Source organism: Symphalangus syndactylus, chromosome 8 (genome assembly GCF_028878055.3).
Source record: "Symphalangus syndactylus isolate Jambi chromosome 8, NHGRI_mSymSyn1-v2.1_pri, whole genome shotgun sequence".
Taxonomy (NCBI): domain Eukaryota; kingdom Metazoa; phylum Chordata; class Mammalia; order Primates; family Hylobatidae; genus Symphalangus; species Symphalangus syndactylus.
The window spans coordinates 142,410,532-142,477,267 of NC_072430.2; the positions used below are offsets into that span (position 1 = coordinate 142,410,532).

Here is a 66,736-nt window from a genome sequence, read left to right on the forward strand (position 1 = left end):
AGCTTACTGCAGGTGGCAGCAGCCTCTCAGCCACAGACTGTTCCCTTTCCTAGGAGGAAACATCGGTCACTCAGCAATGCTGTGTGCTTGCAGCTTCCACCACAAAAGAGACAGCTGTGGCCGCAGCACCAGGGTGGTGATTCTTCCCCCTCCAAGGGCAATGGTGCATTCTTAGCACAAGTATAAATTTACTGTTGCTAAGAGTTCTCGGAACAGGATAATACAAGAAGGAACCACTGCAAGAGAAATCCAGCCACCAGTAATGCCCTGAGAGGCCAGGCCTGTGCCTCCCAGAACCTGCTCCTCCGCAGGCTTCCCCGGCCCATCTCCAGAGCGCCCTCCTCTCACCACTTTACATAAACGAATGTACCCAAGATCCCCCATCAGTTCTCCATGCAGCTGCCAGAGTGCCCCCAAAGCAAACCTCATCTCAGGACTCTGTGGCCAGGCCCTCACAGCCTCCTGCTAGGCTCTCGCTACCTACCCATCAACAGCAAGACTCCCAGGCCATCTCAATCCACCCAAAGAGCCCTGTTCCCTCCAGCCCCACGGCTTCTGTTCACCTGCCGTGCTGTCCCCGCCTCTGCCCACCCACTCATCCTGCAGATCTGGAGCAGCATTCCAGGGCCTGGTAAGTGTGCGCCATTTTGGGTTACTACGGGTCTCGCCAGGCGCGGCGGCGAATTTTGCCCCCCACGCTCCCCAGCGCCTGCACCTGGGCGGAGAGGTAGATAAGGCTGGGAGATCTTAGCCTTTTGCAAGGCAAAACCAGGCAGGAACGCCCAGAACCTCGGAGGAGGAGGAGGGGAAGATCCCCAGGTGGAGACCAAGGTGCCGCTCACGCTGAGTCGTCTAGGAGACCCTCCCTAGTTTAAAAAGTGTTTATTTGCTCGGAGAACATTTCAGGAGGCCTTCCTGGGAGCCCAAATGTGCCGCCCCCCCCCAGGAGGGGCCTGGAGACGCCCGCGCGGCCCCCCTGCAAGGTTTTACCGGCCCTGGGCGCCCCCGGCCCTGGCACCCACCCGGGGAGCCGCAGTGGGCCGGGCTGAGCGGCCGCCGCCTCCCATCGCTCCCGCGCCCGCTCCCGCCCCCGGCGCGTCTCCAACGGGCCCGCGCCGCGGCGGGCTCAGTCCTCAGCGGGGCGCGTGGCGAGCGGACTTGACTCGGCGCCGCTGTGCACCATGGCCCGGGCCCTGTGCCGCCTCCCGCGGCGCGGCCTCTGGCTGCTCCTGGGTGAGTAGGGCCAGGGGTCCCGGCCGCGCTCCCTTCCCCCGGCCAGCCGGTGTCCTCTAGAGGAGAGGAGGGGAGCGGGTGGGGGCAGGCGCCGCGGGCGCACCGATCCGCTACCCTTGAACGCGGGCCGCCCGGGTTCCAGGCGGGAGGCCCCAGGGCACAGGGGAGGCGGAGGGCGCGGACCGGTGTTGCGCTTCTCGCCGGGGAAGCGACGGCTTTGGGGACGTCGGAGAGCGGGCATTCTGGAAAGCGTGGGGCGAGTCAGCCCTGCACACTGGAGAACTTGTTTTCAGAAGGAAAAACAGTACGCGGGGTTCCCCAGCCCCGCACCTCGTTTCTCAGGCTGTGCGCCGCGGTGACTGCCAGCGCAGGCTCCCTTCCCTAGGCCGTCCAGCGTTGCAAAACCTGCAGACAGGCACCTTGCGGAAGACGCAGTGTTCGGGAATCAGAACCACAGACGATTTGTATGGAAATTAGTCAACACTGACAATCTGTCTCATGCAGCGGTTGCTTGTTTGCAAATCACGTCTTTTGCAGAAATGAGGCCAGCCCTTTTCGGGACATTTCCATAGCTTTTTTTCTTTTTTCTTTTTGGTTTGCTTGTTAACTTGGCACTTTTGGCTAATAGAAATTTAAAGAAGGACGGGTCCCTTGGTGAAATGGTGGAACATGTTTGGCTTTCCACTTGGAGGGAGAAGTGGAGATTATCAGCAGCCCCATGGCCACAGGAACTGGCCACACATTCGGCAAGAAATAGTCCTGTTCACTTCCCTTGTCTGTAATGTGTTCCTAAAATGCTAACTCAAGCCCCTTCTAAACCGCTTTGGTTATTGCATTATTCCGTGTAGTTAGCTACCTTTTAACGGAAACTGAATAGGTTACTGGCGTGGGAGAACCCAGTGCCCCTGGGAAGGCCGGAGCAGTTGTTTCTGGTATATGTGGCCTTTCCCCAGAAACAGTGATGTTGGTCAGAGGCACCTGCCGCACAAGACCTCTTTGGCGCTGGCACTGGGCAAGCAGTGACCACCGGCGCTGTTGTTGTAGCTGGGGGAGCAGTTCGTGGCCCAGCGAGGAGAGGGGCCAGGGTTTCTTGGGGGCCATGGATTTCTGGTTCCTGTTTGTAAACCTCTCCAAGGGGTGAGAGATCTGCATAGAATCCTCAGAGGCCGATATAGTATAATCTGAAAGCGGATCTTGCCACTTTAGAGTTTTGGCTGAAGTTACGTGGAAAGCAGAATCTCAGAGTAATTTTATTCTCTCCACTTGGCTTGACATGGCCTTCACTGTTTTCGTTTCCTAAGAAACAAACATTTCTTTGTTAGCAAGGCAGAGAGCTGGGTTGTGGAATATTTTTTACATAAATAACCAAATAAATAAATGTTCTTTACTAGTGTCCAGAGGCTGCACCCTCTAACGCTTGTGTGAATAAAACACTATGTCACCATCACATATAAAGACCTTCCTTGTTTACCAAGAAAACTATTCATGTTCTGCCGAAAGTCCAAAGTCCTGTAATTTTAACATTATTTTGAGTGGCCTGGCTAATGTTATAGCTTGGAAGAACAAACAAAACTTTATGAGGTTATCAGTAAATTAATGTCATTGAGCCCAGCTGTAATTAGTAGAATTACTGAGCACAGGCTGTTGTTTCCTTCCCAAGCTGTAGCACTAGCCAGATCTCCTTGGTGATGAAGATTTTGCTACCCAGAATGGCAATGTGGAATTTTTTTTAAGTACTCTAGTTTACAGGTTTAAGAACTTATCTGTGACAATTTTACAATCAAGCCATTTGTCTTACGTAGTTATTAAAAATCTCACAATCCGGCCAGGCACGGTGACTCACACCTGTAATCCCAGCACTTTGGGAGGCCGAGGTGGGTGAATCACCTGAGGTGAGGAATTCGAGACCAGCCTAGCCAACATGGTGAAACCCCGTCTCTACTAAAAATACAAAAAAATTAGCCAGGCATGGTGGCAGGCACCTATAATCCCAGCTACTTGGGAGGCTGAGGCAGGAGAATCACTTGAACTCGGAAGGCAGAGGTTGCAGTGAGCTGAGATCATGCCACTGCACTCCAGCCTGGGCGATAAGAGTGAAACTCCATCTCAAAAAAAAAAACAAAAAAACTTAGGATCCATATATAGTTGTTTTCCCTCTGAGCATCCTGTGTACTCTTCTGTTTACTGGAGACTCTACATGCATTCTTAAAGGTTTGTGTATAGACACCAAAAAGTTGTTCGTTAATCAGGAAAGGAGGATGCGTTAGAAGCCCCTGATTTTTCGAGTCCATCTTCACTGAGGGAATGCTGGCTGGTGCTGTCACACATGAACTCAGTCATCTGTCCTAGGAAACGCATGCCTTCCTTGGCTGTCATGTGGGAGTTAGGGGTTTTTTTAATGGCTGCAACATTAATTGAAATATATGACTCTATATAAATACAAGGAGAATTGGAATGACGGGGACATCACAGGAAATGCTATGTGACTGCTTCAGATTGCCATGCGGTTTTAAATCTGGACACAGTTCTCATGCCAAAGTCCAAATCTGAAGGATTCTTATTTGCTAATCAACTCAGTGTGTTTGTTTACCCTCTCTGTGTGTTTAGCTGCAGGAAGAAATTTCTGGATTTTTGTCTTCCTTCCATAGGCGCATGCCTGTCAGTGTGCTTATTACCAGTCCCAGGCCAGGGCTGTTGAGAAACATTTATATCCACAGTGCAGATGGTAGATTCAGCTCCAGGAAATGTTTTAGGTATAATCTTTACTTAAGGCTAGTTGGAAAAGTCTGTCCTGAATTTTTTCCCCAGAATACGCCCATTTCATAGCTTCTAATCAGTTACAACTGGCGTCTGGCTGACTGTGTGATGCAGGTGCCATGTGTAGTGTGAATTCCAGTGGAAATGCTGAGCCCAGAGAGTGAAGCCCCTCGGGCTTGCCTGCCAGTGCCAGTGCCCCCACCCCCAACTCAGGCCTAGAACCCCTCTTTCCTGATGGTCTTTGTGGTATGGTGGGCTGGTCCTTAGTGGGCCCTGAGCCAGGCCTGGCCATCCAGATGGTCCCAGGGAGGAGACTGGCCTCAGGCTGGACAGTCAGTGTTCTGCTGGAACCACGGGGAAAAACTGCGTCTTTCCTCCATGCTGGATCTGAGTGGGGCTGCCACAGTCTACCCTGTGAGCCATGGGGGAGCACCTGTCCGTGACATAGAGCACTCCTGATGCCTTTTGAGCCCCCTAGATCGAGCTCATGGGGTACACATTTCCATCATGTGACCCATAACATTTGAGATGGGTGTCTGTCCCTTGCAGGGACGGTGTCTGGTAGACAGCAGGCTCGGGGGCTCCCAGAATGGCATACCTGGGGGACTGTGTGAGAATCCTGCCCAAGAGCCTCCTCCTCCACTGGGGACCCAGGGAGGCCTCCTGAAGTAGGAGGTGCTGCAGCCAGGAAGACAGTGGGAGCTGGGAAGGGGACAGGGGAGCCCGGGCTACAGTGGCCCTGGTGGCTCCAGCAGTTGCTGGACCATGTGCCCACTGCCCCAGCCCATCAGTTTCTTGGTGGCAAATGAAGAGGCAGAGACGGTGCTGCCAGGGCACTGTTCAGTTCCCAGCCTGCCATACCCCCTGCTTACCTCTGACATATGCCACAGCAGACACATGAAGCCCTGGAGGGATGTCCTTGTCCGCAGCCCTCTCTGCTCCAGAACAGGAGGGCCCCCAGCTGGGTGATGTTCCTGCAGGACCTGTTTCTCCTTGGTGAGGAGGGTGCATCAACACGGCCACCGTAGGAGGGCTCCCAGCCCAAACAAAATCGTACTCACTTCACCAAATGATGTTATTGTGTTCAGGAAAAATATTTTTTTTCCTAAGATGGTTTATTTCAGTAATTTCTGGGGCATCCAAAAGGCATCACTTTAACCATCTTTTAAATCACGGGTTGTGGGTGGCTTTGTTGGAGCAGGGTCCAGGGGGACACACTAGCCAGATGTGGCAGGAGTGCAGAACTCTGCGTTCTCAGCTCTCTCAGTGACTCCTCACCGTGCTCCGAGAGTGCTTCACTCCCTCCCATGTGCAGTCACATGGTGGATTCTCTGGGACCAAGAACCAGAATCCCAAAACCCTAGGCCCCGGCCGTCCACTCTGTCCTCCGCCAGGGTTAGCACCACCTCCACCCCTCACAGGGACAACTGCCCAGCCTCCCAGAACCCCCACCCCACCCACCACCCCAGGGACAGGGGGTCTTCCTCTGTGCCCCCAGCAGACCCTCAGGGTACGTTAGTGTCACCCCCACACATGCCATGTTCAGGCCCCCACGCCTTGGCTCCGGGGAGCAGCTCCTAAATTAGCTGAGAGTTCTGGGAAACCCCGGGGGCAGGAGGGGAGGCATAGTGACCTGGCCCGTGGCCTGAGCCAGCTCACTCCAGGGGGTGGGGTATAGCTGGCCCAGGAAGCCCTGCCCCCTGTTCTCCCGGACCACCACGTACCCCCACACGAGTCTCAGGAAGGACTGTCTTGAGTCTGACACCACCTGGGAGGAGAAAAGTCAGTGATTTGCCCAACCATGCAAGTGTTTGCATCATGAGGCCTGCCACTGCTGGGTACCCTGGCCCCAGGCCGGGAGGGGACGAGGCCTAGAAAGCACTGCCTCTTCAGCGGACACTTGGTGACTGACACCCGGGTTGGCGCTCTCTGCTGGGATTTTCTTGCCTCTGGAGGAGACAGTTGTGAGAGGGAAGCGGGGGAGATGGATGGATGAGGGAATGCCGGGAAAGTGCTGCACCGTTTCTCCTGGGAACACCCATCTGCCACCTCACACACGGGACACACACGGTCAGGACTCTCACACACACGGGACACACAGGGTCAGGACTCGGAGGGGGCAGAGGCCAGGGGTGCAGAGCAGCCTGCTACGGTAGGGTGTCCTACACAACCCAGGGCAGCCCTCCCAGAGGATGATCCCACACCAAATGTCCACCGTGCCAAGGTGGGGCAGCCCTGCTGCATGTCAACCATGTAGACATGTGGTGCCACTTAAATGCAACAGGAAATACAACCACGTGATGCAACCACGGAGCAGAGCCCTGAGGAGCAGCGGCAGCACAGTCCAGAGGGCAGAGGGCAGAGGGCAAGGACGGTTGTGCAAAGGCCCTGCTTTTTGGAAGTTCCCGGAAGACTTTTTGACTGAAGCATGGTGGGGAAGAGGGCTTTGAGCCGAAGCTGGTGCTGGAGGAAAGACCCATTCTCTAAGGATTCAGATCTCATTCCTAGGGCAGTGGGAAAACCTTGAAGGACATTAAAGGGGGGTGACAGGATAGAAGGTGTGGTTTAAAGGAGCCCTCAGCTGTGGCCCCCAGCATGGGCAGGAGGCCAGGCAAGGATAGGAGTGGGAGGGTTCCAGGGAGTCCTGGAGGTGAAAGTGATGGACTCCAGTCCCTGGGCCTGGATGCAGGAAGTGAGGCAGCGCTGAGGAATGAAGAACAGCACCGGGCAGAGCTCCTGGGGGAGCAGGGAGGGCAGGGCAGGGGAGAAGAGAGGAGGGGAGGGGAGAGCAGGGGAGAAAAGAGGAGAGGAGGGCAGGGCAGGGGAGAAGAGAGGAGGGGAGGGGAGGGGAGAGCAGGGGAGAGCAGGGGAGAAAAGAGGAGAGGAGGGGAGGGCAGGGGAGAAGAGAGGAGGGGAGGGGAGTGCAGGGGAGGGGAGATGACACCCCAGGCCGCTGCCAGGAAACATGGGAGCCCCAGGCAAACTGGAATTTCAGATAAACAAGGAGTATAAGCCTGTCTCATACAGTATCGGGGACATACATCAAAAACCAGCATTTCTCTGCGATGCAGATTTCGCAAGGCATCTTGTCATTTGCTGCACCTGGCAGCCCCGTCCTCGGCAGCCACATGGGGTTCAGCGTTCCCCTTGGATTCTGAGGGGTGATGGTACGTAGGCAGGAGTCTGTGCAAATCTAGGATTCAGAAAGAGGTATGGCCAAGAGAGGTGTTTCTGGCGGCAGCAGGGCCTGGACGATGTCAAATCCTTGCTTGGAGGGGTGGCCAGTGAGAGTGGGTGGAAACAGGCCCAGGCTCCTTGTGAGAGGCTAGAGAGGACGGCCAGGGAGGACAGAGAAGGAAACGGGCCCCGGGCACCACTGGGCACCTTGACATGATTGGTGGTGGGGGGAGGCAGATGGCAGGGTCCTTTGCAGGAGAGGCAGCAGCGAAAGCTGCCCTTAGGAGGCAGCGAGGAGGTGAAACCGGAGAGCATGCCTGTGTAGGTTTCCTCCAGTGCCTTATGGTTGTAAATACACAAACCTTTGATGCATCTGGAATTTACCTTAATTTCCTAGCAATTTTCATCAGTGGCTAAATATTTGGGGGATTTTCATGGTAATTGCACTGAATGTATTAACTGGTCAGGGAGGATTAAATCAAGACCACCGGCTCAAGAAACAGCGGTCTCTTCCTCCACCCCCACATCTGCATCCAGGCCCTTCCACAGAGATTTCGTTTCTCCTGCAGATGACTCATTCGATGTCTAGGAATCTGGAGCTTTGTGGCCGCTACCGTGAGTGGGATATTTTCCCCCATTTTATTTTCTAGCTGGTCGCTGGGCTAGGAGGAAGCTCGTCTTCTGTGTGTTTGTTTTGTGACTGTTGTCACCCTGTGCCTGTTTTTTATTTTAGTTTTTTTGCTTCCTGCTTGGTTCTTCAGGCCAGTCATAAGGTCACCCGTAACCTAGGGTGGTCCTACCACCTCTTAACAATTTTCCCTGTTTTGTTCTCCAGTCGTACTGTGTTGGAGAGTGACTCACTGCTGAGTAGGGGAGTGACAGCAGCTGCCTTCCTTTGCTGCTGGCGATGGCAATACAAGGGACCCTTGAACAACGCAGGGGTGGGGCGCTGACCTCCCACATGGTCAGAAATTCGAGTGTAACCCTTGACTCCCCCAAAGCTTAGCAACCAATAGCCTACTATGGAGCGGAGGCCTTACTGGTAACAGTATCAGTCCATTAACCCATATTTTGTATGTTACATGTATGTATACTGTATTCTTTTTTTTTTCTTTTTATGAGACTGAGTCTCCCTCTTTTGCCCAGGCTGTAGTACAGTGGTGCGATCTTGGCTCACCACAACCTCCAACTCCCAGGTTCAAGTGTTTCTCCTGCCTCAGCCTCCCCAGTAGCTCAGATTATAGGTGCCTGCTACCATGCCTGGCAAATTTTTGTATTTTTGGTAGAGACGGGGTTTCACTATCTTGGCCAGGCTGGTCTCAAACTCCCAACCTCAAGTGATCCACCCGTCTTGGCTTCCCGAAGTGCTGGGATTACAGGCGTGAGCCCCTGTGCCCGGCCTATACTGTATTCTTAGAATAAAGTAAGCTAGAGAAAAGAAAGTGTTATTAAGAAAATTAGACCCAGCATGGTAGCTCACGCCTGTAATCCTTGCATTTTGGGAGGCCAAGGCGGGAGGATCGCTTGAGCCCAGGGGGTGGAGGTTGCAATGAACCAAGATCACACCACTGCAATCCAGCGTGGGCAATAGAGTGAGATCTCATCTCAAAAAAGCCCACAGAAAATATATATACTTTTCATTAAGTGTAAGTGGATCATCATAAGGTCTTCATGTTGAGGAGGCCAAGAAGGAGGAGCAAGAGGAGGGGTTGGTCTTGCTGTCTCAGTGGCGGCAGAGGCAGAAGAAAAGCTTCATGTAGGTGATCCCCACAGTTCAGAGCCATGTGGTCAAGAGTTAACACCTTAAACCTTCTGTCTTTCTCCTTTGGGGCCAGATGCTTTTTTATTGTATTTTTGTGGGGGTGGGGGCGGGGGTGGGAGGGGGATGGAGAATGCATCTTCTTCCCGTGTGTAAAGTAGCTTTTGTCATGTGAAGGAAGAACCGTTCGATGTGACACAGCAACCTGCCCAGCTGGACATTGCCTGGGCGCTGGCAGGCCACTGGCACTGGCGAGGCTATGACACAGGAGAAGTGGTCAGAGGCTGCGAACCTACCGTGTTTCGGGGATGAATGGAGTGTTCCCTCATTCCTGTGCAGCCTTTTGGCTCACAGGTGTCTGTTGGCCACTGTTTGTTCTGAGTGTGGCTTCGTTCTTCCTGAGTGAGCTTGCTCTGTACTTTCCCTTGGGAGTTTTAGTACCAGCATTGGGTTTTCTTCCCAAGATACAGGTTGTCGACCTTTATTCTTTCCCTGTGTGCTAGGACAGTCAGGATGATGGAAATAAGCAGTTCCTTGAAGATCTAGAGGGTCTTCATTTTCACCTGCAAAACCACCGGGGCCAGGCTCCTTTTCATGGTGCAGATAATTGGCAACGTTTTCAGTATCTTTCTGGTATTATTGGTCCCCTTGGATTTTCTGTCTTTTTTTTTTTTTGGATGGAGTCTTGCTCTGTCGCCCAGGCTGGAGTGCAGTGGAGCCATGTCGGCTCACTGCAACCTTCACCTCCCAAGTTCAAGCGATTCTCCTGCCTCAGTCTCTCAGGTAGCTGGGATTACAGGCACCTGCCACCACGCCCAGCTAATTTTTGTATTTTTAGTAGAGAGAGGGTTTCACCATGTTGGCCAGGCTGCTCTCGAACTCCTGGCCTTAGGTGATCCACCCACCTCAGCCTCCCAAAGTGCTGGGATTACAGGCGTGAGCCACTGCGCCTGGCTGGGGTTTTCTGTGTCTTGTAGCAATGATGTTGTTTTACATTTTTCTCTGAAGTTGTTCATTTTATCCACATATCATTATGTGGACAATTATTTTTCTAATTCCCTCTACATCTGTGAACATTTGTCCTTTTTAGTGCAATTTTGTGAATTCTTATTTTCATGTTATTTCTTGATCAGAATGGACAGTGGTTAATCTGTGATTAGTCTCTTCCTCACTGATTCCCCCCACCCCGCCCCCCCAAAAAAAAAACAGTTCTTGAGTTTACTTACTCTGCACTTTTTCTTGAATGCCTGATGCATTTGTTTTTGTTCTTTCTGGCATGGGAATGAAACGTCATCGGTTCTCTGCTTGGCAGCTTGGCTGGATCCCCTGAGTTTTCCTCTGCCTTGTGCCCATTGTTGATATTTTCTGGATTCTCTGCATTTGTGGTTTCTGTTTCCTCTTCAGAACGTGAACTGTTGGAAGCAAGTTTTTACAAATCTCGGGGGCTCCGGCTCTTTGGTTTCTCTGCCGATACTCATTGCTAGTTTTATTGCACTGTGGTCAGGGGCAGAGCAGGAACCACAACCATGACTTAGTGTGCATTGCGGCTTCTTTCTTGGTCTTGCAAATTTTTCGTGTTGTAAATGGCCCATAAGCCCATGGGAGGAGTGTGGCGTTTTTATGTATCCATCCTAGTCATCATATTAAATTTAATACTTAGGGCCTCCGTATCCTTATTTTCGTCTTCCCCATCCATACGCATTGTGTGAAAACCCTGCGCTGCGTTTGTGACCCTGCCTGCTTTCCCTGGGCATGTGTTGCTGTGTGTTCCTGCAGGGCAGAGGATAGAGAATTCCATATGTCACCCCGCCAGTCACAGCTGCATGGTGACTTCTTATAGCATAACCTCTGTCCCAGTCATTGCTTTTTTAATTTTAATTGCGGTAAAGTATACACCACATAAAATGTACCATCTTACCTATTTTTAAGTGTACAGTGCTATGCCACTAAGCACACTCACATTGCTGGACAACCATCGCCACTATCCATCTCTAGAAGTTTTTTTTCATTTTGCAAAACTGAAACTCTGTCCCAGTTAAACACTAACCCCCTGCTGATTTACCACCTCTCCCAGCCGCTGGGACCCACGATTCTACTTTTGACTACTCTAGGAGCCTGTATAAGTGGAATCATACAGCATTTGTGACTGGCTCATTTCACTTAGCCTGATGTCCTTAAGTTTCTTCCGTGTTGTAGTGTGAATTGGAATTTCCTTCCTTTCGAAGGCCAAATAATATTCCATTGTTATGGATAGACCACATTGTGTTTATCCATTCTCCGTGGACGCATGGGTCGCTTCCACTTCTGGCTGCTGTGAATCAGGCTGCTGTGAACATGGGTGTTCAGATATCTGTGAGACCCTGCTTCCAGTGCCTCTGGGCACATACCCAGGACATATACCCAGATCATCAGGGGGTTCTGTGTTTAATGTTTTGAGGAGCTGCCACAGCATGTCCCTAGTGGCCGTGGCTTGTGCATTCCCACCAGCAGTGCGCAAGGCTCTGGTTCTCAGGGGCCGCATGAGGCCACCTCTGCCACGCTGCAGGCTCCCCGGCACGCCGTGGGGAACCCAGCCTTGGAGAGCCGAGCCGGGGAAGAAAAAATATCTCCACAGCCTTGGCAAAATGTGTTATTTTGTTTTCGACGGTAGCCGTTCTAACGGGATGGAGGAGCCATTCGTTACTTCACAGGTGGACAGCGGCAGCTTTGTCGGGGACAACACTGTGGTTTCTCATTGTCTAGTCTTCTGTCTGTGTCATGTCCCACCACCCACCTTTTGGATGTTCCCCTGAGTCACTTAGCTCTTTGACCTGGTTTAGCATCTGGTTTTCTTGTGGATTTTAGGGACATATTAATGTTGTTTACCAAATCCCAGGGCCTGCCCTGAGGGCCTGGTGACCCTGGGCGGCCGTTTCCCGTCCCGTGCAACTCTGATCTGCAGGATGGGGTGGTGTGGGAGCACCCACGTCCCGTTCTGAGGACTCTCCAGGCCTCCGTGGGGGCGGTAGCAGGGCCTGGCCCATGCGGCGCCCTGGTGCTGCTCACCCGCCTTTCTGGCTTTAAGAAGTATGCTTGGAGCTCATCTAACATCTTATTTTCCATTTTCTGTTTCTTAATAGTTACAGGAGCTTCCTACTTTTTCTCCAGGTCTGTATTTTCCTTGTTCTTCTCTGGTAATTTGGACAGTCAGTTTTTAGTTCAACCTGTGTTTTATTTTATGACCAAAAAAATGAGGATTTCTTGGCTTGTCAACTTCAGAAATGAAGAGTGCCTGTTGACAATGTATAGAATTTTACTGAATGGCAGTCGTGGGCAGGACCAAGGCTGGGGAGGAGGATGGAGGGTGCTGTGTGCAGTCAGGGGTCTCCCACCAGGTTCCCGAGGTTGGAGGTGAGGCTAGAGGCTGCCACAGTTCTCCGAGTGAGGACTTGGAAGGGCCTGGGCATTTCCAGTAAGAGTGGGCAACACGGATGCAAGAGAGGGACAAAGAACTGTGCACAGCACCCCCATCCAGCACAAAGCAGGCACTTCGTGGGGGTAGAGGCTCTGAGCCCGAGAGAGGGGACAGTGGGCTGGAATGCAGTGCTTTGCTGTCTTTGAGGACCAAAATCAGATGACAGGTGGAGGAGAATGTACTTGGTGGAGGCTCTGGCGGGGTAAGCAGCTGTGTGGGTGGGAGAGGAACGACCCGGCCCTGGCCCACGGCCCTGAGGACCTTTCCTCTTCTCGCAACCGCCCCTGCACTGGCTGCTCAGAGGTGTCAGCAGATGGCGGGAGTAGCGGATGGCGGGAGTTTCTCAGCCTGGGCTTGAGAAGTTGGAATGAGAGGGTCTTGCCAGAGGAAGGAGGGCACCTTGGGGCTTCAGCCCGCTGACCCCTAGAGAGACAGGACTTTAGACAGAGCAGGGGCAGGGAGAGGGGAGCTCAGAGAGCTGAGTGCTTTCACTCTAGAGGATGTCAAGTTTGACCTGGAGGGAAGCACTGGGGAGATATCCCGGCCACACAGGAAACGCCAGGCCGTGATTGACACCTCACGCAGGCACTCGCATGCCTGAAACGGACCAGGCCATGCAGGGAGCAGACGCTCACCGGGGACAGAGGCCTCGCAACCCACCAGGGACAGATCGTGGCAACTGCAGGGGCCCTGTTCAGGAGAGCTAGACGTCAGGGAGGCAGGAGCAGGCGTTCCTATGGGCTGGGGAGCTCCGGCTTCCTCCACCGCCCCCCATCCTCCGCCCCCCCGCCCCAACTCCCTTGGGCCCTGGGCACTTCCACGCTCTGGGACAGTCGTCCCCAACTCTCTTGGTCCTGCCCCTGCCAGTAAAATAATCTGGACATGCTCCTCCAGGATTTGCTTATAAATTAGACCCCTGTGCCACTGCGCTATGTGCTATAAAATGTATGCAAAAATAGGCTTCTTTAAGCCCAGGAAGTCAAGGCTGCAGCGAGCCAAGAGAGCGCCAGCGCACTCCAACCTGGGCAGCAGAGTGAGACCCTGTCTCAAAAACAATAAAGAAAACCACTAGATATGGTGATGGTTGTACAACTTAGTGAATTTACTAAAAATCATCGAATTGTCTATGTAAAATGGGTGAATTTGTGGTATATAAATTATCCTTCAGTAAAGGTGTGTTTTAGAAGAGAAAAAATATAGGCTTCTTTGAAAGGAGGGATGCTGAGAATAGTTTACTACAGTGACGACCATCTTTCCACCCTCCTGCGATGGTATCATCCATGCCTTAAGGACGTTAGTGGTTCTTAGCGGGGGCTTCAGGATTGAGTGTGGATCGAGCCTGCGCGTAGATGGACGATGCCAGCCCCTCAGCCAAGGAGGGCCTGGCACGGGGAGGAGAGGCAGCTCGGCAGCCTATTCTCGGCCTGCCCTGGTGCTGCCGGGGGCACCTCGTGCTCTCTCCAGTCCATGCCCCTTTGCAAAAGTCGTCCACTCAGTGACGGTGACGATGGCCACACATCCACTCTCCCAGGGCCCCTGCGCTGTTGGGCATTAGTGTGGGGTGGCCAGGTGACTGTCCAGGTCGTGGGACTCACACGTGCCCAGTGAGAGCCCCCGAAGCCACTCCTGGGAAGCCTGAGGGAGGCAGACACCCTGAGGAAGCCCGTCTGCAGCCGGAGCTCCTGGCCAAGGGCCTCAGAGCCTCCACAGACATGGGCCACCCACAGCCTTTGGGGCAGGTGTTGCGGTCTCCACAAGAGGTCACTGACCTCACCATGCCTCCCACATGTTCTGAGATAAGCATGCCAGGGATCGCATCCAGGCTCTACCACTCCTGGGCTGTGTGACTCTAGGCAGGTTACTTAACCTGTCTGAGCCCCTCTGTCCCTGCCATAATGGTTATTTGCAAGGATTAAATAGGCTAATGGTGGCCAGGCACTGTGGCTCACGCCTGTAATCCCAGCACTGTGGGACGCTGAGGTGGGACGATGCCCAGGAGTTCAAGACCAGCCTGGACAACATGGGGAAACCCCATCTCTACAAAAAATAGAAAAATTAGCTGGGTGTGGTGGCATGTGCCTCTGGTCCCAGCTACTCAGGAGGCTGAGGTGGAAGGATCGCCTAAGCCCAAGGAGGTCAAGACTGCAGTAAGCCATGATTGTGCTGCTGCATTCCAGTCTGGGCAACAGACCAAGACTCTGTCTCAAAATAAAATAAAATAACAGGCTAATGGGTGCAAGGGGCTTAGGCCAGGACTTGGCCTGTGAGCTGCAGCTATCAGCATCCTGAACTGGCTGGTGGGAGGGGAGCAGGGAGGCTTCAGGAATTTCATGAACTTGACCTAGAACCCGACCCGCACTCTCTGTTTAGCCACCACTCCGGCTGGGAGGAGGACAGTGATGGGGTCTGAGATTCTCTCTCTACAAACCTAAAATACACAGCTGCAGAACTGGCCTTTCCTGCCCCATGTGGCACAGACCAAACACGGGCGTCAAGTGCATTTGCTGAGTTTGAGACCCATCAGCTCTGTGCCCCTTGTCTCCTTAGAAAGCCCAAACACCTGATGAGCAGTGTCCAGCGGTCCCCTGTGGGGGGCCCAGCTGCCCCGTCCTTCTGTCCCCACCCTGTCACTTTGCTTGAGGGCCCTCCACCTTTGGGGTGCCTGCTGTGTATGCTCATTTCAGGGGCGCTGTCCTGCTGTGGAGAAGGAAGCCGTTGCTCTGAACTCCCTCAAGCAACACTGAGTTCCTAACTTACGCACAGCTCGAGGGAAGGTTCCCGTCTTAACACGCCGAGTGCTGGGTGAGGAACGCAGCTGTCTACCCAGCAACCTCTGCATGTGGCTTTTTAAAGACATGAGTTATGAATGATTACATTTGCAGTCACACAGAGGAATGGAACCCATTTGGCCCTGAATTGCTTGTTTTAAAACTTTGGCAATTTTATCTTGTTTTAAAACTTTGGTGTTACCTCTCTCTCCAAGGAAAGAAACCACATCAGGCTCATTTAAGAAAAACCCAAGCATTCTTCGCCTGTACCTAAAAAATGAAACTGGTATCCAGATTTGCCTGAACAGCTGCCCCTGGCCTCATCCCAGCTGTGGGACTCTGGGCTCCCATACGGCGGGAAAGAAAGGGCAGCATTGGTCGGGGAGGGCTCTGTCCCTAAGGAGCAAGGGACAATGGGCTGGGTATGGCAGTCCCGCCCCTTGGGAGGCAGAGTGGCTCTAAGAGAGGTGGGGGATGCAGCATCCAGGAGGGACCAGCCCAGAGCCAGGCCAGGGTCAAGGCCACCGGACCAGCTCTGCAGCCAGACCAGGACAGGGGGTTGCATGGGTGGTGGAAGCTAGAACTGGCTGGGCTGCAGGATAGGAAGGCCCAGTAGGTTGGGGGCAGGCAGCTGCTCTGGACAGCCCAGGGGACAGCAGGAGATTGACCTGAATTTGACAGGGAGGGACACCCTGTGGCCGGGGGTGAAGGGACCACTGTCATTGTTTCTGGCCCCTGCACCTGCACTCCCTTCGCTTGTTGGAGACCCCACCAGAAGGAGTAGCTCGGCCTCCACACGGGGACTGGCTCTGCAGGGCGGTTGTGCAGACCCTGCTTCCCAGACCCTCCTGGGGACTTGGGAGCCACCAAGGTCCCTTTACCAGATCCTCCACAGCTCACACCAGCCCCAGTTGGTTTCTGTTGCGTGCAGCCAAGGATCCTGACTGAGGCACAGACGTGCCTGTTCATCTTCATTTGTCCTAAAAGTGGCTCTTCCAAAGCAGGAGGGGAGTCCGCAGTGGTTCATGACCCTGACACCCAATCTTTCCACTCCACGCTGGACAGCCTGAGGCACGCTTGCTTCACTCCCAGGCAGAATGGCCACTGAGAAATCCGGGTATGGCCATCTTAGTTGCTGGCTCATTTGACAAATATTAATGTGCAAAGCTGCTGGGTGCCACGGAGGCTGTGCGCACGAGTCAGAAAGGAGTGGGAGATGAGAGGGCAGCCAAGAGGGTTCTGAGGAAAGAAAGAGACGCTCCACCAGCCTGAGTGAGGCTCTGAGGAAATGGGCTGGGGGGCAGGCTTCCCATAGGTAGGGTCAGCCGGGGGCCTCTTGGAGGACAGGGCAGCGGAGGAGGGCAGGTGGGACTGGGACCCAGGATTTACCATAGAAAGGCAGTGGGCAGGGGTGGGATGCCAGGAGCAGTGAGGGGTGGGGGACAAACTGGGACGATTCTGCAATTGCAGCTGGACAGGCAGCCCAGAATTCCTTCCATGAGTTGAAGAGTCAGTGTCTGAGCCCTCCTGAACTCCTGGAAGCTCCTGGGGCATCACTGTCCACAGTAGGTGGGCTTTCCTAGGGGACATCTTGATGGGGCAGGTGTCGGAAATAGCCCCTTCTCCAAAGCTGCCCTGACTGTGGGTGAAAGAAGCCCCCAGGGTGGGGGGCGCATCCACAGCAGGCCCAGCCGGCCCCAGGGTGCACTCATGGTGCTGGTATGGACACGGTGGGGACTGTGCTGTCGGGAAGCAGCATGGACTCAGGTGGGTACAGAGCCTCCTGAGGTGTCCCCGGGGTGCCGGGGGGAGGCTGTTCTGCCCTCAGCCTTCCCAGGGGCAGATGCAGCTCCCTCTGTGGCCACAAACTCCAATGCTGGGTGCTCATGCCAGGGGTCGAGGGTGGGTGACCCACTGGAGTGAGGTGAGGGGACTCTGTCTCACTTGCCAGCAGGTCCTGTCCTGAGCTCTTCCGAGGGGCTTTTTCCAACTCCCAGCCTTCCATGCAGGCCCGACCGCACCCACATCACTCCCTGGCTTCTTGGGCTAAACATCCCTGATTCAACACACCTGGCTCTTTGGGACCCACTCATGGCCTCGGCCCGGTGCAGGGCTCAGCCTCTCTGGCCAGCACTCTGCTCTCTCTAGCAGCTGTGGACTGGGCCAGTGCCCAGGTGTGCAGTGTGTGGGATCCGTTCACCCTGACACCGGCCACTGGGCCTGGAGTGGTGCTCTGCGACAGCACCCCCACCCCACCCCCGCATGGACACCTGCTCGTCCTCCCCCAGGTGCACCTCCGGGAACATCAGGCCCTTCCCTGTGCTTCCCACCTCCCATCTGGTGCCCAGCCCCACAGCCCCGGGAGCGGCCAAGTGCTCTCTGGTCCATACCACTTCCGGCCATGGGACCTGGGGCCCAGTTCTGAACCCCGAAGCCTCAGTTCCCCCATCCGTAAATTGCTGATCGCAGTCAGATCCACTTTGAGGCGGCCGTGTGTGAAGAACTCCGGGGTGCCCGGAGCATCGGGGCAGCTCCAGTTCCTCTGCGTTTTACTCAGCAGTCCGAGGGGCCCCTCGAGCTCACAACCCTCCCTAGGCCACATGCCAGAGACTGGTACTCCAGAACCCCTCACCCAATCTGCCTGCCCAAGGGCAGCCGCCTCTCCTTGGGTGGGCTCCCTGGGCCCGAGGCTGCAAGGGGCAACTTGGTGTCCTCACTCACGAGGCCCAGGGGGCCAGGCGGTGGGCTGCAGGGGCTGGGTGCCCCCAGTGTCTCCCAGGGCAGCTCTGGCCTCCCGGTGCCAAGCTCCTTCCAGGAATTTGTAAGGGCCAGGCCGGTAGGGGTGGGGCTGGGGGTCCTCCCTGGGCAGAGGATGTGGCCTGAGGGGAAAAGGAGGGGGGTCTGGGGACAGTGGGAGGGCCAGGAGCCAAGCCCTAAACAGGGAATGCAAAGCCCCTGCCCCCAGCTGCCCTACGAGGTGGCCAAGAAAGAGAGGCTCAGCCTGAGGAGGAAGAAGAAGCCTGGTGGGTGGGGACCAAGTGCCATGCTCTCCCCGCCCACCCCCAGCCAGTAGTGAGCTACGGGGGAAATGAGTGAATCCTGATTCTGTGCAGGGCACCGCTGGGCAGGTCACTATTGCTCTGGTGTATGGCTCGAGGCAGGAGGAGGGAGCACAGTTCATGCTTCCATTTGTCAGCTCGGTTCATAGCCGGCGGATATTCAGGCAGGAGATGTGCCTGCAGCTCCCGGGCTGAGGGGCACAGCCCAGCCCAGCCCATCCCCAGGTACCCGTGGAACAGGGGCAGCCAGGGACTGTCTCTGGGCCCCTCTCATGCCGCCCATGCCTGGGGCAGCCCGGTGGCATAATTGTGAGATGGAAAGTGCCCTGGCCCAAGCTGGCACAGGCACTGAGGGCGAAGCCACCCTTAGCAGGCAGGGAGGGCCTTTGCCAGGTCACAGAACGATTGATGAAGAGCGTCCACCTGGAGCCGAAGTCGCCCTCTCCAGGGGTTGCTCAGAGGCCCCGTTCTCGTGGAGCCCAGGCTGCAGGGGGCGGGCGGGCTGGCGGTGATGCCCCTAGGCCTCTGCTGCAGCCCATCACCTCTTCATGGTCATGTCTATTTCAGCCCATCACCTCTTCATGGCCACTGCCTGCCAGGAGGCTAACTACGGTGCCCTCCTCCAGGAGCTCTGCCTCACCCAGTTCCAGGTAGACATGGAGGCCGTCGGGGAGACACTGTGGTGTGACTGGGGCAGGACCATCAGGTGAGTCCCATGGGCCCTGGTGGGCAGGACACGGTTGGGGAGGGAGAGGGGGCAAGCGGGGGAGGAGTGAACCACGTTGGGGCTGTGGAAGATCCTTTCTAGACCCCGGAAGGGTTCTTCCCCCGGGGTGGGGGGGGCCCGGGATGAAGACAGAGGAGGGGGCCAGTGGCAGGTGGATGTGAAGAGTGACGGTGGGAAGAGGCCACGTCCTCACTAATCTGGTCTGGGGACAGAGGGTTCAGACTGGGCCATGTCCAGCCAGAGATGCCCATGCCCTCTCCAAGGACAGGAGGATGACTGAGAGTCGGGTCTCGTGCCCAGGGTGGCCGGGTCTCTGACTGGAGCCTGGTTTTAGGGACATCCCTGCTGATTCCCTCTGTCCCTGCGGTCAGGCCAAAGCTGTCCTTCCTGGCCCCACCCTGTCCAGAGCTCAGAGCTTCTGGTAATGGAGCAGGCTGTCACCACCCACAGCCCCCAGCAGGACGGCTTCAGCCGAACCCTTCCCCCACCTGGCCCAGTCCTCCTGCCCAAGGGCCCTTCTTCCCGCTTGAGGGGCTCCCTCATTGCCTCCCTCAGCCTCCTGGGTGCTGGGCCCCCATCAGAAGGCCTAGGGATTCTCCCCAGCAGGCCCAGGCTCCTCTGCCTCCAGAGGGGGGATCAGAACTCCGCATGTCCGCGATCGACTTTCGAGTCCTTCTTTCTACCTCCGTGGGAGGCGCTGGGGTGTCCTGGGGCTACAGTGGGTGAGTGGTGGGGTCAGCAGGGCGTGCGTGGAGCTGACAGCCACTGCCTCCCTGCCATGCGACCTTTGCACAGAGATCCGTCTGTAGGTTGACTGCGCAGCGCAAGTCCTGGTGCCCCACCGACGACAAGCGCTTTCCCTAGTGCCTGAGAGAAAGGGAGCCCTAGGGACCGGTGGGGAGGGCCAGGGGCAGGGAGGAGGCCCTGGGGAGGGTCTTCACGGAGGAAAGGTTGCACGAAGGTCACACACGAAGAGTACATGTGGCTGTGGTGTCCCCTGAGGGTCCAGGACACACCCGGGCACGATTCTGTGGGATTGAAGACCCGTGGTTGGTTTATCACCCGTCCCCTGTGGGTTGCAGGCTGGTGTGGGCACAGGGAGAAAGCCCACGGCTGGGAGGCCCTGAGACTGGGTGGCTCCCACTGCCTCTCTGAGCCTGGGTTTGGGCCTCCATCTACCCTCAGAGCCCCGCTGGCCACAGCCTGCCCTCTTCTGTCTTACTGAGGCTGGCAGATGAGTGGCCTCTGTTTTCTCCTCCCGCCGGCCATGTGCTCTCTGCCCCCTTCGTTCACCCCAGGGAACTCCTTCAGGCCCAGAGTCCGTGCTCAGTGCACTGTTGTTGAGGCGACTCTCCACCTTCAGAGCCCAAACTTTTTAAAAAGTAGGAAGGCATGGGGTGTATGCAGGTGTGCATGCTGGGATTTAAAACAACGGAAACCCCACACCGTCTGCTCCAGTTCAGGTGGGAGAGTTGGTGCTCCCAAAGGTGGGAGGGCCAAAGTCATGGCTCCAGCCTCAAAGGCCCCTGATAAGACACAGTGAACCAGGGAGCCCCCCCCAACCCTCTGGGGTCTCCGGGCGCCCTGTGCCCTCAGCAGGGTCTCCTCACTCTACTGTACTGAAGGTCTCCAAGATTTCAGGGCCTTCTTTTCTAAGGTGAAAAATGAGTTGAGCGGGGAGAGGTTGTTAAAAATCAGAACAGCCTGTTCTTTCGGCTAATTGGCCTTCTGCCACAGCTGAGTCATTTGTATTTAAATTAAGATTGCATTTTATTATGATCCAGGGAAGACACAGTGGGGGGCCCCTGGAGAAAAGCACTCTCCCCCACCTGCTTTGTGGAAGTGATGGTTGATTTGTGTAGATTGATTGTGAACAGGAGGCCTGGCAGAAGACAGCAGGGTAATGCCCAGTGTTCCACAAGCAGCCATGGTGGAGTGTCCTTAGAAATAGAAGCTACCACAGATGGCTTCCTACAGTGCCAGAGCGCAAAGAGGAATAATTAGCGCTGAGGCCAGAGAGAGTTCGCCATCCTCGGAGCCCAGTGGCGATAGCTGGAACTAGAAGGAGGGGGAGTTGCTGGGAATTTTCTTTTTTTTTTTTTTTTTTTATTATTACGATACTTTAAGTTCTAGGGCACCTGTGCACAACGTGCAGGTTTGTTACCTATGTATACATGTGCCATGTTGGTGTGCTGCACCCATTAACTCGTCATTTAATGGATGCAGCACACCAACATGGCACATGTATACATAGGTAACAAACCTGCACGTTGTGCACAGGTACCCTAGAACTTAAAGTATAAAACAAAACAAAACAAAAAATCCGGCCAGGCACTGTGGCTCACACCTGTGATCCCAACGCTTTAGGAGGCCGAGGCGGGTGGATCAACTGAGGTCAGGAGTTCCAGACCAGCCTAGCCAACATGGTGAAACTCCATCTCTACTAAAAATACAAAAATTAGCTGGGCGTGGTAGCACACACCTGTAATCCCAGCTACTCGGGAAGCTGAGGCAGGAGAATGGCTTAAACCCAGGAGGCGGAGGTTGCAGTGAGCCAAGATGGCACCACTGCATTCCAGCCTGGTGACAGAGTGAGACTCCGTCTCAAAAAAAAAAAAAAAAAATCAAGATAATTTAGGAACCAAGAAGGAAAGTCCACATCACAACATCTCAGCACGCCAGCCCAGGCCTGCCAGCCCCTGGGGTCTGCGTTTGGCAGAATGATGCCCCCCAGAGATGTCCATCCTTCATTCCTGGCACTGTCAATGTGTCACATTACACAGCAAAGGGGAATGAAGTCACAGACGGAATTGGTGACACTAATCAGGTGGCTTTGAGATGGGAGATGCTGGATCATCCAGGGGGCCCAGTGCTATCACAAGGTCCCTTAAGTTGGTCCCAGCTTTGGCTACTGCAGAGCCTTCACATTGGCTTCTGTGTCCTTTTCACATTGCCCCTGGCTTTTTTTTTGAGCACTTTCTTTCTTTCTGGTACCACGAGATGTTCCAGGCTTATCTTATACATTTTGTGCCCCAGCCCTGAAGTCAGCCATTTCTCCAAGGAACCCTGGTTCTTTTTGTTAGAGAATGGTATCTAGAAACCAAGATGTATATGTGTATGTGTGGGTATACACACACCCCAGGGATTTAGATAGAACCCACGGAACCATAAAGGTGCTAGAAGAAAACATGGGTGAATCCCTGTTTAAGCCATGGTATCAAGAAAGGCTGGGTAAAACAATATTGTTTCAAAAAATCGGCTTGCCCAATCGCGGGGCCCAGCAGGCCAGCAGGCTGGAAGCTCTTGGGAGCTGACACAGCATTCTTGAGGCAGAATTTCCGAACATGCTGGTAAGGCCTTACCATTGGCTGGGTGAGGCCCCACCCCCAGCATCAAGGATGATCCCCTTTACTTAAAGACAACCGATGATAGATGTTAACCACATCTCCCAACTACCCCCACAGTGACACCTAGATTAGTGTTTGACTGTAGCCTGGCCAAGTTGGCTCATAAAGCTAACCATCACACTGGTTCCAGCGGCAGAGCTCTCTGCGCAAAGGTGTGTTCAGACAACTGGCATTGTCCCTCCTCCTACTGCCCCTTCCCATTTCTCTCATTCCTTTCACCCTGTTCCCACCCAATTCCTGTGGGCAACTTACCTCATCAGTTTCTGGTTTTTCTTTCCAGTATATCTTTTGCATAAATGAGCACATGCCTGCATTTTCTTATATCCCCTTCTTATATAAAGGGTTGTATACTAATGACACTGCTTTGTACTTTGGTTTTTCTTCACTTAACAACATAATCTGGAAATCTCTCCTTGTCAGTGCAGAGGGAGCTTCCTTCATTTTTACACCTGTATAGTACTCCGCCATGCAGAGTTTTTCAGCCATTTTCCTTTCAGCTGGGGCAGAAGCCAAGCGAGCAGAGGCACTTAGGTTGTGGCCAGTATTTTCCCATTTCAGCATCGACGTGAATGGCCTCATGCATCCGTGTTTTCCCAGCACTGGAGCTGACTCTTCAGAATAGATACCCAGAAGTGGAGTTGCAGGACCAAAGGTGAGAGCAGGAGGAATGTGTAAGGTTTTGCAACGTCCCTCCAGAAGGCTTATGCCAGTTTGCGCTCCCACCAGCAGCGTACGGGGTGCCCGTTTCCCCAGACCCACCAACAGACTGTGCTGTCATCCATTAGAGTTGTCACTGTCTGATACGTGAGAAATGATGTCTCAGCAGCATGTGAATTTGCATTTCTGTACTTAGGAGCGAATCTGAACATCTTTCGCATGTTTACAGGCCGTTCTTTTATCTTTTTGGCAAATTGTGTCTTTTCCTATTTTCTATCAGGTCATTTTTAAAGAGTTCTTTGTATGTTAGATGAGGGGTTAGGCCTTTGTCTCTCGTGTACATTAGAGATTTTCTCCTAGTTTGTTGGTTGTCTTTCAACTTTTTTTTTTTTTTGGTGTTTTTGTTGCCACACAATTTTTTTAATGTGGTCGAAACCATCCATCTTTGATCGCCTCTGGATTGGAATCCTAGTGGAAAGCCCCTCCCCACATTAAGGGAAAAGAGGGATTTGCCACGTTTTCGTCTAGCCTGTGTGGTCCCACTGGTCCCGTCCAAATCCTTGGCCCATCGGAGTTTATTCTAGTTTATTCTTGTGTATGGTGTGAACTATGAATCAAATGTTATCTTTTTCTGGATGGGTTACCCACTTGTCTCTTTTATGCAAACGTCCATCTCTGCTTCCGGTGACCTGAGATGCCACCTTTGTCATGCACTAAGCTTCCCTGTGCACTTGGCCCATGCCTTCTTAAATCATCCCTTTCCCAAACCTTCCTCATCTCACCTGAATCTCATATTGATCTATTCTCCAGAACTATCAATGGGTCCTCACCACCTGCAGAATGTTTACCTAATTATCCCTTAACTTATTCCAAGGAACGCGTTTACTGTAGCTGGCGTTTATTACCGTGTGCTGGGCTTTGTGTCAAGCACGTAACGTATATTGGCTTATTCAGGTCAGCAGCAGCCTGGCGGAGGTGGGGCTGTTGTGATTGCTGCTTCACCTGCCCAGGCTCACACAGCTGGTACCCATGGCGCCCTCCTGGTTCCCAGCGGAGGTGGAGGGATGCCCTGCCTCCATATAACTGTGGCCTCCTGAGATGGGGATGCCAACCTTCAGGTGCTGCCTCCGCCCTGGCAATGTCCCCACCAACCTGGTGAGGTCCATCGCATTGAGACACCAAGCCTGGCAGTGGGCCAAGGGCAGCCTTCCAAGGGTCTCCTGTAGCAGCGAGGGCCTGGGGTTCTACGGTGGGCAAGTTTGTCTGAGTGACTGGTGGAGGAGAAGAGGGCCCTGGAGAGAACACAAACGCACAAATAGGGTGAGAGGCACTAGGCTGCCTGCAGGCAGGCCATCACCAGGTGTGGGCCATCACCAGGTGTGGGCAGGTGGCACTGTGTCTGCTGGATGAGCGGGACCCCAAAGTGAGGCCAACCAGCAGGCAGCCAGACAGCCAGCCGGCTGGCCTCAGGGAATGCTCCCAGCCCAAGCAGGGTCCCCAGTGGTCTCAAGGACTGTGAGCCAGGCAGGTGACCTGATGGGGGACGCAGGCTCTGGGAAAGGCCCCTCTCTGAGCCAAGTGCAGTTGAGGCTTGGCAGCTGGGGCAAATGCCAAGGAAGCAGAACCAGGCAATTATTGGGGTCAGGTATCCAAAACCAGGCTGGCATGGAGGGCAGGGGACTCTGAAGGCAGGAGCCCCAGGGCCAGATCTGCCACATGCTTGCTGCTGCCCAAGGTCATAGCTGTCCCAGGACCCTGGGCTGGGCCTGCAGGTATCTTGGTATATGGCAGAGGAAGCTTCCAGACTCTTCTGAAATCAGAGATCTCATTTAACAACAGCTGCATGTCAAAGGGGACTCACCTTCCTATGAGCGACACAGATAAATGTGGCCGGCCAGCCTTTTGTGGGATACACACACAGGAGTAAGTGGGGGCTGAGACATGCTCGTACCAGCTCCTGGTGCCGGCCTGGAAGTCTTGCTTCCTCTATCAAAGCAGATGGGAAGGAGGCCCCCCGTGATCCCTGCTTTACTGGGGACATTGAATAGAAGTAAAAAGTGAATGGAAGACTCCTCATGGCCTGGTGCAGTGGCTCTCGCCTGTAATCCCAACACTTTGGGAGGCCAAGGCAGAAGAATTACTTGAACCCAGCAGTTTGACACCAGCCTGGACAACAAAGTGAGACCCATCTCTACAAAAAATGTAAAAATTAGCTGTACGTGGTGTTGCACACCTGTAGACCCAGGTGCTTGGGAGGCTGAGGCGGGAGGATCACTCAAGCCTGGGAGGTCAAGGCTGCAGTGAGCCATGATGGCACCACTGCACTCCAGCCCAGGTGATAGAACCAGACCCTGCCTCAAATAAAAAAAAAAGAGGCTCCTCTGCACAGGGGTCATTTTTGGGTCCCTGCCCTGGCCTGTGGGTCCACTTTTTTTTTTTTTTCGCATTCAGGGTTTGTAGCCACTGCGCTTGCCCTGGGACCTTCGCTGCCCGGCATGGATCTGCACGCAGGTGCTTGCTGGGCTCCCTTGCCCTGACCGTGACCCCACTCCTCCGCTCATCCTGTTGCTTTGTTACCTGGTTGGTGGATTTTGTCAGGTTGTTTGTTGTGAGCAAGGCTTGGGGGTGACTCCTGAGCCCTTTCTAACACGTGTGGGGTGTCTTCCACTCAGCTACATGGAACGGGTCCCTGAAAAGTGGCTGAATGAGCTCAGCGGGGCCAGACTCCCCTGCAAGCTGGCTGGTCCGTCATTTACCAGGGGTTATCATCTCATTAAGCTGCAGCCTTGGTTTGCTGATGGAGGCGTAATGTGATTAATGTATTAACTGGAGCTACAATCTGATTTGTGGAGGTATAGAAAACCTGGCAAACGTGTCATCGGGAACTCCCATTTCCAGAGACCTTCCTGTGGGTGTGGGGGAGGGAGAAAGAAGGCAGAACAGAGAAGAGAAGAATCTGGAATGTGCTGGACTCAGCTATAAAACATGGGTTTTTAAAAGCCTCACGTCAGATTTCCTCACCCAAACAAGAAATGCTCGGTTGATTTAAGAGGGAAGGGGACACGCCTATTCCACCCCACCCTGTACAGCTTCAAGGTCTGAGTGCCATCTTGGGCAGGGGAAAGGTGTCCTGGGGGAAGACGCCAGAGGGATGGGGCCACAGCCTGCCCTGCATCCGAGGTCACTGGGCCCCAGAGAACCAGACTTCACTTCCATACCAGCTGGGATGCCTCCATCCCTCTGCCCTACAGCTTCCAGGTTTGTAAATACTGACCATGGCAGCCTCAGGCCACCTCAGCTTTGGTTACCCGAGGCTGTCACTGCGGATCCTGCCCTGCCCTGCTGACCCCGTGCCGGGCAATCATGGGCCCTCCCCCAGCCCAAGGAGCTGCCCAGAGGACGGGGCTCCAGGCCCCAGGGAGTGGGGCTGCAGCCCAGCATGGTAATTGGGGGACGCGAGACAAATGTCTTCAGTGCCTGCTGTGGTACTGCGGCTCAGCATGGCCAGCACCAGGCATGACGCTCTGGGTCCACACGATGTTGGGCAGGGGGCACCAACACCTTGGGGTCCTTCCCAGCCTGCTGCATCTCCCTCCTGTTGCCTTCTTTGTGTCTCCTGCTAAAAGAGTCAAGTCAGGAAATTCTTCAGAACTCAGCAGCAACATGGGAACAGCTGCTTGTGTTTTGAATTTCAGCAGGAACTGAGAGGGAGGCTTCTTCTGAAATCACGAGGGCTCTCTGGGCCAAGGGCAGGGTGTCCTCCTGGATTCCTGCTGAGCTCGACCCCCGCGAGGTCTCGGGATGAGCTGTTCACAGAGCCCTGCCCACTGCCTGCCCCTGCCCAGAGGCCTGGCCCTGGAGTCCACCCACCTCCCTGAGGCCTGTCGTGCGCATCAGGAGCTCCCAGTACGGCATCTGGGGCTGCCTCGGTGCCCTTGTGGGTTTGTTCATGGAGGTGTCCGCCCTGGAGCTTGCTCCATGCCCACGAGCACTGGGACCCCTCTGTGCTCTGCCTGGTGGCTGCAGTGCTGTCATCCCTGTGTGTGCTGGTGGAATAGCGTGGGCTCCACGGAAAGGCCCTCAGGCGCAGACAGGACAGATGGCAGTGCCCAGCACAGCCAGGTCTCAGAGGATCCAAAGGCTAGCATTGCCCAGGCCGAGGCCGACCTCCCTGCCCACCGCCACACCATCTCTCCTGCCGTGCCCCTCTCTGTGTGTCTGCACCGGGCATGAAGCCAGTTCTTGTGAGGAAAGCCCTGGCTAGATGTCTGTTCCCCCACCCTCTGCCCCTCTAGGTGGGAGAATCTTTCCAGGCATCTCCAGAGCACACCCCAGGGGCATGGGAACCCGGCTGCTGACCCCTGACCTCCTGGGGCCTTCAGCGCTAATGGCCAGCCCAGTGGGAGGTGGAGGAGCAGGAAGAGCCCCTGGGAGCCGGGTCCTTGAAGACTCCAGGCTAAGGCTTACAGAGGAGAAGGGGGCGGAGGAGGAGAGAAGGAGGTGGCTGTGCCAGGAAAGACATCCAGCTCACGCAGTGACACCAGTCTGGCTCCCCTGAGGACGCCACTCCTGCGGCCTGCACAGGCATCAGCTGGGGTGCCTGGTCCCCATGGGGATGGGCTGTAGACACAGCTGTCCAGGGCTGGGCAGGGTGGGGCAGTGGCTGGGGATATGCCGGCCCTGCCCAGGCCGCCCCTTGGGGGTGTCATTCCACCTTCCTCTAGTCTCTTTGGCGCGTGTGACCATGGTTGTGCAGGGAGCGCCTTCTGCTGGTTTTCAGCACTAGGGAAATAAACCAGGGCTCAGAGTTCTTGGCAGCCACCCCTGGAATTTGTTCAGGTCAGGGGTTGCCTCACTTAACATGTGTGCTCCATGGTGGGTTCTGATGAGGATCCCCAGAGGATCTGATGACACCTGCCTGCTGGGCTGGGCGGCTCTGGGATGGGGAGGAGGAGCCCCGTTTCCCTTCTCAGAAAGCTCCAGGAGAAATGCATCTGTGAGGACCCACAGCAGAGGAACCCTCATGTCGGGGAGCTTGGAGGCTGGGGCTGGGGCTGGGGCGGGCAACTGCTGGCCTCACCCCTCCACACCAGGGACCACCATGTCATCCTCAGCACCTCTTTTTCTGAAGTCTTCTGGCCCTGGGGGAAGGCACAGATGGAGAGACCTTCCCCAGACCCTGTGGTGACTTAGCGCTGAGCGTGGCACTGAGCCCACCATGGCATCTTTCCCATCAGGTGATTAACTGCCTGGTTTCACATCCTCCTGAGTTTGGGGATGAAAATAGGCCTGTGCGTCAACGCGAAAGGTCAGACATGGGGTGACGCTAAGCAGATCCCGGCAGTGAGTGAAAGGGTGGGCAGGTGGAATGTGTCTGGTGGCAGGGGCTTGCTGCAGCTCAGCATCCACCCCCGCCTCCACCTGTGGACGCTCGACTGTGGCAGCCATGCCCGCAGAAAGCCCTAGAACCATCCAGGCTGTGCAGATGGGACTTGGCTATCCTGGGACACAGGCCAGCTTGTGCACACGGGGCTTCACTGAGTCCCGAAGGTGGCCTCCTGGGCTGCCCACGGCAAAGGGGTGGGGGTGGGGGAGAGAGGATGAAGATGTGCCCTTGTGTGCGACACCTCTGGCTGTGGGTCCTGTGTGGGGAGGGCGGTGGGTAGAGGACAGAGCAGATGTCCCCTCCTAATGCTGACCTTCACACCAGCCCCCAGGCTGGGCCATGGCATCTCCCAGGATCTATCCATTCATCACTCAGATGGTAGACATCTCCCAGGCACAGGCAGGCCAGCAGCATGCTCTGTCCCCTGTGGGAGGGCCTCCAGGGAGCAGTGGCACCTCGCAGCCTTCCCTGTGCATAGTTGGAGGACACCGAGTATCCTGCGGAACCCAAGCACAGGGTGCCCTTTGGGATGCGTCCTGGGACAGGCCTTGGGTCTGAGTCCGCTCGTTTCAGCTTCTTGTCTCACTCAAAAAATGGAGAATGCACTTTCTGAAAAAGAGACTGAGTTTACCCTCACTGCCCAGGCAGTGGAGGCTGCCTCACTCTAGGGCAGTTCACCCTGGCACGCTGTGGTTCCCTACTCCTGCCAGAGTTAAAGCCATTTCCTGGTTTTTGCTATTATAAATGATGGAGCCGGGCGCAGTGGCTCACACCTGCAGTCTCAGCACTTTGGGAGACCAAGGCATGTGGATCACTTGAGCCCAGGAGTTCGAGACCAGCCTGGGCAACATGGCGAAACCAGGTATCTACAAAAAATGTAAAAATTAGCTGAGTGTAATGGGCACACCTGTAGTCCTAGGGAGGCTGAAGTGGGAGGACCGCCTCAGCCCAGGAAGTTGAGGTTGTGCCACACCATTCCAGCCCAGGTGACAGAGTGAGACCCTGTCTGAAATAAATAAATGATAACACTATAAGAACTTGTGTACATATATCCTTTGGTTTTTTTAAAAAAATTAATTTTATTGTTAAACGTTGCTGCGAGAAATAATTCATGCAAGTGGGCTTACTGTAGCATGTACCATGAACATTCTGTGGTTTTGGGGGGGGTGGTTTGAGACGGAATCCTGCTGTGTTGCCCAGGCTGGAGTGCAGTGGCACAATCTCGGCTCACTGCAACTTCTGCCTCCTGGGTTCAAGCAATTCTCCTGCCTCAGCCTCCCGAGTAGCTGAGATTACAGGTGCCTGCCACTATGCCTAGCTAATTTTTTGTATTTTTAGTAGAGACAGGGTTTCACCATGTTGGCCAAGCTGGTCTCAAACTCCTGATCTCAGGTGATCCACCCACCTCTGCCTCTCAAAATGCTGGGATTACAGGCATAAGCCACCACGCCCAGCCCATTCTGTGGTTCTTGGTAGATTTTTGCCAGTTGTTTCTCTAAAGAATTTTACTAATTTATAATTCTATTAGCAACATATGAAAATGCCTATTTCCTCATAGGTTCATGAGTATTGAGTTTGTAGGGATTTTATTTTTGCAGGTCAAAAGGAGATTTCCTCTGTGGTTTTAATTTGCATGTCTTTGGCAATTAGGAAAGTTGAACTGATCTCTGACAGTTATTTGGAATTTGTTTCTTCTCAAGTGCAAGTTACGTCACCATGACCTTTCCTATTTGTCCTCGAGTCATTGTGCTTTTGTCCTTTTTTTAAGACTTTATTTTTTAGAGCAGTTTTAGGTTCACAGCAAAATTGAGAGGAAGGTACAGAGATTCCCCATATGCCCATTGGAGGTATTTTTAATCTTCTTTTACAAATTCTTTTTTTGTTGTTTTGTTTTGTTTTGTTTTGAGATGGAGTCTCCCTCTCTTGCCCAGGCTGGAGTGCAGTGGCACAATCTTGGCTCACTGCAACCCCTGCCTCCCGGGTTCAAGTGATTCTCCTGCCTCAGCCTCCTGAGTAGCTGGAACTACAGGCACCTGCCACCACGCCCAGCTAATTTTTTGTATTTTTAGTAGAGACACGGTTTCGCCATGTTGGCCAGGTTGGTCTCGAACTCCTGACCTCAGGTGATCCGTCCGCCTCAGCCTCCCAAGATTACAGGCATGAGCCACTTTGCCTGGCCACAGATTCTTAAAGAATATATATATATTAACTATTTGCCATTGTGCTCTGAATATTTTCTTGTTTCGTTTGTGTTTCTTTTGATGTTCATTTTCCACATTGTCGTTAATTAGCTAATCCGTGAACACATGGATGCTCCGATTCACCCCTCATCAGTCAGTGACCGTGTGATCTCTGCACAACTGTAACTGTCCGCAGACTCTGTTGTCTCAGTTGTGAGAGTCACATGCCCACAAGATTATGTTCTGTGTCTTTGTAGTTGTTCTGTGTTTTGAAATGATATTCATCTTAACACAGTGGATGGACAGAAATGTATTTCCTTCCCACCTCAATTATCCTAACAGAATTTGTTAAATAATGTCGCCAACCTCCATTGTTTTGTGTTGCTTAATTTAACACATAATAGCTTCCTATGTGCATTAGAGTCTATTTGAAATAATTTTTATATTCTGGGGTCGTACCACACCATTTAAGTTACCACAACTTTACGATATTTCCTACAATTTAGAAGGCCTCTCCTACCGTGTTTCATTTTCATTATATTTTACATTATGTTTTGCATGCTTTGATATATTTTCTGCCTATTTTTCCAAAAGAACTTAAGAATCATGTTGCTAAATTCCATAAAAAGTCATTGCAGCCCTGACCTCCTGGACTTAAGCAATCCTCCCACCTCAGCCTCCCAAATAGCTGGAACTACAGGCATGTGCCACCACACCCAGCTAATTTTTAATTTTTTGTAGAGACGAGGTCTCCCTATGTTACCCAGGCTGGTCTTGAATTCTGGGCTAAAGCAATCCTCCTGCCTCAGCCTCCCAAAGTGCTGGGATTACAGTTTGATGGGTTGTTACCTGATACTGCTTTTTAGCGAATAGTAGGAAAACTACCATGGACCTCGGGGACCAAACATGCAGTGCCAAGTGGGGCCCGCCTGCAGGAACCCCGCCAGCTGCATCCCTCCTTCAGCGCTGTGAGCCTCTTTTGCCTCCCCAGTAAAATGGGTATAGAAAGTGATGAATAAGGAAGCTCTGGATTTTCCTCTCTGTGTTTCCTTAATCAGGTTTTAGGTTTAGGATCACGTTTGCCTAATGGAATAGATATGCTAGCCCACCATTAGAATCAAGGGCGGGAAATAATTTTTTTTTTTTTTTTTGAGACATGGTCTCACTCTGTCACCCAGGCTGGAGTCCAGTGGTGTGATCTTCACTCTTTGCAACCTCCACCTCCTGGTTCAAGTGATCCTCCTGCCTCAGCCTCCTGAGTAGCTGGGACTACAGGTGTGCACCACCACGCCTGGCTAATTTTTGTATTTTTGGTAGAAACGGGGTTTCACTGTGTTGCTCAGACTGGTTTCAAATTCCTGGGCTCAAGTGATCCACCCACCTCGGCCTCCCAAAGTGCTGGGATTACAGGCGTGAACCACTGCACCCAGCCAGAAATAATTTGTGATGTGAGAATAACTTATTCCTTAGAAGTTTGAATGAATTCATCACGAAGACCATCCAATCTCAGTAATTTGGGGGATTTCCTTCTCCAGTTACTTCCTCCACTATTGATTTATTTTGACTTCCTAGCTCTTGTTTTAATGGTTGTCTTCATCTGTGTTTTTTTGGCCTGTGTCCTTCAGATTTCTCAGTTAACTGAAACATGGCGCATAGTATTCCTTTCCATGTTTCAGATCCCTTAGACTCAAGTTTATGCCTCCACTTTTGTTTTTTCTGTTTTTCTTCTTTCCCCTTTTTTTCTTTGTTTAGACACTATTTTATTCATCAAAAGGAATTGAGAGGCCCACTTTTTAATTAACTGCACATGCCCATTTTTGTAGTCTTTAGAAAACAGGCTACATTTTGCATCACCGTGTCTTTTCTCAATTTTTTTTTGCTTTAACTTTTATCATTCACTTCCCTCCTTTTCCCTTTTTTTAAATTGCTTCTTTCCTAAGATATTATTTCAATCCTTAGTTCATCATTTTTCTCACTTTTCTTGAACATAATAAAGGCATTTAAGGCTGTGATGTTTTTCTCCAAGGACCATCCTCATTCAACACTTTCTATAGATTTTGATATGTCAGTTTTTTTTCATTGTATTCTTTTTTTTTTTTTTTTTTTTGAGACGGAATCTCACTCTGTCACCCGGGCTGAAGTACAGTGGCACAATCTCGGCTCACTGCAACCTCCGCCTCCTGGGTTCGTGCCATTCTCCTGCCTCAGCCTCCTGAGTAGGTGGGACTACAGGTGCCCACCACCACATCCGGCTGATTTTTTGTATTTTTAGTAGAGACGGGACTTCACCGTGTTAGCCAGGATGGTCTCAATCTCCTGATCTCGTGATCCACACGCCTCGGCCTCCTAAAGTACTGGGATTACAGGTGTGAGCCACCATGCCCAGCCCATTGTATTTTCTTAATAGACAGCTATTGTCTTCTTGACTTTCTTCTTAAGACAATTTTTTCCTTAGGTAAGTATATTTTAAAATATACTATTTCTATTTCTGTTTGTTCTTAATCTCTTTTTTTGCCATAGGGAGGAAATGTAGCCTGAATCATTTCTGCTTTTGTATTTTTATGGAGATTTTATTTGAGACTAGTATATGATGACTTTTTGTGAACATACCATGAATACTTGAAAAAGAATAAATTATCTGTTTATTCCATTTAATCCTCACCAAAACAACCATTAATGTTACCTTGTTTTGATCTTCAGCTCCTTTATGTGTTGCTGAATTTCTTATGTAGTTGATAATGAAGTATTTTATTTTTATAATCATATTTTTATCATTTCTACTTCCTTTTTCTTGGAGGTATTTGCATATATGTTTTGCTCTGTCTTTATGGCAGTTAGATTCCATGTAATTATGCTGCCATCACCCATGCCTCTCATCCTGATACCTCTTCTTATCACATGTGATCATTTTTGCTCTAAGTTATTTTTTGCTTCATATTAACATTGAAATCCCAGCCTTTCAACTACTTGAAGTTTACTGGTAACTCTTTTTAGTCTTTGTATTTTGTTTTAATGACCTCTCTTGCCCACAGCTTATTGCTGGATTTCATTTTTTTCTTCTGGAGAATGGCGAGCCTTTTAACACAGGAAATTAAGTTGTATTTTTTCAATCTTCAGGCACTCCAATTTTTGTCTTAATTTTTTATCTTTCCATGCTGATTACTTTTCTTTTCTCTCAATTGTTGAAACACCATGTGTTTTTTCTTTCTTTTTTTTTTTTTTTTTTTTTGAGACAAGCTGGAGTGCAGTGGTGTGATCATGGCTCACTGCAGCCTCAACCTCCTGGGCCCAAGTGATCCTCCCACCTCAGCCTCCCAAGTAGCTGGAACTACAGGCATGCACCACCTCGTCTGGCTAATTGTTTCTATTTTTTGTAGAGATGGGGTCTCACTGTGTTGCCCAGGCTGGTCATGAACTCCTGGGCTCAAGCAGTCCTCCCATGTTGGCCTCTCAAAGTGTTGGGATTATAGGTGTGAGCCACCGTGCCCAGCCTGTGTTTTCTCTTCTATTATTATTGAAATATTGGCAAGCTATTTTTCATTCAACCAGCCATGAAATGTGAAGCAAACACATGTTCTTAGCTTGTATTTATTATCTTACATTGTCCAACCACACACTTTGGCCTCCCCTGTGTGAGACGACAGGAATCTCTGGGTTTGGGGCCTCCTCTTCTCTCTCTCTCTCTCTTCTCCATCCTTCTCTCCCTCCCCCACTTCTTCCTTCTCCTCATTGATTGCAATTAATGTTCTAAAACCTACTTTTTCCTTTCTGTCTTCTGTGTAATTTGGTTTTGAATTTTTACGCTGTTTTTCTGACAGTTGCCCTATTTGCATACTTTTGTCAGTAATAACCCTTGCTCTGATAGGGCTCTTGTTTCCTTATCTTTGCAAATAGGTTGTTAATTCAAGCGTGTCTTATTTTTAGCATCATTCCCTTTTACATGTTACCTTTTAAATTCAGGCGATTATTTCAAGTAGGTCCTAGAAATAAGCCATGTGATTAATACATTCTCAGAATTCAACAATTTCTAAGGAGCTCTCTGCCGTCTTTGCAACATGAGTGACAGCTTGGCAAGATAATAAATCTCCAAGGAGCAACCTTGTTCTGCGAAGTTCCTGTAGCTGTTGTTCCATTGTCTCTGGGTGTTTGGGATGTCATCAGAGAAGGCAGAAGGGATTGTGATTTATGTATATTTTTAAAATCTGTCCTCCTCCTTCCTGGCGCGGTTGCTTGCAGTATTCTTTTTAGTTTAAACATTTTGTGAGAACTTGTTTTGCTGATGGCCTCGTTAAGCCTGCAGAGGCTTTGGTGTGCAGTGCAGTTTCCTCCTCGGACTCCTTTCTCCAGGACCGGACGCTGACATTCCCCGGTAGCTGAGGTTTCCGGACCTGGTTCCTCCGGCACCTCCTCTAGCCCCTCTGTGCTGCACTGGAATTATTTTTGCCTTCTTTCACTTCTTTGTCATATCTTGCACTGTTTCCACCTGTACATGTTACATCCTTTTTCCGGATACATTTTTCCAGATAATCTGTTTTTATTTTCTGCAATACAAATTCTGCTTTTTACTCTTTCTAAAGTAGTTTCGGCCGGGTGTGGTGGCTCACACCTGTAATTCCAGCACTTTGGGAGGCCAAGGCAGGTGGATCACTTGAGGTCAGGAGTTCGAGACCAGTGTGAGCAACATGGTGAAACCCTGTCTCTACTAAAAATACAAAAATCAGTTGGGCGTGGTGGCATGCACCTGTAGTCCCAGCTATTCGGAGGCTGAGGCAAGAGAATTGCTCAAACCCAGGAGGTGGAGGTTGCAGTGAGCCAAGATTGTGTCACTGCACTCCAGCCTGGGCAACAAGCACAAGACTTTGTCTCAAAAAACTGAATAAAAATAGTTTCTTTCTTTTTTTTTTTTTTTTTTTTTTGAGACAGTCTCGCTCTGTCACCCAGGCTGGAGTGCAGTGACGTGATCTCAGCTCACTGCAACCTCTGCCTCCCAAGTTCACGTGATTCTTGTGCCTCAGCCTCCCTAGAAGCTGGGACTACAGGTGCATGCCACGATGCCCAGCTAATTTTGTGTATTTTTAGTAGAGGCAGGGTTTCACCATGTTGCCCAGGCTGGTCTTGAACTCCTGACTTCAATGATCAGCCAGCCTACCTTGCCCTCCAAAGCCTTGGGATTTCAGACGTGAGCCACTTCGCCCAGCCTAAAGTAGTTTTTAATTAGGATATTATAATTGAAACTAATTATACTGCAGTGAATTAAAGTTTCCTTTATCCCCAAGCCTAATGGACATATTAACTCACCTCTTTACAGGGAGGCCAAATTTCTGCCATCGTGGGAAGGAGGCAGGAGGAGCTGGGGGCAGTGCTGGGGTGGGAGCTAGCCCAGGGCGAGGCTGGCTGTGGAAGGGCCCTTTGGGCAGCCCACAGGCCATACGCCCTCAGACCTGGGGCAGCGAGGACCACCAGGGAATGTTGCTGACAGGCAGCACCAGTGCCTGAATCCCCCGCCCCAGATGGACCTGGCTAGGGGGTGAGACCCCCCTGCCACCCCCCATCCCAGAAGCCAGGCAGGGCTGAGGCTTTGTAGGTCCCCACCACACTTATTTCTTGGCACCTTCATCCTCCTGGTGCACTGTGGCAGTTCCAAGGCCCAGGCTGTCCAGGGCGGCTTTTGAATTGTGGAGAAGCCCCTGGACGGCTGGAACCTTCTCCCTTGCTAGGGTGAGCGTGGCTCCCCGTGGTGCACAAACACGTTCAAAGACGGAACAGAGGGACATGTGTTCACAGGAGGTGAGACAAAGCGTTGCCAGCCCTGGGGAACAGGAGTGGCCTGTTCCTACTCCTATCTGGTTGTGGCTCTCCTTCGACAAGTTAGGTGAAGGCACCTTGGTAGCAGGGTACCCTTCAGAATCCAGATACCTGATTCAGCTCAGCAGCCATTTGGTGAGCACTTGGCAGGCACCTGGCCAATGGTGCCAGCCACCAAGGGCCCAGCAGGACAGGGCCTCCCCCTCCCTCCTGGAGCCACAGCCCCCCAGCACCGTGGCCTCTGGAGCCCCTCACCCTCCCTTGAGGTCAGCCCTATGGTGGGGATTGTAGAGTGAGTCAGGAGCGAGACAGGAGGCCACGTGTTGCCTGCCTGTGTGGGGCTCCCATCCAAAGGCGGGGCAGTGCGAGTCACATGCCCACCCCCTGCTGTGCAGAGGGGTCCTGTGGGGGGTCATGGGCTCCCATCAGAGAATGGCATGGTGGTGGCCCTCTGAGGGAGTTCTCACCACGCTGCTGCTGTGAGCCAGGGATCACTGAACCCATTTTAAAGGTGAAAGCACCGAGGCTTAGTAGCTGCCGACTCCTCAAAGCCCCCACGGTGAACACCTCATGGTGGGACGTTTCCTGGCCTGGCCCTTTCCCCACACTCAGTGTTGCCCTGAGCTCCAAACGAGGTGAGATTGGGGCAGGAGGGCAGGGGTGGCAAGGCTGCCACCCCGATGGAGGCAGCCACTTGGTGGGATGCCTGAATAGGGGCCAGCATGGTGCAGGGTGCCCCGTGGGTGGGCAGGGTGGGTCGCTGAAGGCTCGTGAAGCCCGGCGGGGGGACCTGCAGGGTCCAGTGGCATCAGGGAGAGAGTTCTTGCGCAGGGAGAGCGAGTGTGCTTTGGGCCGGCTGGCCTGGTGCTGAGACCGGGGTGGATGGGAGGGCAGAGCCCGTCCAGCCTCCAGGCCCCCGTTGCTTCACAAGGACAATGCCCCCAGAGTGTTAGCATCCAAATATAGCATCCCGGCTGTCATGCTTAATCCTGAGACTCGGGCATATGTCACACCCATGTCCCCGTGAGGTGGGAACTCTGGGGCCTGGGCAGGCCTGAGTGTGGTCTCAGCCCCGTCACACGCAGCTGGGCAGCTAGACCTGGTTGTCCCAACAGGGGTCCCAGGACACCTCCCAGGGGTTGTAGTGAGCCCTCGGGGTCACATCCACCCGGCCCACAGTGGGCACAGCTCAGCGATCTCCCAGCATTCCCTGATCCTCAGACCCCGGGACGCAATGCACCCCCTGCTCAGGCCCAGATGCAGCCAGCATAGGACAGTCTGTGACTTTGCCTGGGACACCCACTGCATTTTAAAACTGCACTTCATCTGGCAGCCCCAGGAGCCAGGGCGCTGCCCAGGCCTGTTCTCAGAGGAGGTATTATGCCCATCCGCCTGCCCGCCCGCTGTGGCTGCTCTGTGGGGAGCCCGGCTTGGCAGCTCCCAGGCTGTGTCTGGTGCCAGACCTGGCTGCATGTGGAGCCAGGGATGGATTTAGAAACCTCTTGCTTCTTCCAGCATGGGCAGAGGCGCCCAGATTCCTCCCTGGCCTGGGGCCACCATAGCAGGAGAAGGGGAGGGAGGCAGAGGAAGCCAGGCCCAGGGAGGGCCCTGAGTGGAGGAGGCCAGGCAGTCCCCTGGACTGTTCCCCACTCTGCACTGCCGCCTCAGGGACCTCCCCATCACCTCAGCCCGCGCCCTTGTCTGTAAGGAGGGGATGAGAACACCTGCCCTAGGGTGCTGTGAGGAGCACACTCACCCGGGGAAACAGGTCTTAGGATTTTCTTAGACTTGGTTTGGTTTGGTTTGGTTTGAAGGCAGGGTCTCCCTCCGCCGCCTAGGTTGGAATGCAGTTGCATGATCTTAGCTCACGGCAGACTTGACTTCCTGGACTCAAGCAACCCTCCTGACTCAGCCTCCCGAGTAGCCAGGACTATAGGCACACACCACCACTCCTGGCTAACTTTTAAACTTTGTGCAGAGATGGGGGAGCCTCTCTGTGTTGCCCAGACTGGTCTGGAACTCCTGGGCTCAAGCGATCCTCCTGCTTTGGCCTCTCAAAGTGCTGGGGTTGCAGGCGTGAGCCACTGCGCCCAGCCTCTTAGACTTTTGGACAGCAGAGGGGGCAGGCCTTTAAATGTCCTGGGGATGTGGTGTGCTGTCCATGGGGATGGTGGGGTCACCTGCCCCAGCCTCAGTGGGTCCCTCTTTTACATGCCTGCAGCTCACCGGATGCTCCCGTCTGACACTCAGCTATCGGGGTGTGCATCCGTCCAGGCAGACCCCAGAGCCCCGCATACAACCTCGGGCCCCGCCTGGGTCTCAGCCTCCATCCCAGGAATGAGAGAACCAGCTTCACTTCAGGCCAGGAAAGAGGGAGACTGAAAGAGCAGATGACATGGGACAAGACAGAGCCTGAGGCCCAGACAGGCCATGAGCGAGGGGAGGTGAGAATGAGGCCACAGGTGGTACCGTGTCCGCCTTCCCTGCTCAACGTGCAGAGAGGGCTGGCCATTTTCTCCGGCTTCATCAGCGTGCTCTGCAGTCACTGCGAGTGTTGCAGGAGGAACTGTGGCCTCCTCCACAGCAGTGAGAGCACTGAGCCCCGTTTCATCTGTCTTCCTCCTGTTTCCTTGGACCCTCCCAAGATTCTTTCTTCGGTGCGTTATTCACATTGTTCCTTTTCCTGCAAGAGAGAGGCCTTTGTCCTCCTTGTTCAGCAAGCGCCTAGTCAGTGGTGAAGTGCAATATTTAGCTGGTAGCAAAGGTGTGGAATGGGATTGGCTTCCACGATTTGGCGAAGTATTTGCAAGAATCTCAGTGGAAACCTCAGAAACACATGCTCTCATGGATGCTGTCATTCTTCTTCTTCTTTTTTTTTTTTTTTTTTTGGTGGGGGGTTGTTTTTTTGTTTGTTTTTTGAGATGGGGTCTCACTCTTTCTCCCAGGCTAGAGTGCAGTGGTGCAGTCTCGGCTCACTGCAACCTCCACCTCCCGAGTTCAAGCCATTCTCCTGTCTCAGCCTCCTGAGTAGTTGGGACCACAGGCGTGTGCCACCACGCCCAGCTAATTTTTGTATTTTTAGTAGAGACTGGGTTTCACCATGTTGGCTAGGCTGGTCTCGAACTTCTGACCTCAGGTGATCCACCCGCCTCAGCCTCCCACAGTGCTGGGACTGCAAGCGGGAACCACCGTGTCTGGCCAGATGCTGTAATTCTTTGGAGAGGGATGGAGTTGGCATTTCCCCTTATGCTTTTGGGAAAATGGCTTTGCTAAGATGTCAGAAGTCCCTGTTCATACAACTTAAGTAGATAAACCATAGTCAGAACCTGGGGAAAATTCCTGTTTAACGTATTCATTTGCATGCAGTGATGACACTTACTTCAAAGCATTCCTGTCTCAGCAGTGCGGTAGGTCAAATGTGTAGCCATCCCTGGGCTGACACAGGTACATAGGACTCTAACACTTGGCCTTTTCCCTGGTTTGATTGTACTCTCTGACCAGCCTGATTTAGGAAGGGTTTGATAGTACAATATCCGTCTTTCCCCCACGCGTGCTGCCAGTCCCAGGGGGATGGGAGCAGCCACTCACCTGTAGGAGTTCCAGGTGTGCACAGCTGGCTCAGCGCCTGCTGGCCCAGCACACATTTCCCAGGCGGGCACAGTGTGCTGAAGTGCTTTTCATCAAACAGTTAACAAGACTTCCTTATACATTTCCCCAGTGTCAAGAAAAACAAAAGGTGCCCAGTTCTCTGCTGCCTCCAGCAGTGCTGGGCAGAAGCGAGACAGGAAGCGAGGCTCCTGAGCTCACACACGCAGACGTGGGTGGGAAGCTACACCGCATGGGCTTTCATATCCCCAGGGCCTGGGCTGAGGCCTCTTAAAGACAAGCTGACCTTGCGCTTGCTCCACGCCTGACTCACGCCAGGCCAGGCCACAGCGTGGCTCTCTGTCAACAGAGGAAGTGGCGCAGTAAGTGGCCAGCCCCTCCCTGCTTGGAAAGGTCCCGCTATTCACAGAATCCTGGGTGGGAGTCCTGACACCAAAGGCAGAAACCACAAAGAAGCTAGCCCTGGCCGCCGAAATGCGAAATAAGCCTGTTGCTGGCTGCCATGAAAATGCCCCCACGTTCCAGTCCTAAATGGGGTGCATGCTATTGGTTTGAGACAGTGATTGTTTTTTTCTTTGAGACAGGGTCACGCTGTCACCCACGCTGGAGTACAGTGGCATGATCTCCGCTCGCTGCAACCTCCGCCTTCCGGGTTCAAGCAATTCTCCTGCCTCAGCCTCCTGAGTAGCTGGGACTACAGGCACACGCTGCCACACCCAGCTAATTTTTTGTATTTTAGTAGAGATGGGGTTTCACCATGTTGCCCAGGCTGGTCGCAAACTCCTGACCTCAGGTGACCCGCCCGCCTCGGCCTCCCCAAGTGCTGGGATTACAGGCGTGAGCCACCTCACCCAGCCGAGAGAGAGATTTTTATCACATTAAGAAAATAGCCTCTTTCTGTGTTTTCAAGGTTGTGGCTTTTTTTTTTTTTTAATCTGAAACGAATGTTGAGTTTTCCCAAATGTCTTCTCAATGTGTGTTAAAATGATGGTATGTTTTTTTCCCGTGGTATATTAAAGTGTGATTTTGTAGTAACAGGTTTAAAGCATTCCTGAAATTAGCCCTCCTTGAAATAAAATACGCTATATGGCTAGATGAAATTTGTTAGCATTGGACAGAGGACTTGAGTGTCTATTTATAGGTGGAAGTGAAGGGCATCTGTTCCGTCCGTGTGCGCATGCGAAGAGACACATGTCATGCCATCTCAAGAGGCTTGGGATCAGGGTTTGTTGACGTTTTTAAATGAAATGGGAAGCTCCACATCTTTTTCTTTCACATTAAGAATTTGCAGTGGCTCACGCCTCCCACACCTGTAATCCCAGCACTTTGGGAGACCGAGGTGGGAGGATCGCTTGAGCCTGGAAGTTTGAGACCAGCCTGAGCAACATATTGAGACCCCGTTTCAGTTAAAAAGAAAAAAAAAAAAAATTTGAAAGAACTGCCTGGGATCTAGTGCCTTTTGAAACAGCAATTCTTTAATAACATTTGCCATCTTTCTTCTCGGAATTCCTCCTTTTTAAGTTGATATTTGGTAGTTTATAATTTAACCAAAAAGTATCCCAATTCGCCGAGGATTTTCCAATTTTTAACAAACCTTTTTTACACACTAATCTCTCATACTTTCTCTTTTTCTTTTCTTTTTGTTTTTTTGTTTTTTGTTTGTTTGTTTAGGACAGTGTCTGGCTCTGTCGCCCAGGCTGGAGTGCAGTGGTGCAATCTCGACTCACTGCAACCTCTGCCTCCTGGGTTCAAGGGATTCTCGTGCCTCAGCCACCCAAGTTAACTGGGACTACAGGTGTGTGCCACCACGCCTGGCTAATTTTGATATTTTCAGCAGAGATGGGGTTTCGCCATGCTGCCCCAGCTGGTCTCGAACTCCTGACCTTAAATGATCTGCCCACCTCGGCCTCCCAAAGTGCTGGTATTACAGGCGTAAGCCACCATGCCTGGCCTGTATTAGCTTCTAATAATTATTGATGGACAAATTATTTGCCATTTGGAGAGATTTATTTTGTTCTTTTTAAAAAAATCTTGCTTTGGATACTTATGTTGTTTATTTTCATTTATTTTTGTTTAATAAGATAATTTACAACTATTAATTTTTCTCAGAATTCACTTTTGCTCTATTCCATTCATTTGTATACATAGTATTGCCGTTCTTGTTTTCTTAATATTTTGTAATTGAATTTTTAAATTCTCCTGTGACTTCGAAATTATGTAAATCATCTTTCATTTCTAGGAATTCCATTTTTTAAAATTTATCCTTTTTTTAAACTAATTTTTAGTTTTCAGTGTTGTAGCCTGAGAATATTGACTTATGATTTATACTCTGGGGATTTGATGAGTCTCTTTTTGCTGCCTAACACGGACCCAGGGGCCTTTGAAAAGCTGGCTGAGTCTCTGTAGAATAGAACCTTTATCAGACAGTCACTGCATCGGTTTATTAACATTATTTTTCATAATCATTTTATGCTACTGTTTATCTACCTAGCCTTGGGAGGTGTGTTTAAGTCTCCCACGTGTCTTGCGTTCCTGGCAGCTGCGGGCTTTCTGTGCGCTGCGGGGCAGTGCTAAGTCTGTCCTGGGTGGAGCGTCCCCATCAGCCCCACGGATGGCCCTTCTCACTGGCCTGGGCCAGGTCTGCTGGGAAGCCTGCACCCCTGCTCACCTTCTGTCTGCGTCTCCTGGGTACATCCCTCGCTCGCTGTCTTCCTTTAGCCTTTGTTTCACTTTGCCTTGGAGGTGGCCGCTGTCACCAGAGTAAGTGGGATTTTTGCTCTCACCCTCCCCGCCCTGGTGGTGTCTGCAGTCTGGTTGTTGAGACCAACAGTGGGTGAATAATCACATGAATTCATGGACAGGCACAAAGTAACACACATCTATGAAGGAAAACCCCACTTTGCTGGGGGAGCCAAACATGATTGAAGCATCCAGAAAGGCCTCTTTGAGGACGTGACATTTAAGTGAAGGGCGAGCATAGGGTGGCCTTGTGAAGATGAGGCTAAGACCTTTCCAACGAAAAGGAACAGCATGTGCAAAGGTCCTGAGGCAGAATGCTGGCCACTGTGGCTAGAATGTGGCCAGCAAGAGGGAGGGGACCCAGGTGAGCAGGGAGTGTGGCTAGAATGTGGCCAGCAGGAGGGAGGGGACCCAGGTGAGCAGGGAGTGTGGCTAGAATGTGGCCAGCAGGAGGGAGGGGACCCAGGTGAGCGACCCACACAGAGGCTTCTGAATCTGGGACAGGTGTAATGGGGAGCACTGAAGGTGTGAAGCAGGGATGGGAAGGTGTGGACGGTGGGCTTGGGCAGGGGCCAGGGTGTGGGATGTGGCCTGGAGAGCCCGTGGTAGCTGATCCCAGCATGCAGAGTGGAGGGCAGTGGAGGGGTCCGATGGCTGCCCCTGACTAAACTGGGGGAGGCAGAAGAAGGGGTAGATAGACGCCAAGCCCCCACATACTCACTCACTGCAGAAAGGTGGAAGCTGGTATGGGAGTTGTAATAACCCATCCACCAGGACGAGTCACTTCTGCCCCATCCTGGGCACAATGATGGGGCTTCAGGAGAGGAGGGCACCCTTGAGGGAAAGGGGAGCCGTGATAACTCAGGGGATAGGCATGGCATGGGGGCCCTGAGTCACATGTGTTCACAGCCAGAAGTGAACGGCCCAGGCTTCAGGTGGAGGAGGGAGAATGGGGAACTCACAGGTGCAGCCCAAGGCCAAGAGAGGAGGAGCACTTCGCAGGGGATGCCTCTCCTCCAGGGGCTGGGAAGGGCTGGGGGGCTTCAGTGAGTGAGGATGCCGCACTGCCACCCACCCGGAGGATGAGGTGGGGGCCTGGAGCAAGGGCAAGGTGGAAGAGGGAGGGGTCGGGAGGGATCCCAAGGAGAAGGAGGGGCTGGGAGGAGGAGGACGGGATTGGGGGTGGAGGAGGGGCTGGGAGGAGAAGGGAGGGATTGGGGGTGGAGGAAGGGCTGGGAGGAGGAGGGAGGGATTGGGGGTGGAGGAGGGGCTGGGAGGAGGAGGGAGGGATTGGGGGTGGAGGGAGGGATTGGGGTGGAGGGGGAGCTAGGAGGAGGAGGGAGGGATTGGGGTGGAAGGGGGGCTGGGAGGAGGAGGGAGAGGCCAGGAGGAGAGAGGCATCAGGAGGAAGAGGAGGAGCCAGAAGGACGGGGAGATGGAGGAGGGAACAGGAGGATGCAGAGGTCCCTGCAGAGGGGGTAGGGGGGACATAGCAAGGAAGAAAGTGGGGTCCTGCCCCCAGGGCCCACCCCACCCCCCCACTCACCCTCCCACAGGGCCCCTTCCTGCCTCAGAGTTGGGTCCTGCGGGGCCCCCAATTCCACACAGGAGGCCACTGAGACTGGAGAGGCCCAACGCCCTGTCCCCGCTCCCTGTCTGCACTGCATGCCTCCCCGATGAGCCACTGTCACCAGAGGGTCCCAGCCCTGCTTGCACATCAGAGCCCTCTGGTGGGAAGACCCAGGCTGCCCCAGACACCAGGCACAGTGGCTGCAGATGCAGTGACGTCAACATCTAGTTTCCTGTGAGCCTCCTGCTAAAATGAGCTGTTAGATATAATTATAAAAAGTATGTATGCTCAAAGTAGAAAACCCAGAAAACCCGAAAAAGTTGAGAGAAAAGTCCTTCGTGTTATTACCATTCTGGTGGGGATCACCCCGTGACATTCTGTTGTGTCCGCCTCCCATGTGGACCATTTAACCCCAGTCCAGGCTGTTTACGGTACCTGGTCTAACCTGCTGCTGCTTTTCAAAACTTTATTTATTTATTTATTTATTTAGCAGAGAGACTGGGTCTCACTAGGTTGCCCGGGCTGGTCTTGAACTCCTGGCCTCAAGCGATCCTCCTGCCTCAGCCTCCCAAAGTGCTGGGATCACAGGCATGAGAGCTGTTCTTTTGCCCGGCTTTAGAACATAAATGTTTTTCCACATCTTAAAATTTTCTTCCTAAATATAATTTTAACAGCTACATAATAGAGCCACTCATAAATAATTTCTGTGATCACTGTCCTGTTGTTTTCTGTTTTTCATAATTATAAATCTGCAGTGGACACCTTCTGATATCACTGTTACCTGTATTTCACATTATTAATTTAGGATAATTCCTGGTCATGGAATTACGGGGTCAAGAGGTATCCATGAGTTTGAAGTTATTGATACACATTGCCAAATTGTGTTTCAGAAAAATTGTACCAGTTTATCTTCCATGAGGAATGCTGTGAGTACCTGCCTCAGTATCCTACACCTTCACTAGCATTCAGCATTCTTTTCTTTTTTTTGAGACAGGGTCTCACTCTGTCACCCAGGCTGGAGTGCAGTGGCAGGAACACAGCTCACTGCAGCCTCAATCTCCCATCTCCCTGGGCTCATGTGATCCTCTGACCTAAGCCTCCCAACTAGCTGGGACTACAGGTGCATCCCATCACTGGCAAATGTTTGTTGTTGTTGTTGTTTTTAAGACAGAGTCTTGCTCTGTCGCCCAGGCTGGAGTGCAGTGGTGTGATCTCGGCTCACTGCAAGCTCCACCTCCCAGGTCCACGCCATTCTCCTGCCTCAGCCTCCCGAGTAGCTGGGACTACAGGTGCCCGCCACCACGCCCGGCTAATTTTTTGTATTTTTGGTAGAGACAGGGTTTCACCGTGTTAGCCATTTTGTATTTTTTTGTAGAGACAAGGTCTCACTGTGTTGCCCAGGCTGCTCTCAAATTCCTAGGCTCAAGCAATCCTCCGGCCTAGGCCTCCCCCAGCGTTGGGATTACACGTGTGAGCCACCGCACCCAGCCTAGCATTCTCATTTTTCAGAGGAGTGCTGTCTGGATGTTTGGTCTTTCATTTCACGTGCTTAGTAGTCATTTGTATTTCTAGAAGAAATATTGGGCCAGGCTCAGTGGCTCACGCCTATAATCCCAGCACTTTGGGAGGCTGAGGTGGGCGGATCACGAGGTCAGGAGATTGAGACCATCCTGGCTAACACGGTGAAACCCTGTCTCTACTAAAAATAAAAAAAAATTAGCCAGGCGTGGTGGTGGGCACCTGTAGTCCCAGCTACTCGGGAGGCTGAGGCAGGAGAATGGCGTGAACCCGGGAGGCGGGGCTTGCAGTGAGCCGAGATCGCACCACTGGACTCCAGCCTGGGTGACAGAGCAAGACTCTGTCTCAAAAAAAGAATAAAAATAATAAATAAAAGTTAGCCAGGTGTAGTGGTGCACGCCTGTAATCCCAGCTATTCTGGAGGGTGAGGCAAGAGGATCATCTGAGCCTGGGAGGCAGAGGTTGCAGTGAGCCAAGATCGTGCCACTGCACTCCAGCCCGAGCAACAGAGCGAAACCCTGTCTAAAATAAATAATAAATAAATTTTAAAAAGTGAATGTAAAGCCAAAAGTGCTTTCCCCTCAGATTTTCTGACGATTTAGACACACACTGCCTGGTCACCTTTTGCTGAAGTATAAACTCAAAAAGGACAAGAAACGTATACTTCATGAGCCAGTCAAGTGAGACCTGTATCTTCATCTTAATAGGAGACTAAGGCTTGGACAAGCGAATGAGGTCTCCAGGATCACGCTGGGTAAGAGGTGGAGCTGGGATTTGAACCCAGGTCTGTGGGTGACAGGGCCCAGGCTCAGATATTTCGTATTAGGGCTAGCCGGGGGTAGCTGGGGGACAACTGCAACCCCAGGGCGTCCCCAGAGCAGACGACTCCCCTGTGGGCATCAGTAATCACACTTTCTTACCAGCAGGTAAACAGCCATGAACTGTGGTGTCGGGCCTTGACTTGGGACCCAGATACGCTGGAAACTCCCACCATAGGATTCAGGAACATTCCAAGCAAAGTTTGCTTTGAGCCCCAGAATAGAAGGTCCTAGCCAAAAAAGGATAATTACTCAGTGACATGAGAACTGAAACTTTAGGGAGTTAAAGCCAGGGTGTATCTTTCATGACTATTTTGGGTCCTTCAGTCCGTTCTGTGTTCTTTCGGGCAGAAGAATGTCTGTACTCTGAGGGGATTCTTTTATTGCATCCTCACGGACGGAGCTCACGACATTTATTGAAAGTTTCAGCTGTCACTTCTGTATAAATAAACAGGATGAAGTGGGCAGCCGACTGCACATTAGAGATATTTTTAGACGTGGGTGGCGCTGCAATCCAGAAGGCTGACATATCAAGGAGAGAGTGCCTGGTCCCAGAATAGCCCACCCACACATGGCCCTATCTGCCTCAGCGTGGCCTCGGCGTGGGTTCTGTGGTGGTGTGGCTTCCTGCATCCGCTCCTTCCTGTTCTGTTTGGCCAGTGCAGAGATGGCAATAGCTCCTCCTAAAAATGACACAGCTCCGCTCCTCAGAGGACAGGGGGCAGCGTTCAGGATCATGTGTCACTGGATCTGCAGAACACCAAAAACTAAACTGCCTGCGGCTTTGGTGGGTCTGAGATATGGGAGAGGATCATCATTCAAAGCAGCATTCATTGGCCAGATGCAGTGGCTCACGCCTGTAATCCCAGCACTTTGGGAAGCCAAGGAGGGTGGATCACCTGAGGTCAGGAGTTCGAGCCCAGCCTGGCCAACATAGTGAAACCCTGTCTCTACTAAAAATACAAAAATTAGCCAGGTGTGATGGACTGTGTCTGTCGTCCCAGCTACTCCTGGAGGCTGAGGCAGGAGAATCACTTGAACCCGGGAAGCAGAGGTTGCAGTGAGCTAAGATTACACCACTGCACTCCAGCCTGGGCAACACAGCGAGACTCTGTCTCAAAAAATAAAAATAGAAAAGGCAGCGTTCTCACTGTGTAGCCCTGTAGTTGAGAAGGCTGGACTTGGTTTTCAGCAACAATAACATGTCTAACATTTACCGTGGACCAGCCACATAACATGCACTCATTCGTTTTTTCCCCACGATGAGGCTCAGACCGTCACAACTTCCTGTGGCTTTTTCCGCTTCTGTTTTCTTCTTGAAACATGAGTCCCTGTTCACCTGGAGAAACCACACACCCCAATGCCTGCAGGCAGGGCACACTCTCTGCTGCCTCTCCCTCCTCATGCCTCATCTACTAGGCCTCTTTGATGGGCTAAGGGAGGCCCTGTGCACTCAAGGCAGTGACCCAGAGGGCAGCCAGGGAGGAAACACAGTGACCGAACGATAGGGGCTGGGGTAGGGGGGCGCTGGATGCCGGAGAGGCCCCTACTTAAAGCCCCCAAGGGCCTACTCACATTTGATTTATGGCCTCTGATCCATTTACTCACTTTGTAGATCAAATATGAGGAAAAGTACCCTTCTATTATCTTCATTTTCACTGGTTTTGGAGCCCTTCATCTATTTATGTGGATCTCAAATTCTTTCTTATGACTGAAGAACTTTCTTTGACATTTCTTGTAGCACAGGTCTGCTGCCAATGAATTCTCCCAGCTTCTTTTTTCTCAAAACGTTCTTATATCAACCCCCTTTTTTTTTTAAAGACAGAGTCTTGCTCTGTCACCCAGGCTGGAGTGTGATGGCATGATCTCAACTCACTGCAACCTCCGCCTCCCAGGTTCAAGTAATTCTCCTGCCTCAGCCTCCCGAGTAGCTGGGATTACAGGCATCTGCCACCACGCCCAGCAAATTTTTGTGTTTTTAGTAGAGATGAGGTTTCACCATGTTAGCCAGTCTGGTCTCAAACTCCTGACCTCAAGTGATCCGCCTGCCTCGGCCTCCCAAAGTGCTGGGATTACAGGTGTGAGCCAACGTGCTCAGCCTCAACCTCATTTTCAAAAGGTATTTTTTTCTAGGTATAGAATTCCAGGCTGACAAGAATGTGTTTCCCCTCCCCGCAACCTCTAATACTTTCAGGATGTTGCCCATTGTCTTCCTGCATGACCAGCCTCTGATAAGAAATTAAGAAATCTGCTGTAACTCACTGTTCTTCTGTATGTCTTTTTTCCTCTGACCTCAAGATTTTTTCCTTTTTCTTTGGTGCTCAGCAGTTGGAGTTTGATGTGTCTACTTGGTTGTTTGCTGTTGTAGCTGCTTTGTTTTCTGTCCTGTTTGAGGTTCTCCAAGCTTCTTGGATCTGCGATTTTATGTCTTTCATTATTTTTTTAAAAGCCTCAGCCATCATCTCTTCAAATATTTCTTCTGCTCCATTCCCTCCCCTCTTTCTGGGACTCTCACATTATGAGTTGAGGTTGATGTCATTTATAGGATTGTCATGTTACACAGCTCTTAGATGCTCTGGTTTTCCCTCATTTTTTTTTTCTCTTTGTGTTCCAGTTTGGTTAATTTCTACTGACATATCTTCAGTGTCTCTCTTTCCTCAGTTTTCGTGTCTGCTGATGGGCCCATTGAAGGAATTCTCTCTGATGCCATATCTTTTTATTTCTAGCAACTATCTTTAATTTGAGTTTTCACCTCTCTGCTTAAATTCTCCATCTGTTCATGCATATTGTCTATCTTTTCCACTAGACCCATTATCATACTAGCCATTCTAACATACCTGTCTGATAGTCACAACATCTAGGTCGTCTCTGAGTCTAACTCCATTCATTGTTTTGCCTCTTGACAATGGGTTGGTTGTTTCATGTTGCTTCTGAACAAAAAATATATAATTTTTATTGAATACTGAACATTCATGTACAGAAGAGGTGACTACGGTCAATAGTATTTACATGTGGAAATGGGTAAGCCTCTTCTGTCAGACTGTTATTGTGGGACTTGAGTCAATCTTGTTAGGAATTGAGGTGGGTTTGGGATTTGTCATTGTTATGGTTATCTTCAATGTACCATAGGCCTCAAGTACCTCTAGCAATGAGCTGCCATTGCCTTGTGCCCAGGGTTGGGACTAGGGCACTGGAGGAGATTCCTCAGTGTGGTGCCCCACCCTCTGCATTCAGCTTTCTCTTGCCTGCCTGTGCTGCAGTATGGATCTCACCCCACTTTCTCTCGGCAGTAGACAGCTGCTGCTTATTATTCTACCAAGGTTATGTTCAAGGCTTGGGGAAGGTTCTCTGTGTACTGGTCCAGCCTCAGTTTAGACAGGCCCTTCCCTGTGCCCTTCGCCCCAGCATTCCTACCCTTCTTCCCTGTGGCAAACTCTGCCGGGGTCTTCGGTGCGACTGTCCTGTCCCTTCCCCTGCGAGAAGAGACCTCTGGTCTTGTTGTTGTTGTTGTTGTTGTTGTTGTTTTTGAGACAGAGTCTTGCTCTGTCACCCAGGCTAGAGTGCAGTGGTGTGATCTCAGCTCACTGCAACCTTCACCTCCTGGGTTCAAGCAATTCTCTTGCCTCAGCCTCCCTAGTAGCTGGGATTACAGGTGCCCACCACTGCGCCTGGCTAATGTTTGTATTTTTAGTAGAGATGGGGTTTCACCATCTTGGCCAGGCTGGTCTCGAACTCCTGACCTTGTGATCCACCCGCCTTGGCCTCCCGAAGTGCAGGGATTACAGGCGTTAAGCCACCACACCCAGCCAAGGCCTCTGTTTTGTATGGTGCAGGATCGTAGGCCAGGATGGTTTCCTTATGCCCTTCCAAGGAAAAAGAGTTCCTTCCTATCCTTCCCCCAGCCATGGTGTGTCTTTGTCTGTGCCCAGGGGGTGACAGGCTGTGCTGTTCCTCCCTCAGCAGCCTAAGGCATCTGCTTCCCAGGAGAGAAGAGTCTGGGATGGTGGAAAGGACTTTGAGCCTGTTCCTACCCTGGCTGCAGCCCTGGTGGCACAACTTCCACAGCAAGCCTGGCATCACACTGGCATCATGGATACGGGGGTGAAGGGGACTCGGCACCTGCCCTAGAGGCACTCAGGCTGCCCCCATGGGGCAAGGGCTCATTCAAGGCTCACTGGCTCACAGATGACCACTGTGGCCTCAACCCCCAGTGAGTGCGACTTGGACCCAGACAAGGAAGTGTCCAAGCTGTGGCCAGATCTGGCCACCGAGGGCGAGGGACACTGGTGAGGTGTAAGACCCGTGCAGTCACACCCTGGCCCTCTCACCTGGCAGCCCTCCAGCCTTCCCAAACCTCCATTTCCCTGTCTACAAAACAATGGGTAACAGCGGTCCCCAAGCGTGAGCGAGCTCACACACAGGCCTTGCTGAGCCTGTGCCTGTCATGCAGGGGTACCAGTGGACCTTCATGATAGCAGTTATCATGGAATGGTGACAACAGTGAATGCCACTGAGACCCCTTCAGGCCATCCGTCCCTAAGAACAGGCTCTGAGCCCCATGAAATGCCAGAGGGGCCTTTCTTCCTGAGTCTCAGGGCTGTTCTGTGAAGCAGGAGGTCACAGGGGACTAGGGGGAGTGCAGGGCTGGAGGCAGAAGGAGCCGGCATGGTCTGGGCTCTACCCATGGCCAGTCATGTCTCAGAGCCTCAGTTTCCTCTGCCGGAAGAGGCACTTGACACCCACGTCCTGGGTTGGAAGATGACACGGAAAAGCACCGATGGCCAGATCCACTTGGGTTTTGTCCACTTCATTTCAAAGGGCATCCTGTGGCCTACAAACCCATGTCTATGGAAAAAGTTGTTCAGAAACAGATGGCATTTGCTCTCCCCAGAGAGCCCTGGGAAGCAGAGTCCTGAGAGCACTTAAGGGGCAGGGTGGGAATGAGCTTACCCGCTGCGGCTTCGAGGGTTAAAATTCCTGGAGCAGAGGGGACTCCACGATGGCTTCTCTCCAAGCCAAGCCCAAGGAACACCCCAATGGCACACCCTCTGCCTGTGCTGCCCGGGCCCCTGGCTCAACATGGCCACCTCCACGCCCTTCCTTCTAGCCTGGTGGCAGACATACCTGTGGGTAAAGGCACCTGCAGCCCTGGCAGGATAGGGTCAGGGGCCCTGTGGTGAAGTCCACATGGGGTCACATGCACCCGGTCACACACAGAGAAGAACACAGTCACACCCACACACACAGTCACACACACAGAATAACACAGCCACACCCGCACAGTCACACACAGAATAACACAGTCACACCCGCACACACAGTCACACACAGAGAACACAGTCACCCACACACAGTCACACAACACAGTCACACCCACACATACAGTCACACACAGAGAAGAACACAGTCACACCCACACACAGTCACACAATAACACAGTCACACCCACACATACAGTCACACACACAGAAGAACACAGTCACACCGACACAGTCACACACAGAATAACAGTCACACCTGCACACAGTCACACACAGAATAACAGTCACACCCGTGCACACAGTCACACAGAATAACAGTCACACCCGCACACACAGTCACACAATAACACAGTACACCCGCACATACAGTCACACAATAACACAGTCACACTCGCACATACAGTCACACACAGAGAAGAACACAGTCACACCCGCACATACAGTCACACAATAACACAGTCACACTCGCACATACAGTCACACACAGAGAAGAACACAGTCACACCCACACACACAGTCACACACAGAATAACACAGTCACACCTGCACACAGTCACACACAGAATAACAGTCACACCCGCATACACAGTCACACACACAGAATAACACAGTCACACCCGCACACAGTCACACACACACAGAATAACACAGTCACACCTGCACACACAGTCACACACACACAACGCAGTCACACCTACACACACAGAATAACACAGTTACACCCACACACAGGGACACACACAGAATAACACAGTCACACCCACATGCACACAAAGAATAACAATTACACAGGGACACACACAGAGAATAACACAGTCACACACCCACAGAAAATAACAAGTTTCACACACAGGGGCACACATACAGAGAGAATAACACAGTCACATACACATAATCACACACAGAGAATAACAGTCACAGTCACACACAGTAACACAGTGTTACACAGTCACATAGAATGTCACACACAGAGAATAACAGTCACACAGAGAATAACAGTCACACCCACAGTCACACACAGAATAACATGGTAACATATACATACATAGTGACACACACAGTAACACACAGAATAACAGTCACGCACAGAGAATAACAGTTACACAGCCACACAGTCACACACAGAATAACAATCACACAGAATAACAGCTATACACACACAGTCACAGGGAATAACAGTCACTCACAGATAACAGTTACACAGTCACAGAGTCACATACAGAGAATAACAGTAACACACAGTCACACAGAAAATAGTCACACACAGTCACACACAGAAAATAACAGTCACACACAATGTCACACACAGTCACAAAGAATAACAGTCACACAGTCACGCAGAATAACACAGTTACAGTCACAGAGGATAATAGTCACACACATGGAATAACACAGTCACACACACAGAGTCACACCCAGAATAATAGTCACACAGTCACACAGAAAATAGTCACACACACGGTCACACACAGAATAAGTCACAGTCACACAGAGGATAACATTGTCACACACTGAATAACAGTTACACACACAGTCGCACTAAGAATAACAGTTACACATAGTCACACACAGTCACACACAAAGAATAACAGTTACAGTCACATACAGAATAACAGTCACACACAGACGCGACACCAGCCTGTGACCTTGCCCAGGGTGGCGGAAGGAGCTGGTGGCAGAGGAGCCGGTGGCAGAGGAGCCGGTGGCAGAGGTGCAGGCCTTATTGGCCACCCAGCTTGGCTTGTCTTCCCAATGCAGACAGAGCTGTGAGAGGCCCCGCAGCCACGCCAGGGCTTCCTGCACCACGGGCTGCCATGCAGGTCACCTTGGAGTCCCTTGGAGCCGTCGGGGCCCTGCCCTCCTGGATCCAGGGCCACTGCCTCGGTGCCGGGGCTTCTCTGAGCCAAGCTTCAGGGCCGCATGAGGGGCCACGGTGCAGCACCCTGGGCTGGGGTCCTGCGTTGGTTCCCCCAGCTGCCCAGGGTCTCACCACCTCCTCTTCCATCCACAGGAGCTACAGGGAGCTGGCCGACTGCACCTGGCACATGGCGGAGAAGCTGGGCTGCTTCTGGCCCAACGCAGAGGTGGACAGGTTCTTCCTGGCAGTGCACGGCCGCTACTTCAGGAGCTGCCCCATCTCAGGCAGGGCCGTGCGGGACCCGCCCGGCAGCATCCTCTACCCCTTCATCGTGGTCCCCATCACGGTGACCCTGCTGGTGACGGCACTGGTGGTCTGGCAGAGCAAGCGCACCGAGGGCATCGTGTAGGCGGGGCCCAGGCTGCCCGTGGGTGCACCCAGGCTGCAGGGTGAGGCCAGGCAGGCCTGGGCAGGGGCAGCTTCTGGAGCCTTGGGACAGAGCAGGCCCACAATGCCCCCCTAATGCCAGCCAAGAAGAGCTCAGAGGAGTCCAGAGTAGCCGAGGCTCCGGCATTAACCTAGAAGCCCCCCTGGCTGGAAGCCCCCCTGGCTGGAGGCCACCGCCACCCTAGGAAGGGGGCAGGGACGTGACCCCAACTTACCTCTGGAAAGGGTCCCAGCCTAGACTGCTTACCCCATAGTCACATTTGTGGATGAGTGGTTTGTGATTAAAAGGGGTGTTCTTGAACTTGGGAAGACTCATTATCTCTGGGTGCCCATCACTGGGAGAAGGGTGGAAACCCAGGGCCTGTGGACTCTCTTTCCTCTCACGGGAGGAATCAGGGGCCTTTGCTCGGGGGTGACACTGGAGCCAGTGCCGAGTGCACTGAGGTGCTCCTGGGGATTCTGGGGCCCTTGTTGCCCCCTGGCGACACGGTCCAGACCAGGGCTGGACACACTGAGCTCACAGACCCGGCAGGACTGGGAGCCTCCCCACAGATACCTGGGGCTTCGGGTGCAGGCTCTCTTCTTGTCTGTCCCTGAGGCATCACTGGGCTTGGCCCTCTGCCCCTCACCTCCCTGCCACTCCATCCATGCTTCTGTCCATGCCCCTACCTGTAGCTGGGCTTCCAGAAGGCTCTGGCTCCCCAAAGGAGCCCCTCCACGGTCCCTCCTGGGTGTCCCCTGAGTTCAGACCCCTCCTCTCGGGCCCCTGCAGCCCCCAGGACCTGTCCCTTCTCCAGTGACTGAGAAGAGTGTCCTCTCCCTCTGCCCCACATGACAGCCCCATCTAAACACGGTAGCCAGTGCCGTGGCCTTGTAGGTTCAGCTTTAGCACACCACAGCCACGTGGGGCCACCCACCGCCCAGGCTAGGCTGAGCCCACCAGACCCCAGGCAGCCTATCACAGCAGCCTCCCCCCATAGAGCCCCTGAGCCTCCTCCCGGGTGTTGCAGTCCCCACCCCACGCCCACAAGGTGCACCCATCACGGGCAGTCCCCACCTCCCCACCCAGCCAGTCTCAAGAGGCATCCCCAGCCTAAGAGACCAGAAGTAGCCCCGAGTGGCCTCTCGGCTTCTCCAGTGGAACCGTGGCTGTGGTGTGGGCCCGTTTTCCCAAGAGGAGCAGGCGTGGCTGCGCCTTACACTGGGTCAGGAGAGGAGCCCAGGGTCTACTGACAGTGGGCAGTGGCCTCAGGGACTGATCCTAGTCTCTGTCTTGTTGGGAACTGCCGGGACTCCACTGTCCGTGACCCAGTCTCAGCCTTGGGCCCTTGGTGAGGGTCTGGTCGGTCTGCTACAGCAGGCCCCAGCTTCTTTCGCTTCTAGGATGTGACCACCTGTGAATGGAGAAGCCGAGAGTGCTCTGGGGCCAGTGGCTTTGGGCCACAAGGAAATAATAAGTATGACAACAGCAGTAGCGTTTGCGTGAGCCGGGCACTGCACTGTGAACTTGTGCTCATAAAACTCTCAGAGAAGCCCCTTGAGGGAGGGCCTGTCATTGTCCCCATTTCACAGAGGAGGAAAAGAGAGTTCAAGTCACTTGCCCGAGTTACCTCAGGAATCTGTCCAATAAGATTCCTTGAGATACTCCAATACACAGGACAGATAAAGGCAAAGAGGGGCCAGGATGCTGCCTCCTCCTTCTCTCCTCTGTTCCCCCCTCAGCTCCTCCCCCACCTGCCCCCTGGGCCACAGTGGGGGCCAGGCCTCGCCCCTGTGTTCACAAGCTGGCCTTTCCTGAGAGGCCCCAGTGAGGGCGAGGAGACAGGACGTGGGAGCTTCTCACACGATTTCAACCTGCGGTACTGACGGCATCTCTCAGACAACCTACAGCCGGGCCAACCTGGGTTGGGGCGCTGTGCTGGGACCTGAGTCAGGGACCACCGGAGGAGGTAGCCCTTGGGCTGCCCTGGCGCCCGGGCCATGGCTGGGTCGGTCGGCTAGGCAGGCCTGGGAGCTTGGGATGGAGTCCTCCTGCAGGGGACTGGGGAAAAGAGGGACTCACTGAAAGTTACCACCGAAAGAGCGCCCACGGGGCTGGCCCACAGGCCCACTCCAGGAACGTTATCAGTGAGGCCAGGCCGGGGCTGTCCTTTTACCAGTAAGCATTTGTCACCTTAGTTGACGATGCTTTTTAAGACACTGTCAAGTCCACACCACTCACTCTGCCATCTCCACTTCCAGAAATCTCACCCCTCCCTGCGATCCAGGGACCCCTGAGCCCTCGGCCAGCTCTTCCTCCACCTGCATCCTTTCCTAAGGCCCCAGTTGTAACCCACCTGTACTCTTATGTCACAAACTCGTTATGAAAGCTGGAAGACAATGGGACAATTATCTCGGCTCATCCCCCACTTCTCCCCTAGAAAGCCAGGGAGCCCTGAGGACCCTAGTGGCTAACCCAAGGTCACACCACCATGGCAGAGCCCCAGGCCCTGGCTTCAGCAGCCCCGCCCAGCCCCCAGGCCCCCAGGTGCGGGTGCAAAGCCCACTGCTGCACATGCAGAATCCTCCCAGAATCCATTTGAGGGCTGTAGCATCTTCAAAGACAAGGCCCTCACCTTGCCATGTGCTTTGCCCGCCGTGTGTGTGTGCGTGTGTGTGCGTGTGCATGTGTGTGCATGTGCGTGCATGTGCATGTGGGTACATGTGTGCGTGCGAGCATGTGCATGCGTGCGTGTGTGTGCACGTGTGTGCGTGCATGTGTGTGCGTGTGTGTGTGTAGAAACAGTAACCTTCAAGTGAAACTATCCCCTCCAATGTTCTATTGCTTTATTCAGTGGTCACAACATGCGTTTTTCGTTGGTTCCAGGCCTGCTGTTTGCTGCTGGTTGTGGTTGTGGAGGGGTGTGTTATACTTTGTGGACATGAATCTCCTGCCACACATCTTTCTAGGTGGCCACTCACAGCTGTGCTACCACTTGCCTCAGATTAATAAGATTTGTTTTGATTAAGGAAAGTAACCTTTCCCAGGACACCAGGACCCTGGCTGCTTTTCACATCACAGCACCGACAGACCATCATGACAACTGCCCCATTATAGGGAAACAGACCAAGGGAAACTAGACACTGAAATTCAGAGCTGGTTTTATGTAGAAGAAGGTGTTCCCAGAGCACTCTAATCAAAACGGTCTGATCCAAAAGATTTCACCCCACTTCATAAACTTCACAGTGTCGGCTGTTCTGGAATAAGGATGGGATGCCTATTCTACAACTTAGAAAAGTGTGTCTACTGTCATCAGAAATATATGTGACAGGCCAGGCATGGTGGATCACGCCTGTAATCCCAGCACTTTGGGAGGCCAAGGTGGGCGGGCAGATCACTTGAGGTCAGGAGTTCAAGACCAGCCCAGCCAACAAGGTGGAACCCCGTCTCTGCTAAAAATACAAAAAATTAGCCAGGCATGGTGGTGCACATGCCTGTAATTCCAGCTACTCAGGAGGCTGAAGCAGGAGAATCACTTGAACCCAGGAGGCGGAGGTTGCAGTGAGCTGAAATGGCGCCACTGCACTCTAGGCTGAGCAAGAGAGTGAGACGAAGAGAAGAGGAGTGGAGGGGAGGGGAGAGGAGGGGCCACAGAAAAGACTGCGCTAAGACCAGGTCTTCCTTACTGTCCTGCCTCCACACACTCCCAACTCACAGGGACAGTAATGGCATCTTCCTCAAGTGGGTGTTATGTTAATGAGGTAAAATGGGTTAGTGTGAGTTTTCCAAGAAGTAGATGTGGAGACTGGGTTCCGGTTGCAGGGTGGTTATTGGGGCAAACTCCGGAAGCGTTAGGGAGCCAGGAGGAAAGACCGGGGGATCTGCCCTAGGCTGCCATGCCGTCTAAGGTTCCACAAAGCCATGGGGGTGTCCTTGCACCAAAGCCAGCTGTCAGAGCCTTCTTGGGGGAGGAGGTCTGCCTTAATCCCTTCCCACCCCAGCCTCAAGGAGCGGGGCAGCCCTCGTGAAGCGTGGCCTCGCAAGAAGCCACGAGGCATTTCAGAGCCAGCAGCTGGGGCCCTCGGTTGGCTCTGCTCCCTTGGTTGAGCCAAAGAATGTGGCCTTATCTGGAAATAAGGACTTTGCAGGTGTAATTAGTTAAATTCAAATAAGACTGTACTTGATTAAGGTGGGCCCCGCATTCAATATGCCCATGTCCTTAGAGAAGAGGGGATACACCAGGACACAGAGAAGGCCATGGAGATTGGAGCGATGCAGCGAAGAAACGGGAGTACCGAGGTATCGCTCCAGAAGCTGCGAGAGACAGAGGCTCCCCGCAGAGCCTTCAGAGGACACAGCCTCTGCAGCCCCTCCTGAAATCACAGCTCAGTAGGTGTTACCATTAGAATGCTTTAGACAGCACTAGCAGTGCGCAATGTCATTACTTTAAAATTATCCAAGCTAAGGGAAGAGATGAGGGTGATGGAGAATTTCTCAGTATTTAGACTGGACTTCAGAATGTGCGTTTGTGAATGTTTAGGGGGAGCAAGAGAGCTTTCGGTTTTCCTTCTTCCTCGTCAGGTCACGATGGGCAGCGGGTGAGGTCTACGGGCAAGGCCAGTTGTGGCTGGGATGGGCAAAGCTCTGCCCTTACCAGGGTGCCCTGTCCGCTCAGGTTCCTGGTCAAGTATTTGCACGTCACAAGGCTGGGAACCAAGAACTGAACGCCGGCACGTAAGGTGGTAAAGGAGAGGTGGGCCGGGCGTGGAAGCACCGTCCCTGCTCCAGCCTTCTCTGATGGGCCCAGGACAGGAGGCAGTGTTGACACAGGGAGGGCCTGGGGTCTCTGCTAAGCTGACTGGGAAACCAATGGCAGGTGTGTGTGTGTGTGTGTGTGTGTGTGTGTTTGATTTTTGGTTTTGGGGGTTGTTCTTTTTTTTTAATTAATTTTTTTTTTTTTTTGAGAAAGAGTCTTACTCTGTCGCCCAGGCTGGAGTGCAGTGGCATGATCTCGGCTCACTGCAACCTCCACCTACTGGGTTCAAGCAATTCTCCTGCCTCAGCCTCCGGAGTAGCTGGAATTACAGGCATGTGCCACCACGCCCAGCTAATTTTTGTATTTTTAGTAGAGATGGAGTTTCACCATGTTGGCCAGGCTGGTCTCAAACTCTTGAGCTCAGGTGATCTGCCCACCTTGACCTCCCAAAGTGCTGGGATTACAGGTGTGAGCCACTGCACTCGGCCTCCAAAGGCAATTTTAATTAAAAGAAATGAGATTGAGTGGCTTTATTGTGTCCTGAGCTGGAGAAACACTCCCTTATCCAGAGGTTGTCATAAAAATCCATGTCATAAAATGTCACAGAAATCCATAGGAAAAAAACGAATTGGAAGTCAAAAAAGCTTTGAAAAGCAAGGGAAAAATATGGAACTTAGCATGGGAAATGGAATTGCCCAAGTACGTCACTTAATGCATGTCTTAATGAGCTCCCAGAAATAAAATTGCTCTGGGGACAGGGTTTCTTGTAAACCAAGAAGCAGCTCTGGATTGGAAAAATCTTCAAAGAAAGGACATCGCTGTTGGATTCGCCACTCAGGAGGCTACAGCCAGCCTGGGAACGGAGGGCAGAGGCAGCACCGGAATGCACAGTGAGCCGGAGCCTGGGAACAGGTCACTCCTCCTGGAGAGAAAGCCCTGAGGCCTCTGGAGATGCAATCTGCCTCTTGTTCGTCAGAAATGAAAACGAGGCTGGGCACGGTGGCTCACGCCTGTAATCCCAGCACTTTGGGAGGCTGGGAGTGGGGGTGGGGGGATCATTTGAGGTCAGGAGTTCCAGACCAGCTTGACCAACTTGGTGAAACCCCCCAGTCTCTACTAAAAATCCAAAAAAATTAGCCGGGCGTGGTGGCACGTGCCTGTAATCCTAACCACGCTGGAGGCTGAGGCAGGAGAATCACTTGAATCTGGGAGGCGAAGGTTGCTTTGAGCTGAGATCACACCACTGCACTCCAGCCTGGGAGACAGAGTGAGACTCCATCAGATAGACAGATAGATAGATGGATGGATGGATGGATAGATAGATAGATAGATAGATAGATAGATAGATAGATAGATAGATAGATGATAGAAAGAAAGAAAGAAAGAAAGAAAGAAAGAAAGAAAGAAAGAAAGAAAAAGAAAGAAAGAAAAAGAAAGAAAGAAAGAAAGAAAGAAAGAAAGAAAGAAAGAAATAAAGAAAGATAGATAATAGATAGATAGATAATGGTAGCATCTTTCTGGAGGCCAAGTTGGAAATATGTACCAAAAGTCTTAAAATGCTTATTCCCAGTAATTTCCCTTCTAAGAATGTATCCCAAGGACATAATTAAAGATGTGCAAAAGGACTTGGAGGGAAAGATCTTCACCTGGAGTTATTTATAAGAGCAAAGGGTGGAAACACCCTCAGTGCCCAACACTGGAGGACTGTCAATCAGATTAAAACTCAGATGACAGGGAAAAACTGTTCAATCCAATCAAATCCAGATGACAGGGAAAATAGGTTCTTTTTTTTTTTTTTCAGAAACAGAGTCTCACTCTGTCACCCAGGCCTTGGAGTGCAGTGGCACAATCTTGGTTCACTCACTGCCACCTCCACCTCCTGGGTTCAAACGATTCTCCTGCCACAGTCTCCCAAGTAGCTGGGATTACAGGTGTGCACCACTATGCCTGGCTATATTTTTGTATTTTTAGTAGAGACAGGGTTTCCCCATGTTGGCCAGGCTGGTCTCGAACTCCTGACAACAAGTGATTCTCCCACCTTGGCCTCCCAAAGTGCTGGGATTACAGGCATGAGCCATCCACCATGCCTGGTTGGGAAAAACAAGTTCTTAAATTAAGTACATGGGAATTTTTTTTCATAGTGTAAAGTTATCTGGAAAAGGCACGTTATGAAAAAGGAGAGTGAACTGATCTCAATCTTGGTGTGTGTGAACACATTCCCCAGGCCATATGCAAGTGGGGAAAGAGCACATAATATAACTAGCAGAAACAATAACAACACAACAGGCTATGGTCTGGATCTAGGTGCCACATCCCAATTACTGGGCTGTCACTCCCTGGCGTTAGATCAGACTTGGCAGGTTCTGAGTCTTTTTTTTTTTTTTTTTTTTTGAGACGGAGTCTCGCTCTGTCTCCCAGGCTGGACTGCAGTGGCGCGATCTTAGCTCACTGCAACCTCCACCTCCCGGGTTCAAGCAATTCTCCTGCCTCAGCCTCCCAAGTAGCTGGGATTCAGGCGCCCGCTACCATACCTGGCTAATTTTTACATTTTTAGTAGAGACGGGGTTTCACCATGTTGGCCAGCTGGTCTTGAACTCCTGACAAGTGATCCACCCACCTCGACCTCCCAGAGTGCTGGGATTACAGACGTGAGCCACGATGCCCAGCAGGTTCTGAGTCTTGACTGGATCCCTTTTTAGCTGTGTGACTTTGAGCAACCTTTTCATCTTTCTGATAATTTTGTGTGCATGGAAAAGATGACTTAGCTTGGGTCATATGCCCTGTCCTAAGGATGGTGTTTGAGCTCCAAAGAGCCGGCCACCTGCCGGAGGACCCGTATTTTGCGGGGACAGGGATGAAGATGGGCAAGAAGAGAGCACAGGTAGGCTGGGAGCCTTGAGAACGGGAAAGAGGTTTCAAGACATTTTTCTCTAGATTGTGAACATGCCCTTTGGTTCCCCCTAGAACAAATTTAAGAAGGACCTAAATTGCTTTTCAAGGCTATTTTAGGAAGTGAGCTTGGATCTGACTTTGTTTTTTTCTTCCTGGGCCTGTGCTGAGGTGGGCCATGGGTGCCCGTCTTTATTTGGGTTACAAAAATGTGAAGGGGGTGCAGAGGAACAGCAGAAAGAGGGCAGCCCTCCAAAGCATCCCTCTCTGCCCCACCCCAGCCACAATCCTTGGGCCTGGGGACAGTGCTCATGCCCCGACGTGAATCGCGTCCCCACAGACACCCTGGCAGGAGGCCGGGAAGTTTGCTCCCTGTTTTCTGGGGGTAGGGCGGGAGGCAGACAGGGGTGACTGGAGGTGCATGTCCATGACAGGTGACAGCTGCTTTCCATTCCCAGTGCAGCCTGCCACGACAGCACCTACATCCCAGCCCTGCCCCTGCCACCTAAGGTCTCTTCTTACAAGAAGCAGTGCCACCTTTAAAACGTTTCAGATGGTCAGGCCGGGTGCAATGGCTCCCACTTGTAATCCCAGTACTTTGGGAGGCTGAGGAAGGCAGATTGCTTGAGCTCAGGAGTTCGAGACCAGCCTGGGCAACATGACGAAACCCCATCTCTACCAAAAATACAAAAACTTAGCCAGGTATAGTGGTGCACACTTGTGGTCCCGGCTACTCTGGAGGCTGAGGTGGGAGGATCACTTAAGCCCGGAGGTGGGAGGCTGCAGCGAGCCGAGATCGTGCCACCGCACTCCAGTGTGGGTGACAGAGCAAGACCCCATCTCAAAAAAAAAAAAAAAAAAAAGAAAGAAAGAAAGAAAAGAAAGAAAGAGAGAGAGAGAAAGGAAGGAAGGAAGGAAAGAAAGAAAGAAAGAGAAAGAAAGAAAGAGAAAGAAAGAAGAAAAAGAAAGAAAGAAAGAGAGAGAGAAAGAAAGAGAAAGAAAGAAAGAAAGAAAGAAAGAAAGAAAGAAAGAAAGAAAGAAAGAAAATGAAAGAAAGAAAGAAAGAAAGAGAAAGAAAAGAAAGAAGAGAAAGAAAGAAAAAGGTGAGGCAACCTCCTCAACCCTCTGGGCTCCAGTGTCATCGCCTGCAGAGGGCTGGCCATGGACACTTCAGGGACTCACAGTGAAGACAGCCCTTGGCCATGTGATGGGCACATCACAAACGCTGCTAACCAGGGCCATAGTGATTCACTTTCACAGAAGGGCTGGGAGCTGTGGCTGCACATGCACGTGAACATACGTGGGTAAATGCTCCTGTCTCTCAGTGTTCCCAGCCCTTCTGCACAGAAGGTCGGGTGAGTCAAAGGGAGAATAATTGGTGATCATAATGATAGGAAACGATCAAGTTTGAGGATTCTCTCCTCCTCCTAGGGCTCTGCCGAAGATAAAGCAGTGTTATAATAGGCTGGGGACTTAACAGAAGTGCGTTTCTCGCAGCTGTGGAGGCTGGAAGCCTGAGATCAAGGGGTCGGCAGGGTTGGTTCCTTCTGATGCCTCTCTTCTTGGCTTGTCATTTCCTCCCTGCCTCACATGGTCTTCCTTCTGTGCCTGCATCCTAATCTCTCTTTTGTTTTTTCTTTTGAGATGGGGTCTCAGCTGGTCACCTAGGCTGGAGTGCAGTGGTGCAATCTCTGCTCACTGCAGCCCCCACCTCCCGGGTTCAAGCAATTCTCCCACCTCAGCCTCCCAAGTAGCTGGGATTACAGGTGCGTGCCACCACGCCTGGCTAATTTTTGTATTTTTAGTAGAGACGAGGTTTCACCATGTTGGCCATGCTGGTCTCAAACTCTTGATCACAGGTGATCCACCCATCTTTGCCTCCCAAAGTGCTGGGATTACAGGCGTGAGCCACCACACCTGGCCCTAATCTTCTCTTCTTATAAGGGCACAGTCACATTGGGTTAGGGCCCACCCAGTGACCTCATTTAACCTTAGTCACCTCTGTAAGGACCCTGGGTCCAAACCCAGTCACATTCTGAGGTACTGCAGGTTAGGACTTCAAGATGTGAAGTCACATTCTGAGGCAGGGACACAACTCAGCCAGGACAAGAGCCATTTCCCCAACGATAAAAGTGTCACCCAGGGCAGTGGGGTTTTTTACCTGACCCAACACAGCCAGTTTCAGCTGGAATGGAATTAAAGTGTTGTGATTCACATGAAAAGTCATGGAAAATGGCACTGCAGCAAGGCATTGGCTACAGAAATATCACAAGATTGAATAAAGACCTGCTTTGCATCAATGCACATCATGGCACATTCTCAAATTGTGGGCAAATGTGGTTTAATGAGGGAGCCACAGGGAGGGGCAGAAAGACCTCAGGGAGATTCCACAGAGGATTCCCAAGCAGGTGCATTCACGGGCATTGGTGAAAGGCAGCAGGGGCTTGTCATCCCACTTCTGAAAAATGGGCAACTCTCCACTGATGCCTGTGTTCCCCCACCGGGGGGAGTGGGGGCGGAGAGGGCAGGACTGCCAGACCAGCCTGCAGTGGGAGATGGGGGACAAGGGCAGGAGTGCAGCCTGGGCCTGCTTCCTGAGGCCAAGAGATGCCACCCCTGCAATTCTAGCACTTTGGGAGGTCAAAGTGGGCAGATCGCTTGAGGCCAGGAGTTTGAGATCAGCCTGGGCAACACAGTGAGATCCTGTCCCTACTAAAAATATTTTTTTTAATTGAGGGAGACAGATGTCAGCTGGCCAGCCTCACACAGCAGGCCAGGCTGGGAGAAAGCAATGGAGGAACAGAAAGGCACTGAGCCCCTATGAAGGGGCCTGTCCCTGACCTCTGCTCTCCTAGTCTTCATCAGCCTGGAGGTTATGTACATTTTGCAGTTAAGGAGATTGAGGCACAGGCAGGTGACAACACATGCCCAGTGTCCCTGAGCGCGGGTACTAGAGCCAGAATTGGAAGCCAGCTCTCCGACTCCAGGGCCCCCAGTTTGCTAATGAGTCTACGCTGCCCTCAGCACAGGAGAGTGCAGAACCATCAGGAACTGGGATTCGAGGAGGGGAGAGCAAGGGAGGCTGTCTGCCTCCAGCCATGTGTGCACTCAGGTGGCTCACAACTGAGGGTTTGCAACTCCGGGTACCATAAACCCAGTGGGCCACCCTCTGTGTGACTCATGCCACCTCCTGCCCAAGCTCTCCCGGGGCCACCCCTGCCCTGGAGGAGTGCCCAGCACAGCAGCTGTCATGGCCGATCTCCTGGGAAGCCCACCTGACAGAGCCCAGCCCAGGGAGCCCCACGGGATGCTCTGGTTCTCCTCAGCACTCTCTCTGGCCCATCAGGTTCAAGGACAGCTCTAAGTCTTACCCGGGAGAAGAAACTGGGGCACCTCCTGTTGCCTCCGCTCTGCCTCTCAGCAGGGTTTGCTGAAAGGAGAGCTGTGTCTGCAAGTCCTGCACCTGTTTCATAAGCCTCACCTGTGCTTCCTGGGGATAGAGTCCTGCTCTGGCCCCCTGTTCCCCCAGGAAAGCTGACAAGCTCAGCCCCCCAGCCAGGACAAGTTGTGGGAAAACCCTGGGAACATAAGGCCACCCAGCCGAGGGAGGAATCTGTGTGTGTCCCCAGAGCTCAGCTCAATCCCCAGCCCATCACAAACTGGCCCCACGGGCAGAGCACCCTCCCACAGCCCCACTGCCCCTGCTGTCACGCTCCTGCAGCCCTGCAGCCCACCCAAGACTGCCAGGGGACCCTCCTTTCCTCCCAGCCCCGTGATTTTTAATTAAAAAACAATGATTTCCCAAACTGGTACCAATAAGCAGTGAATTCCTGTTGACGAGTTTGGAGGGGACTTTCCTAGTTCATAGATTCCACGGTTTTAAAAAGATCACTGCTGTCTAGTTTTCCAGTCCTGGCCCCGTGGAAGGTCACGCGCAGCTGAAAATAATTTTCTGGATCAGGAAACAGGCCAGACTGACGCGTGCCCAGGCGGTTCCCTTGCTGGCCTTGGAAGACATCTGGCGGACACCTGGCTGCGGAGGCTCGACTTGGAGTCCAGCTGGGGCTCAACTCGGCTCGCTGGAGGGCAGGGGACCCTGGAAAGAAAACAGAGGCGCAGCTTGCCCTGTGGGCACGGGGCTGCCCAGCACGAGGACACGGGACCTCACGGCCCGGAGGACGCTGGCCGCCCGCTAGGGGCGCGCGCGAGCCGGGAGAACCACGAGGGCCCTGCGGGGAGCAAGCCCAGCAGCCAGGCCCAGGACGCCATGAGTTCTCCTGCTCTTACTCCCCTCCCTTTTTTTCTTTCTATCTTTTGTTTTTCTTCTTTTCTTTTCTTTTTTCTCTCCTCTCCTTTTTTTCCCTTTCCTTTCCTTTTTTTCCCCTTTTCTTTTTTTTAAACAAAAAGCACAATCACATGTACAGCACAGAACAGCCAAAGAACATCCAATGCCTAGCACGTGGTACTGAAAAAAAACTATTCATTGGCGTCACTAATTGTAACTAAATGTGACATACACTTCACCAGCCAATCCTCTATTGTTAGACATGAAGCTTGTTACCAATTTCCCCCTATTTCTTGTCACCTTCTTTTATTATACGAGTACATTGTAGAAAATATAGGCAAACAAGGCCGGGCGCGGTGGCTCACACTTGTAATCCCAGCACTTTGGGAGGCCAAGGCGGGCAGATCACGAGGTCAGGAGATCGAGACCAGACTGGCCAACATGGTGAAACCTCGTCTTTACTAAAAACACAAAAATTACCTGGGCATGGTGGCATGCGTCATGTAGCCTGTAATCCCAGCTACTCTGGAGGCTGGGGCAGGAGGATCGTTTGAACCCTGGAAGCCGAGGTTGCAGTGAGCCGAGATCGCGCCACTGCACTCCAGTGCAGACAGAGAGAAACTCGGTCTCAAAAAAAAAA

The 66,736-nt window shown here is 52.4% G+C and overlaps 1 protein-coding gene and 1 non-coding gene across 2 annotated transcripts; both read left to right on the forward strand.

Annotated features, from left to right (window-relative positions):
- Positions 1 to 1,093: 1,093 nt before the first annotated feature.
- RAMP1 (receptor activity modifying protein 1) lies at positions 1,094 to 54,487 on the forward strand. Its single transcript, XM_055291121.2, has 3 exons — positions 1,094 to 1,233; positions 18,775 to 18,913; positions 53,893 to 54,487. The coding sequence occupies exons 1-3, from the start codon at positions 1,182 to 1,184 to the stop codon at positions 54,146 to 54,148; spliced, it is 447 nt and encodes a 148-aa protein (XP_055147096.1). The 5' UTR covers positions 1,094 to 1,181; the 3' UTR covers positions 54,149 to 54,487.
- On the forward strand, positions 11,441 to 11,519 carry LOC129488970 (small nucleolar RNA SNORD55/SNORD39). Its single transcript, XR_008659802.1, has one exon. It is a non-coding gene; the product is annotated as a small nucleolar RNA SNORD55/SNORD39 (small nucleolar RNA).
- Positions 54,488 to 66,736: the final 12,249 nt, after the last annotated feature.

Bases quoted from the DNA above. Each gene is read 5' to 3' on its own strand.
- RAMP1 (XM_055291121.2), top strand. From the start codon at position 1,182: ATGGCCCGGGCCCTGTGCCGCCTCCCGCGGCGCGGCCTCTGGCTGCTC. The intron at 1,234-18,774 runs GTGAGTAGGGCC...TGTCTATTTCAG, and splicing joins CGGCCTCTGGCTGCTCCTGG to CCCATCACCTCTTCATGGCC. The intron at 18,914-53,892 runs GTGAGTCCCATG...TTCCATCCACAG, and splicing joins GACTGGGGCAGGACCATCAG to GAGCTACAGGGAGCTGGCCG.